Source organism: Ptychodera flava, chromosome 19 (genome assembly GCF_041260155.1).
Source record: "Ptychodera flava strain L36383 chromosome 19, AS_Pfla_20210202, whole genome shotgun sequence".
Taxonomy (NCBI): domain Eukaryota; kingdom Metazoa; phylum Hemichordata; class Enteropneusta; family Ptychoderidae; genus Ptychodera; species Ptychodera flava.
This window is the reverse complement of record NC_091946.1, coordinates 24077056-24149144: the sequence shown is the minus strand read 5'-3', so window position 1 is coordinate 24149144 and position 72089 is coordinate 24077056. Positions and strand designations below refer to the sequence as shown.

The following is a 72089-nucleotide window of genomic DNA, read 5'->3' as shown; positions in this document are numbered from 1 at the left end:
TGACTATTGTTTAGGTAAATCGAAACGCCAGGGCACACTGCAAACTGCTCGGCTTAGTTACTGGGTAATTACAGTATCAAATTTGGTGCACCGAATATACTTACCTAAGCCTCTCAAACTAAAGGTAAAAGGTTTATTTTTAACTTTCCATTTCCACAAAACAATACTGAAAAAAACCAATTCAAAACCAGCTTCAAAGTGAGTCAACACGAACAGCGGACCAGAGAAGTAATGTAAAAATTAAGAAGTAATCGAAAGACCTGTCCCGAGATGCATTGGATACTTTTCACCTGACAACAAAATCGATAGTGTGCTACCTATAGCTTTTGAGATGTATTTAACTCATTGAGTCAATTTAGGAATTGCTTGGAATTTCTTTGCGTCAGCCACAAACCCATCGATAAATCATGTAAAATTTTCTTGAGTTCAAGACGGCACACCTTACCAAGTGGCGCACAAAAGTGTGTCAGAGGCCACAGTGGTTGTCATTGAAAATTTTAAAACGTGAGCATGCGCACCTCGTTATGAAGTAGTTCAGGGTTACCCTGGCTTGTTTAGTCAAGGTGAACACTGCATCAGCTCAAAACGGTGAACGATGTCATTCGACTAACAATGGTCGGAGGAATGGTCGTTAAACCCGTACTTTAAGAATCTTAAAGCCCTTCGATGAAAATGCATTTTCTGACTAAAAAAATACAAGAGTGGATCATGATATAGCTCGGGGTGTAAACTTAATATAACATGTAATTGTGTTCGTTTGGAATTCTTATTTTGATTCTTTTGGCAAAAGTCGAGCCGTACCGGTATGTATGTTAAACTAATTGCAGATTCTTTGTTTTTGCTTGAGGGTTTATGAAGTACATGTATACCTTCGGGTGCACAATTATAGGGACAATATTCATACTTACTAAAATCATGTAAATAAGATGCAAATATATTCACGCCAATCTGCCAATCCAGAGACGGGATATGAGATGTTGTCCCATTCCGATGTTAGGCTCCGCCCACCCGTCTTACAGGTAGGACGTCTGCGCAAAACTAGACGGGACAGACAGGCGGACGACGAGAAATCTCTGCCATCCAGTCCCTTTCGCTCGGTGATGGAGCAAGTGTCGTTCGATTCGCTGTGGACTTTGGAGAAACGACTACGCATTTGTTGCGAGTACAATCACCGATGAGGAAATTTATTAGTGGAAAATCGGAAGAAACCAGCAGGATGCTTCGTTCTTGGGTAGCCAGTATGAAAGTACTGCAGGTGAGACTTGTTAAAAGATTGTGTTGTTCTTCTTTGTTTGTTTGTTTGTTTGTTTGTTTGTTTTGCCGAGTTGGACTTTCCGTTGATTGCTTCCTTGATTCGCAACCATACTTTGTATGTCCTCAACCAAACCAACGAAACACATGAAAAATGAAACAACGAAACATGCTGTTATGAATTTAGCCTCACAGAGTCACTTATTTTGGAAGAAGTCAAAACACGGGCCGCTTCCCTAAATCTAAAAGCCAAATTTCTGATGGAATAATTTCACATTTTGATGCTGTCGACTGCGCACAGCATGAATGCAATGTAAACCCGCGATACGGAACTGAAGGAAGATTCTCTGCATAAAAACGATTTCCAAACTCACAATCGATAACGAAAGTATCGATTTCCGGGGTCCTCTTGGAGATAAGCGGTAAATGTGTATAGAGCATCTTGGTTTATCAGTTTTTTGGTGCGAGACCCGAACACAACAGAATGCCTGGCGTGCAATATTACTTGTACTGAAAAAAGAAGGTATTTGAGTTTCTCGGTTATTTATTGACCCCATCTTAGCGTCTATCCAAATACAATTTAAAAGAAAAATTGGACATACTCATTAACTCATCCATTATTGAAAAATCGTTTCATCACCCAAGAAAAGAAAGGTACGGGTACAATATTAAGTAAAGGCAGGGGCAATAATAGTCAGCAACTTAGATGACATGTAAAATTGCGCCTGTCTGTATGTCAATATTTATTTTGAACAGACTTGTGTTATGCTGAGTCTTTCGCTCAGCTGAACATACTTTTGCAAGACAGTAATCGGTTCTCATACTTTCCTAAATATTGATGAGTTTTACTTTTCATTGGGCCATTTTAGTGTTTTTCCTTGATAAGTTACCCACAACTGACCTTGAACTTTAACAGTCTGTAAACTACACGCAGTACTGTACCGAACAGGAATGCAATCTTGAGTCTTTTCGAATGCTGGCAGGGGGGAGATGCGATCACATCTACGCACATGAGATTTGAAAAAAAAACAGCGATGCTGAGCAAATGGGTTCTTAAATACACCTCCCCGATCCTTTTTGCTCGTGAAGGAGGAATCACACTGCGCATAACGATTCTCAGGTGGATCGTGGCGCGTCGTCAAAAGATGCAAAACCTACCATATGGAGGAACTCATATTACAAATCTCCGAGACCGATAATCTCTCTGTCATAGATACTGTTTCAAATATCGCAAAGCTTTGGGCTTGATTCCTCTTTTGCTGAAATATTTACAACCATGGCAACGACATTAAAAAGTAATCGGAGTCTATACATTTATTTGATTTTGGAAGTGCTCGGTTCGAACTACAAGTTGGGGATTCTATGTCTTCTTACACACTACAAGATTGCTGCGGACAGGGATAATTATTAGCTGTTTTAGCTGTTCAAATCCTTCAAGACTGCACACCTATATAAGGAAATATTAAGTAATTATTCGAGCCCGAGTTGTGTTTATCATCTGTTAATGTCATAAATTTGATTTAGCCAAACTTCGCCCACTGGTCGCAATCCAGCCATTGAAGCACGGGATCACTGGAAACCCACTATTCCAGTTGAGCAGAGAGTTTGTCAGCTTCTGTATGAACGTAAATATTTCAGGTGTGGGAGACGAGCGTCGTATACCGTATATTGTTCTTTACATCGAGCAGAATAGAATAGAGCTCATTCCAGGACGAATCCGTCTGCATTCCACATATGATAGGTTTGTAGCTTTTTAGCATCGAAAACACCTTACATTCAGTATAAATTACTAAGAGGGCGATTCAAGTTTGATAGTTGCATGTACATTACGTTTAGTTTTGAGACACAGATCATTTAAGCTCAGAAAAGAGTTCCTCCAATTGCAGATTGGTTTTCTGTAACGATGCACTCTTTGTGTCTCCTTGCTCACGTGCAGCTTGCAATGTGGGCCAAGGTCGGACCATTCGAACTATTGAGAACATCAAAAGTAACGGGACTGTGCATGGATAGAAGCGTCCGATTTTATACAGCACGAAAAATAAAAAAAAAATAAGCAAACGCTGAAAGTGTTCTGAAGATTATCGTTTGATTTGATACATAATGCTGTTTTCTCAACATTGCGCTCAACTCGGAACAGAAGTCTCAAAAGTTACTTAAACGCTCTCCAGTGTTTTGCTCTGAGAAACCTTCAACTCCATGTATAGCTCTTTGTTCCCGTTATCATCTAAAACAAAACTAGGGGTCACCTCGCAAGTGTTTGGATTAGAAGCTTGTGCTCAAATGTAATATCTAATCCGCCACTCAGTTGTTTGCTTTTCCTTAGGGACGGTTAAAATGAAATATTCGTTGCATGTTTCAATATGAGTCGACATAAGACTCAGAAGAAAAGACTTCTGTTTGTTTATTTATTTGTCTATTTATTTATTTATTTATTTATTTATTTATTATTTATTTATTTATTTATTTATTTATTTATTTATTTATTTATTATTTATTTATTTATTTATTTATTGAGTGGCCGAGTTACTATACAGTAATTTTCATATAGGGACTTATTCAGAAACTAAAATCTGAATAACTACAGATCTCAAAATCCGTACAAGAAGACAGAAACTACAGGGAATACTCTAGAATCAGGAGAATTCAAAAAATATCTCCAAGGTGCATTTTACCTTGACATTAATAAGGGATCTTTACTGTCATGAAAAATCCACTCTCATTTTACTCGTTCAAAATGCTCCGACGTTTTCAAGCTTACTCTGCGATGCTTATTATTGACTTCAAGATACGCCTGGGATTGACAGTCGATAAACAAGGAAGGCAAAAATAACTTCCATAGCAGGCTCACATATACAGTATATCGATTGTAGTCATTGCGTTACGCTACCTGTAAACTAGCACTACAGTTGCTTGGCCTTGTTTATGTTTATGATATTGATCTTATTCAGTTGTTCCCCGTCACTTATTTGTATTGAATAGTTTCATCTTTATCACGTTTCGGATGTTTGCGTTGGCCGGGCGTAGGTTACTGTTTGCTGAGTGATCACACGGTATACTCGATCACGCCGATGCCAACGCCTTCACTCCACTCACGGTACATAAACTCGAGACAAATTCTACTAAAATTTAATTTATTTTATTATAACATAATTAAAGGGACATTAGCTGTAACTGTTGACTAATTTTTAACTACTCTGTTTCAATGTATCAACTACAGAATTTTACTATAATCCGATCATCATGACCAATGCCCGTTGTCCTGCTTGCCAACACAGCCTGTATATGTGAAATGACCATTTTTATTGTTGATAAATGTATTCTAGTCCGGACCTAAATACAAAATTTAAACAATAACAATGCAGATTATACTCATATAGGGTATATTTTATGAGCTAAATATTAGGAATTTCTCCATGGTTCAGGGATCCACACCAGAAACTGTAGATGATACACAGAAAGAAACAAAATAAAAAAATGACCAAAGTTACAGCTAATGGATCTTTAAGTCCTCAAAATTGGGACAAGTCTACAGTACCTGTTGTATGGTCGGTAAATCTGACTCTACGAGCTCTGATCTGGTTGAGCGTACAATCGATAAGCAATGTTTTGATATTAATATTGGTATCAATATGCAATAATTTTTTCGTATAATTTCATGCCTGCCTACACTAAATGTCCTTGATAACTTTGAGTGTGTAACTAGCCTTAACTATGGCGAGTAGTATCGGACTATACGGCCCCCTTGTGGTCAGTTTGCAGAAAAGTTACTATGCAATGATACGTGTAAAAGTTGGCAACATTAAAACATTTTCATAATTAGATTTTTAAAAAATCGTTGCAGGCGGTAAAAAGAGATCAGTGTCCGTGATTGGATTACAGGAAAATGTGTTCAGTTTAAGTGGTAATTTCTATCAATTGTTCCTAACATAACAATGGAAAAGAAAGGATTGAGACTCCAATTGACCAATCGTTGTTCGCCGAAGATGACTTTCTCAGTTTGGTCCAAATGAACACTTGGTGGCGTTGTCTCAGTCCACAGCATTGAACAATGCATATTTTGAGGCAAACAAATCCGAGGGATTATGACCGAACACAAACAGCTACTTCATAATAAAACTCATGCATTTTCTAGAGCGACTTTTTAATCGGTAAATTTTCTTTAATTCTTTCTAAATTTTCTCAGTCATAAATATCCTTCACAACTTTTGATTGACTGTGGTTCGTAGAGTTGTTTTGCTATAAGCATTGCGTCATGTTCTTGCGATCATGGTGTCTGGAAGAAGAGTCGATCTTGAAACTGAATATTCCACGCTTTCATTCTTCACTTCTTACACCACCGACAGCGCGCCCTCTGGGCCAGGCGGATAGAGAGGACCATTTGTTACATTTGATCATCTTTGTCAGCTGACTAAAATTCCATGACCATCCCGTTGGTCACACCTTGTTTACAAACTCGATTACCTGTTCGCGTGCATGCTTGGACGTACAAGATTCGCTGTCGACTCGTAACTTGTCATATAAACATGGAGTGGTAAACGAACTATTGGTGTATATGGAAGTACTGTAGCTTGTGAGGTTTTTTGTGGCCACTGTGAACAATCTTTTAATGCTTACAGGCGCCTTCGCTGTATATCGAACCACAAGCGACTGTGCATGGAAGTGAAGGTTTTGGTTTCTGCTCCGTTACACAAACTACGAATCTTAAAGTGGTTGTACATAAATTTGAAGGAAGGGTGTTCTTTAAAGTCTTGGAATAGGCTGGAAAATACTTATATTTTAGTCCAGTTATAGTTATTATACAATTGGTTTTGGAAGATATTATTCCAAATGATACGTCCACGCTCACTGCGCTCACAATCACCACCACTACCACCACCACTATCATCATCATCATCATCATCATCATCATCATCATCATCATCATCATCATCACGACCACCACCACCACCTGCATCATCATCATTATCATCATCATCATCATCATCATCATCATCATCATCATCATCATCATCATCATCATCATCATCATCACCACCACCACCACCTGCATCATCATCATCATAACCAGATGACACATTTCCTCTTTGCTTTTGTTCAGTCGCCTTTCGTGCATCTCTCATAAAACTGTGCGTGATCAATTTCATATTTTCTTCACAGTGTATGATTTGTGACAAGAATGTTCTTTTTTTTCGAACTCGTTCGTCTGATTTCAGAATGCCTGAAACGAAAACACCGCATGTCCAGCGTGAATGAAAGAATCACCGGGCCCGACGGTCCACATTGATCATTTCACGATAACATAATATCATGGGTCTATTTTCTTCACAAAGTGATGCAAGGCCCCCTAAGAAAAACCTTTATTTATCATAATGGAAATTCATTCCGCTGCACCAATTCAAAACGATAATAATTGGCGTCTTTATAAGTGCCAATTCTCTCCTTTATGGGTAGTTGCAGTGTTCTCCACAGCTTAGTAAAATAGTGGGTGTGACTAATTCATATAACAGGATATAATTTGCATATTCCTTTGTCATGAAAATTGGATCCTTATGTATGGCTATTGACTTATGAATAGAATGCTGGCAAAACTGAGGGTTGCCCATCCCTCCGACAAAATCTTGTGGAGAACTCTGAGTTGCACTAAGAGAGTTGATTTTCTCAGCCTTGGTGTTTTATCAATTGATTGAAGGGTTTTGACAGAGTTGAGATGAGAGAGGGCGACTGCTCTTTCACAAAACATTGCTTACCCCTCTAGCTTCTCACATGCATGACATGCGAAAAAAAGTGTACTGACCGTCAGGTAGCAAATGCCATTTCACTATTGATATCACAGTTTCAACCCGAAGAAAAGATCACGTTCACGTTCTATGCCATAGTTCTCCTTTCCTTGTTCTAAAGCCTCTGAACTTGAACTTTGAATCAGAGGCGATCGGACAGACATTGATCGCCAGGAATAGTTGAATAAATTGCTTTACTTATTTTTCTTAAGTTGCTTAGAATCAGTTTCTGTCGAAAACCCGAACCATTGTACTTTGCAGAATATCCAGGATGCTTTCTAAAATATACATACAGTTGAAAAATATACATATTTTTATGTTTGTGGACGTCTGAAAGCATAGAATTTCCACCCACATGCCCTAGTGTCATGGGCAGAGGTGTATTCTCATGACGACATTGGGCATATAGAAGGAAATGTTGTCTTGTTTTTAAAAATAAACAGGATAATTTACGGGTAAAGAGCTTCAAATTACTTTAATTGTGGTCGGTGGCATTCGAGAGTTTGGTATGTCCATATTTGGAAGTGAGCGACCTTAAATCTAGTACACACAGCAGTTTAATGAGTGTGGTTTAGCGAGAAATAAAGGGAAAAAAGAATAAGAACAAGCACGCTCAGTAAAATGCTAATTACAAAAAAAAGTAAAAGACTGACTTCGAAAGTGACTAGGTTGACACATCCGAGTTCATTTAACATAGAATGCTCTCCGGAGACAGATATTCGGACTCTCAAGCTTCTACGACACTCTTTGGTCTACCACTTGTGATTACTCATTGAAATACTTAAGGAATAGTAAAATTTGTCACTTTTTTTTTTTTTTTTTTTTTTTACAAACCGAAACTTAAAAGTTATCCCATAGAGTAATGGGTGGCGGCCATTTTGAATTTCAAAAGTCTATAAATGTTTGTTATTTGTTTCTCTGATACCAAATTTTGCACAGTGACCCCCGATTTTTGTTCTTAATTTCGAAAGGGAATGGTTTAAACTTTCCTTACGAAAAGTTTGAGCAAAGTTTAAGTTTTCCAATTTCGAGGCGCGCACTACTACTCAATATGATACGTGAAGTGGTGTGGGATAGAACCTGTTCAGGGATCGATTAGATCGAAACGATACCGCCGTTCACCGTCTGGAACAAATCGGGTGAAAGAAATTGTGCTAGGTGGTACTCATCACGAATGATAGACATTTTTGAAACAATCGATCCCTGTAACTTATCATCTAGACTTGGTTCAAGTCGGTGAATTTTAAAAAAATTAAATCATTTATAATAGTTTCTCTTGTGTCTCTCCTATTTCGTACAAACCTATTCCGAATTTTGCAGCCCTGGCCAGGTTTCCCAGCGATTGAATGCGTTACCTTTGAGTCTGCGCAGCAGTTAGTTTCTGTCGGATTCACCGCACTCCATCGCGTCCACTCCACTCATGCGTTTCACATGAAAATAAAACACAAAATCGTCGCGTTCACTCCACTCAAACATTCACAGATCACAGACTTGAACCAAGTCTACTTATCATCCAATAATGAAACATGCTTTTTAGCAGAGATGATGGTCCGAATGAGAAGTTTCCAGTCATTCGTTGTGGCATTACCATACCAGACAGCGAGAAAGAGAAAGTCAAGACACCGACAATCAGGCGCTGCCCGATAAAATTTACCAACAATTTCCGACTGACACGGAAAATCACGAATCGCCTCAGGAAGAACAGACGTCGTTGTGCTGTCGTATCTATTAAATCAACATTGGTTTTTCCCATATCAAGTCTATTCGGCAGAGAGAGATAGACATCTAGAAATTAAAAAAAAACCCAACAAATCTTAACTTCTACTTCGGAATCATTTATGAACAGTGGAATGGTTTCTGACGAAATTTTAGGAAAGTCAGCAGATCTTTTGTTTTCTTCACGTTCAGCTTCAAATTATTGTCGGAGCGCCAATTAATTGGATCATCCATCGGCTTTCGATACGACGATACATCTTACGTTTCATCAGGTTAGATAGATAGTTGCTTGCGCGCATGTCATTGATTTCCCGGAAAGATAAAATAATAAGAGAAAGGAAACGATGAAACGCAGAGAAAGCTCTCCAAAGAGAGATGATCTGCCTATTATATCGGTGCGTCATCAGACGACGGTCTCCATGGAATCCATTGCGTCCGCTCACAAAGGTATAGTTTTGTGCGTCGTCGTCGGTTTCTGCCAGAGTAATTAAATTCTTTGTTTTACTTTCCCTCAAATTTTTGAAAGGTAAGCTGTTCAAACACACACACAGACAAGAGAAACTTTATGAACGCAATTTTATATGAGTGCCTATTCAAGAATCAAAGGAGAAATCTCTTTTTCACCTCTATAATTTACATTATCATGTGAAATTCTGCAAGCATGCAGGTGCTTAAATGCATTTGTAACCAAAAACAAGAAACGTTTTGAACAAAAATTTGTGAGCAGAAAAGCTGCTGTAAATACACTGTGTGCTTTTTTAATGATATCCTCCAAACATCTACGCGCTCGGGGACGCTAGCTGAACAAGGAATTTAATTGCTTTGGCCTTAATATCCTACAGTGACAGTAAACGCTGCATGCTTGCTCTGAGCGGAACTTTCAACGTGCACTTTCGTAGCTGCACGTGACAGCTAGTGCGCTTATTTCACAATGTTTTTTCTGATGGGTGGGATGGGGTTGATAGCCTGTAACATTTGTAAGTTGGATTCATAGAACGTTTTGGCGGGTAAATTGGGCTTGCAAAATGCAGCACGAAAAGATGTCTCTGCCCTGCTTTTCGCTTTTTTGTTCATGTGCACCCCACAGCTGGCACGTGCATCCGTCGTTTTTCTGTCCCTCTGTGATCCGCCAATTGAGTGTATAGTTAACAAGAGGCACAGTCAAGTATTTATGAAATAATAAAAACAAGGCCTACATAAGTACCGGATATCCAAACTATAATTCCATCCTTACGGTACTTGTTTAAAAGTGTGATGTTGCTGAATAAATTAACTCGAGGCCAATGAAAGCTTTCGCGTAGTTAGAATTTGGGCAAGTGGTTATGGTACTATACTCCCTCCTTGATGAAGTTCGAACCCTCAAAAAAATTGACGCTCTTCTCTCGCATCCTGGTCATCAAGTCCAGGTAAGGCAACTTTCTGTGCTTGGTGGCAACAGCGTGTCACGTGTTTCTTTACAACATATCAGGCTCGCGAATTCGACATATATATTTTTGCAAACGTGTCATTTTCACTTTCAGTATGGCTTTAGGCATTGCCGTGTATTATGATCACCATGACTACCAGCATGTGCAGGGAAAAAACGTTTCTTCGATGAGAAATATGCAAATTCATGGATCTTGAACTAGCACTTGATGGTAAACGTGGATTACGACCATGAATCTCGCGATAGGCATCATGGGAGTCTGCATTATTTCCGCAAACAGGTGGCATGTCACGTTGAGCACAGTACTCTTCCACGTCCGTTTTGAAGGAAGGAGTTTGTTTACGAAATCGAGGATGATATTTCTCTTAAATTAGGGCGAGACGCACTTCGATTCGAAAGACTTAAAATTTTGCTCTCTGATTTTTTTTCACAGAAACTCTAAAGGGACATAAGCTGTAACTTGTGGCAAGTTTTTTCAGTATTCTGCTTCTGTATATCAACTACCGTGTCTGACCCTAATCCGTTTGTCATGCTGAAATTTCGAGTATTCTTTTTGTCAACGCAGCTTGTATGTGTGTAGCGATCATTGTTTATTGTTTATGAATTCTAGTCCGGACTTGAATACAATTTTCAACAATAACAATGGAGATTATACTCATATAGCTTGTGTTGATATGCTAAATACTTGGCATTATTACAGTTTAGGGATTCAATACAGGTGTAGGGAAACCACAAAACAGAAGTTCTGAAAAAATAGCCAAAAGATATAGCTTATGGAGCTTTAAACCATGCTCTGTCAAACCAAGAACAAAACGAAAGGATCAAAGCGCAATTTCGGCACTGGACACAAATTATCTATGGGGTATGTTCTATGGGGAAGAGCTACATTTTCAATTAAATTTTCAAGAATGTGGAAACGTTAATCACACAAAATTCTCCAAAACCAGTCCAAACAAACAGCATAGCAGTAGATTACTATAAGATTTGAGAGTCCATAACTGTCCCCGACATGTATTCTGCTTTGTAAATAAATAGCCTGTCAACTTTGCTCCGAGCTACATGCCAATTCAACAACAACTACAGCTTATACAACTAATCACTCGGACACATAATTTGTTAATTTAAACGCAATCACTGTCAACCCAGAGGTACTCAACTTCTACGTTAATATTTGGAAATGTAACGACAAGGAGAGAAGCACTAAAGGCTGGGGTATGAAAGCTTATCGACAAAGTCTAAAATCCATTTATCCAGATATAAAAGTCCACTTGTGGGAAACCACAATGCCTCCGTCTGCGCGATGAAATTTACTCTCCTTGCTATTACATGTATCATCGCTCTTCTACAAGATACAGAGTACACGATCGTCCAGACTGCACGGCTTGGTTAGATCGGGGCAGCGTAGTCTCCCTTTAAAATTACCCGAATAAACACCCTTGGCTTGTGAAGTTGGAGTTCATATGTACGTTAGCAGTCTTGGCGATTGAAAGAGTTCAAGTTTCTATGTTCTAAGCTCCCGTGTTCACAGAGGAGGGTTGAGGGGTGCTTATCGAATATGATAATTACAGTAAAAGCCAATTGAATGAACGATAAAGTTTATCCAAATGTTATCACACAACTAACTGATCAAAGGAATGTATTTTGAACCATAATGGAACACTCATCGGGGAGTATAACTTATGTCTGATAAACCTTAGATACAGGCAATTGTATGACGTTACTACACCACCAAATGTCGTCGTTAATTAACCATAATTTTCTTCGACCTTCGAGCGTTTAAAATCTACTTAAATCTGGCCTGCACTAAATTTAATGATCACACGCTTGGCATCGACAAAAGCTGTACGGGGTGGGGATGTGCGAAGGTTCTGAGTCGGTATGAATAACTGGATCGACACTCGAATCAGCATTCAACCGCTTTATTAACAGGAACTCAAATGACAACTAGACTAGTGAACAGTTACACACCTAGAAAGTGAGAAAAGTATCCATTTTTGGGCGGGAAACCGAAACATCACAAACTCGACGCGTGATTGGCTATGAATACTGAAAGCTGATTGGCTTATTTACTCCAAAGTCTGAATCCGCACAAGTTAACGCAAATAAATTCCCATCTCCGACAAAAGCATCATATCATATCATATCATATCATATCATACCATATCATCATATCAGTTTAAGGATATTATTCCGAGTCCTTGCTCTTCTCCTATATATATATATATATATATATATATATATATATATATATATATATATATATATATATATATATATAAGTAATACTTTATTGCATAACAACACACTTCGGAAGTGCGGTAGAGCAAAACAATCATACATTACACACATGTTCAGGTAAGACTGCTGCTGGGGATGAATCTGTAGTGTAAGAAATATACCTTAAAAGAGGCTTCTTGTCCTCAAAATTCATGATGTACAGGAATTTCTCTCTGTCACTTAAATATTCAAAGTTCTCAAAATGTGATTTCATATATACATATATATACATATATATATATATATATATATATATATATATATATATATATATATAATATATATATATATATATATATATATATATATATATATATATATATATGTATATATATATATATATTATATATATATATACGAAAATGGATTGCTTCTCAATGCAGGAAAAGTATAGTGCTCAAAAAATCTCTGCAGGGCGGTAATACGAGAATCTAGGAACTTGTAGTTGTCACTCTACAGGCTGTTTCATGCGCTAAGCAATCATCAGGAGAATCAGGATGATTGGTTAGCGCATGAAACAGCCTGTAGAGTGACAACTACAAGTTCATAGATTCTCAATATATATATATATATATAATATATATATTATATATATATATATATATATATATATATATATATATACATACATTACACACATGTTCAGGTAAGCCTAAGGTATATATAAGGTGTATATATATATATATATATATATATATATATATATATATATATAATATATATATATATATATATATATATATATATAAGACTGATCCTGTTAAAATACAAACTTCTACACTAGGTATGCAGATTCTGATCAGCTGGTAAATGGACTAGCGCATGCGTACTACTTCCCCGAAGCGGAGAGTCTGTTGATAATGACAGGCAAGTTTGCTGGCCAGCTTATAATGTTTACCACAGCGCCATGGCTGTTTTAATGATCGCAAAATAAACCCCAGTCAAACTGCATTAAATTCGTATTGCTAACGTTTTTGTTTGTTGCACATCACGAGTAAATTCATGTGCTTCTGACCTCGAATAAAAAACGGGTGTCCTTTTAGGCCACTGTAGAGTGCTGTCAACATGTGAATGGGATTCACGTTTCCCCGTGTTTTCCCGACCTACATTGCGCGTTACGGTGAAAACATTACACTATCGGCTTAGGAACGATGTCTTCGTACCTAAAAAGTATCACCTTCGTAATCGCAGACGTTCCGTAATATCATCGAATTCAAGAAACGAATTGAAGAGCTTAAATTCCGGAGTGACATTTCCCACTCTTTCGTTGTTTTGAACGCCAGCAGCCAACGTAAGTATTACATTCATAGTCAACATTTTGCGCTCATGTCCAGAGACAGCGCGGCGGCGTAGGTCGTTCACCGCACAATGTCAACACATATCGAGCGGGCGGCCATTGTCAAGCTCAAGATTCACGCTTTTCATCGGTTTTCTCGTTTCGCGAACATCTCAGAGACTTTGAAAGCCGTTTTCGTTAAAAAATTAATCAAACTTGACATGGTTAGATCGGGTGCTGTTGTTTTAATACACAGGAAAGAAGTGTAGTGTGATTGTGGTTCACTCGAGCTCGGTGACTATAAATACCATTCGTGTTACACACACATGACCCCGTTTTCTTTGCACCCCACATCACGAGCTGAGACCGTGAGAGACGGGGAAAATAAATTAAACACCCAACCCCAATATTGCAATAATGTGCGAATAGGAAACTATACTCATACCTCAAAGGTAGGTAGTGGGGCGCTGGACAAAGGCAGCGGAACTACGTCCTTCAATCAGCGCTTGCAGGCACAAATTTTCCTATGAAATTTCGTATTAATCTCGTATTCGCCATAGGCCATGTTTAATATGTATCCGCTCAAGTACGAATGTAGTTGTTCCATATTAGTCGCAGCGATAGTCGCGTTTCAAATCTGTGTTACGTTGTAGTTTAGAAAAGAAATCCGGCTGTCATTTTTTTACCGGGAATTAGTCATTCTGATTCTGTTTCGTCTAGTTCTGTTTTATAACAGATCGTTTTTACATGTAACGCCATACCGCAGCATGTCCGTAAGGGAAGGGGCCCGCAAAAACCTTCATTGACAATGGCTTCGGCTAGGTAGGGATTACGCGTTACATGTATGGTGTTAAAACGGTAACGGAAGTAATTTTAATCGCGGACTTTACTCCCCAGTTATTCTCAAGAATCTGTGTTCTGTTAAAATACATATAATGTCTTAATGTGAAATTGAAACGGGTTTTTTGCCTCCATTTAAGCTGCATGGAGGTGGTATCGATCTCCATGATTTACATAGTGTCAACCTTCCATATATATTGAACTTCAATGCACAAAAGTGTTTCTAATACGATTTTGATCCCATTTTAAATTTTTCCTGTTCTTAAAAATAAGTCGGTGTGTACAATTATGCTAACACAATCACAGATTATATTCATGTGTTCATAATCATTATTGGAGAAGTAGATTCTGATTAGTCATTTCGTCATTAGTTTCATAATTTTTCTTTTTTTTACAAAAAAAGATTTCAAGCCCAAAATATATCTGGTGGTTATTTTTATTGCCATAGTTGCCGATTTGCTATTTTCTCAAATTTCAGTTATTTCTCTATATCCAATATTAGTGGAATGTACACCCCTGTTTAATCAAGCCCCGTCTTATTCATAAACCAGACAGTTCATAATGATAATGTGTCGGTTAGTTTGTTTAGTACAACTTGTTTTTGTAAATAAGTACATTAGTTTTATCAACCAAGGATGTATTCCTGCCTTGCCATCTGAACAATTTGTTGTGTGTACTGACAACACAGGTACCTACCTACCACCTGTACCAATGAAATCTTTCTGAACAACAACACATGGTTGTGAAAAAAGCTGTCGTAATTTTCAATGGATAATATCAATAGCTAAAACATATGATTTTAGGAAGTCAGCTGTGTGCTATGACGTAACTGGCAATGTGAGAACTCTCTATCTTCACTTTAAAATTGTCAATTATTGATCTGATACCATTGATTTTGATATGATATTGAACTCAAGAGGAAAAAAATATAGTGCAATCATTGTAAAGTATTCTTGTCTCTTATTTAGGACCTTTGAGCACTGTAATTTTTCCCACCAAAATATTAAGGCAACGTTTTACCAATTTTCATGAACTTTTCTGTAATGTTTTCATAGTTTCGGACATAATGGACATAACTTTTAATTGGCTACAGCTTTTGACTAAAATTTTGAGAAAAATCTGGAAAAAATTGTTGACATCTGAAAAAAAATTTATAGTGTTATATTCTATAAAGGCATCAAAAATTTACTTCGGACTCTAAGGTACACCTAATCCTAATCCTAATCCTGCCCAGTCAGTCGAAATTGCATTGATTTGGCCCAGAAGCTGGGCCACTATATTACCAATTTTGTGAAATTCAGCAATGTTGCGATGTGATAGCCAGCTTTATAAAAAATCAAATGACACACACATTATCATCACAATATATTCCATTGTATTTCAAGGGGGCACATATTCTTGTACAGTAAACTGTTGATTATCGGAATGTCAGCTACTATCTGAACTGGCTCTGTATCCCCTGAAAATTTCAATTTTACTTCATTTTTCCTCATGCATTGCAGTTCTAACTTGAGTCAAGTTATATAGTTTGAAATAAATCCATTGCAATACATGTAGTTGAAAGAAACATGATAGTGAAGTGACATAAGACTATTGTTGTACGGCATGAGGTTTGATCAAAGTGTGACACATTTTGAGCAAAGTCCTGTTTCAGTTTCTATGTTCAGACAAGACCCAGCTGGACGGCATACCCGGTACATGTACAGATAACAACCCAAAAAGCTATGGTAGTAGGTCAAGTTTTATTCAAAAATATTGCGTAATATTGAATTGTTTTTGAACACTATAAGGCAAAGAAACAATGTTATTTACTCAGTCTTTGCAGCATCAGTAATACGTCAAGTTTATGCAATGTACTTACTGTACGTGTAGATATATTTATATATCTATGTATGTATGCCTGCACATATCTTGTCTGAACAGGGAGGCTGTAACAGGACTTTGAAAATGGACCTCGACCATGCATCTGATCAAATAACCAAACTGTTCTTATATCCAAATAAATCCCTATCCCCAGAGAGGCTTGGATAATCAACTATAGTCACTAAATACTGTATACGCCATTTGCAAACTCAGTGAAAACAGTTTTTTTGTCCAAAACGACTTTATGATAGTGAAGCAGGACACTGGGCAAAGCACCAAGCAGGCAAAGGACAGTGATACTTTACATCACTTAATCTGTAAGATTGACTTTGAAACCTGTTATGTACATAATTTATTTCTTTCAAAAGCATGTATTTTAATACGTTTGAGTAAATAGTATGTTGTGGGATTGAGCTGTACGAGCCCCATACGATGTGCTCCCTTGGATTCTATAACTTTTGGGAGAATGAATGGCATCCTGTATGTAGGTCCCCGACATGAAAAAATGATTACGTGTGCTTGGTAAATGAGTTCACATTTCATAACTATGGCATCATTTTATCGCAAGATATGACGTGTAATTTATCTGCTGTAGTACATAGACTTAGAAATTCAATCAGTTCAAACGTACCGTACACAGAAGTATTAGTTTTATTTCAATCTTCTGTCAGTGCCAGAAGGCAATGTGATTCCTAAGTTTAGATTTTCCCAGAAGACGACCTAGGTATTTATAAGAGTGAAATGTCAGTTGTGTGACACACGGTTCTGGATGATCACCAGCGGTAAAAAAACGGGAAAATAACAAACTGTGTGGTTTGTCCATTGCGAGAAATTGGGCTACAGAACCGCTTGACGTAAATTCTGTGAAATTTCTGTGCCGAAGAAATGCAGAAAAATTCTATGTGAAGAAAACTGTATGTTATCTTTTTGTATGAGAAGTTATGTTTTTAGGGTCTCCTGTGCAAAATTCATGACTTACCTTTTAATTTGTTTTCTCTCTTTTCGTGCAGATGGAGTGGCATATAATGACAGGGGAGGGTGGCATGACTGCCATATCCTCAAACCTCGGATGTAGACTCGGAGATATATATGTGGTAGCAGACACATGTGAAGGTAGGAATCAAATCTTTCATTTCCAAGCACACTTTATCTGCAAGACATATTCAAGCTCTATGTACCAAATTTGCCATTCCTAGTCTTGGGGTTATGGCTTATTTTACACACCTACATGTATCTGCGCAGTTGTAAACACTAAGAGCTCCAGTTTTGTTTAGCATACACATAGTGTACACAAATTGAAACACGCGGTAGGAAGGTGACACCTTGAAGTCACATCCGCTTCAGCATGCCATATTGATCATGGTAGGGATTTTAGGTCACGTGACATTTGTGTTGAACGTACGCGTTCGATGCAGGTCTAGTCCGAACTTTCGTGTTAATTCTTAAAAAGACCAAATAATCAGAGAAAATGAAACTGTAGTGTTGAAGGTTATTATTTTAACTTCATTTTGGGAAATTTCCACTTTTGTACTACGATAAATGGCAAAGCAGCACGACTACAAACTCACGCGTACCGGCGATTTTGGCGTCCATTATGAGCGTTGTGCCGTGACCTCGAATGTCCCGCGAAGGAGATCGAACATATACCTCTTTGATAGGCTCTCCGCATGACTTATTCTGATTGCGTCACTATTTTTTTGGATTGGTACGAAAGTAGAGATCATGGGCTTCATTTTGAGGGGGCAAACGTTAAAATCGGCCGAGAAAAACTCAATCTGTGCTCAAACTTTGTGTTTCGTTTGTGTTTTTTTGAAAGAAAATCTTGATTTCCTTAAACGTTCGGCCCCAAAATTAATTTTATGATAAATATTAATTGTAATTCTGCAATAATTACGAGTCTGACGATGCCAAAAATGATGCTTAAGGCCCTTTTAGCGAGTATGGTTTCACCCCAACTTTACATCCGGGCACTCCCAGGAATCACATACAAGTAATCGCGCTTCGCCGCATGTTCTGTGTCAGGAGGTCTAAGCTGAGTTCCGACGTTCATGATTTTGCAGCTAGATTTGTCTGATTTCTTATCTAACGCAAGGATCTAGAGAAACATACTTTACCCTTTCAAACGTTATCTTGTTCTAAGTAGTTTGACTTCCGGGTGATATTTTTCGATAGACACTGAGAAGTTGTCAAGCCGCACTGCACTGCAGTGTAGGCATACGCACGAGCACCACACTTTGCCGATACTATACTGAAATTTAGTTTCTATCTTTAGTTCCCGAGAAGGGGACTATTTTGGTTCTCTCTGAAGAACAAGGCCATAGATTATTAATTTGTTCTTTCCTCATTGATGGTGTCCCGGACTTTGAAAAAGTTGTATTTATACTGGTTTGTATTTCGGACCGCTGACTTCGACATGTTCGAGGGTCTATGTTATTTCCGGGGCAGCTTAACTTTGCATCCAGTTTAATGCAGTTGTTCATTCTATAAATGCGTGTTGCTGTTTTACGGCATTGACAAAGGGTTGAGAACGAAGTTTTTTTGACTTTTGGAAAAGTTCTTTGTTTTAACTTAAAATCGACATTAATCAGACATATTTCATAATCATTTAATAAAAGTTGTAATCACACAAAAAAAATTAAAAAAAATTTCGAAGTTCAAATAAAAAAAATCTAAAAAAATATTTTGTTAAATTTAAATCAAGTTCTAAAATGTCACAGGTATCATTTGATTGTTTACAGGTATTATTGTTTATTTGTTTACCTTGTAAATATAAATCTAAATAACTTTTTTCATATACCGTATGCAAAGTAAATATGATGGAATATGATTATCATATTTCTGTGATGTTCACGATACATAATGCATAGAGCGATCAATGTCACAGGCATCATTTGATTTTTTACAGGTATTGTTTTTTGTTTACCTTGTAAACAGCATTCTAAATAACCTTTTTCATTTATAAAAATTAAAAACCATTGAACATTTCGTCAGCAATATCCACAAAAAATTTCATCAATTTTCAATGAGAAATGCTTGAGTTATTGCAAAAAGCACAAGAAATTGCAATTCTAGTTTCCTCAAACAATGTTCAAAATGGGGTCACCTGGTGGTTATGATAACTACAGGTGTCTACCATGGCATAATTTCTAAATAGGAGAAAGTTTTTTTCAAATTCAACAGGACATATCTCTGCATGTACTGAACCGATTTTCATCGAACAAAATGCAATCAATTGGTCTTGAAGAGAGCTTTCTTTTGATGTATAATTTATTATTATGGTAGCTGTCTATCAATTTCATGTAAAATCCCTAATCATGGTGAAAAAGTTGTCCTACTGTAGATGCCTGGTTATTAGGAAATACTGTTAAAAGACTAGTAATATTTTGGAAGGTCCATGTTCAACTTAAACGTTTAACAAACGCACTGATGGTGAAAACTAACTGACTTCGAATGATCATTGTATTTGAACTCCATTGCTGTGAATATTTATGAAGTGTAGACTCAGCGAGACGCTCTGCAATGTTGATGTTTGGTATTTTTGATCCATGGTAGTACAGGCATTTTCCCGGTTATCCCACAATGCATTGCCGTGGCCTGTATCAAACACGGTATACCCACTCAAAACAACATATTTACTGATTTTGTGTTGTACAACGGATTGTTATACAAGAATGACACATACCCTAGCACGCTCTGCATCATGGAACCAGTAACACAACTATTGGTATGTTGTACCACTACAAATGCAGAAAAGTGGTATAGACTTTTGTTGCCATAGACAAAGGAAATTCTTTCAACTTTGTACATCAGGCTATTATTAGGAATAAAAGTGGTTGCAAATAATCTTCTGCCTTTTTTTGATAACAGAGAGCCTTGAGGAGCTACTGACGAGTCTCCAACATGAGGACCACGCTAAAAGGAATGTTCGCCAAGCCATTGCCCTCAACCAGCTTATCAAAACTGTAAGTTAACATTGCCATAAACTTTATATTGAAATAAGTAAGCAGTGTGGTATCAGGAATATGCGTTATGGGTCCATTCCAATGTAAACGTGACTCAGTGACCACTATGTTTGATTAAAAAGATTTTCAAATGCAGATGGCAGTGTACTTAAAGGAATGCTACTGTGCTTGGATTTTTACCAAGTACCCTTAAGATTTGTCTGTGTCTGAAGTTTTGATGACATCTGCTTGAAATACAGTACTGCCAACATGATTTGCTTTGTGGGTTGTGACTCTTGATCAAGTCATTTTTAGCTCATATTTAGTATGTATATAAATACGAAAAAGAGCTTATATGGTGAGTCGGTGGCGTTTGTATGTCTGTGTGTATGTATGTGTGTATGTATGTATGTGCGGATGTATGTCCATCACACGCAAAGGCTCCCAAACCGCCGCACCTACCATCTCAGTATTTGGTGTACAGGTAGGCCCAGGGTTGAGATGTGACGTTGTTTAAATGAACATGTCAGTGTCAAAAATATGGAAATGAGGTAAGAAAAAGGGAAATCCTGCAAATGTGCAGGAGTGGTGGCATGCCAATGACTTGAAACAGGATACTCCACTGACCTTGAGTCATTTCCTGTCAATGTTTATGAACTGTTACAAATTAACAGACCTGCGCAAACTAAGAGGGACTAGCTGTGTTGAAACATTCCTCTGCTATGCATGTTGCTAAAGTTGACCTCCAGTACCTAAAGTTTCAGACCTTATTTACTTTTGTCATTCTTGTTTTTCTGGTTTAAATATTTCTTGTTGTTTTTCTGGTTGTACTGTGCAGAAATCATTGTCATAACATCAACGTAGAAATTTCCTGCACTGAACAGATAGAAACAACATTTATTGTTGATCTTTGGTACCCATACTGGTATGTACCAATTCTGATCAAATGTGAGCGACACCATATCATTGTGGTATTTTTGACCATGAAACAAGGGAGTCGGTAGGGAAGATTTTGATTCTATAGCCCTGAAATTCGGATGATTTGACCAGCTTTGTGGTTGAGTCATTGCCGTGCCCTTCAGTATGAACCCTGCCACCAACTTAGTCAAGGTTCACCAGCAGTTGGAATGGGTCAGTAGGTGTTTATGTGCGACGTCATGAATGTAACTTGTTCGAGATTGGATCACAAAAAGAAAACTATTTATGATTTTTGTAGTTGATGGTCTGGGGGTACATAGATTGGGCTCTGTGTATGAGAGCATCCATGTGTGCATCCGTGCAGATATCTCAAACATGCCAAGGCCAACTTCTTTTGAACTTGGTACAAGGATAATACACTCTGGCATACATACATTGTATGCAAGTACATTGACTTTGTTATATAATCCAATATGGCTGTCTGGCGGCCATTTTGTTTCCATTTTCTTCATGTCTGAAGGTGTATCATGGATGTACCTGGTGTATTAGTAGGGTGGCCAAAGTTAAGCTAAAATGTTGCGACATCCTACGCAACTCACGCACACTGAAAGTGAAATTTGATTTTCGTGAAATTTTAAACGCCATTTTTTCTGAAAATAAGTAGCTCAGTTACTGAAAAAATGGATATTTCCAATTAAATCGATGTATGAGGCAGGTTTCATTAAAAAACTGAAGAAAAAACGATAGAAAAATAGTGTTTTTCCTCTCCAAAAATGCCACTTTGTACTGACCGGCCACAGCGCTCGAGCGGTCGCCGCTCATGGCACGCACTTCTGAATCCAGTCAATACCTATTTCGCAACGGAACTGCTTTCGGGCCCTGTGCACGCTGTCATAGAACTGTGAAACTTGGCCAGGAAGTGGCAGACCATCCCATTTACATGTAGTGGTGAGTTTTTGTTATATTCTGGGAATTTTAGCCAGCAAACACGAGTAAAGTGAGTACGGTGAATTCGGTGTAGATTTTTCCCATTTAGATACATATTTTTGCCATAAAACTTGTAGCATGCTCTTTTTAAACATCATTCCAACATTTTTGTGAAATATGACGAAAATCTGTCCACGAGCACAAGTATGAATCATAAAAACAAAATCATGTTCATTCATAGACCTCAGTACAGTGTGACTCAAGATGGCGGCGGAAGGCAGTCACACTGACACACCATTGACAGCCTGCCTGAGCTGAAGTTAGGGACAGCTATTTCTTACAATTTCATGGCTGAAAATGAACTGCATTAAAAGACAATTGGCAGTTTAAATTATTTGTTAGAATTGAGTGTTATTAAATAACATTGTGACAAAATTTCATTGTATTGTGAGCTCTAGTTTTTAAGTTATGTGAATTCAAAATTCATAAAAACATAAAAATCCATCCATTTTTCGATGGTACGGTGCCGCCGCAATTTTGACTAAGTCAGACAAAATATTTTCAATTTTCAACACTCACAGTTTCAAAATCCAAGACTGTGCATCAGTCAAATCTTGATTTTTCCGTAATATTGGTAAATGTGTGCACAAGACACATAGTTTAATGATTCCATGTGAAGTAAATAAAAAAATTATGGGTTGCCAAACTTGAAGGAATCGGCATTCATTGAAATAATTTTAAAATTTGCCGAAAATTGTCCGCGAAAAAATGGCATTTTTTGCTTTAAAACTTCATAACTTTTGATTGGATACAGCTATTTGCATAATTTTTTTTTATTTTTCTTCTTTTACCCCATTCTTGCTATAAATCCATTTAAACTGTGTGTATAAACAAGAGAAAAAAATGGCTTGGCCACCCTAGTATTAGGGATGTACCTGGAACATCATGGATGTACCTGTACCCGAGGCAAACAGTCTGTTAATGGGATGACTCACAGTCCCTCTGGATACAGAGATTTGCTGTTGCCCTCACGGCCAGTCAATATGTGTATAATGAGGAATGTCGTAATTTTGAACTGTTTCTATAAACCGAAGCAATTTTCTCGAGAAAGCGCAGTTGCACGTTGCCCCTCTATCTGATCTAAATCCCAGAGTAATGATAGCGTTCAGTATTTGTTAATCATAACTGTTATGTTCTCCAGTACTTTCATCATATATCCTTACATTTCGCATTCATGTTCTTCCCAAATCTTGTTGAAATATTTACAATAACTACGTAAGTCTCTCTGACATTTTTGCTGTTGAAAATGTTTAAGTAAATTATTAGTCCTGTTTGGATGTAAATTAATCAAAAATAATTCCAAGGTGTAATGTGTCTGGAATGAAATGGTTCTGAAAATTATGTTGTATAAAACATTAAAATCTCATTCTCTCAGAAGATTTCAAGTACATATATTGTCACATACCGGTAAACTGCATCGAAATCCTGGTATCTTGGTTTAATCATCAGAGGACGCAGGTGTTCGTGCAGTCTACATTGCCAGAGGCTTACACTATCATTAAAAACCAACCATGGCTTCGTGACTTTTGAATAAGGGAGGGCCGGGGGTTCCGTTCTCGTTATCTTGTAATTCTCTCTCGTTCCACTTTGTTCTTCTGAGTGTAATAGAATGACATACACAAGTTACGTAAATGTTTTTCATGCTTAAGGAGGTACGCTACCATTCCAAAAAATGTTGGGACATTCTTGAAGTTGACTTTTCTGAAATAATCGTTATGTATACATTGCAAAGATATGAAAAAAATATGGGGTACCCATGCAAAATTTTTTAAAAAACACATGCCAAAATTGACAGAAAACCACTAAATCTCCCATTTTGCGAAATTTGCACTTACCAGCAGAATTTTTTTTTTATCGCAAACGATTAACAGATCCTAGTGTGCATACCACATTTTTGCATCGCCAGGACAGCTGCATTAGGACAATTAACTAAAATTTGTGATGTTTTGACTTAAAAATTAAATATTAGACCCTAAATTTATCATTTAACTGTAAAATTAGTCTTTTTTAAAAATATAAACTTCATATAAATGCACAAAATAATTTTCAAAATGTTAAAAAGTACAGCAATATCTATCGAACAGACAGTGTTCTTTGATTTAGAAGCAAAAAAAGTTTGGGTCACCATGCAAATTTTCTTACTCAACAGCAAAAAGTGACGAAAAAAGGTGAATTTTGTTAGACCTGAGATTTGACCCTCTAGCTTACTGATATTATGTCAGAGCTACAATTGTTAATTATTCTCTACTGATCTTTCAAAATAAAAATAACTGTCGATTTTTCAGTGCAAAAACATAATTTTGGTTCTTTCCATTCATAAAAACTTCTGAAAGAAATATTATAAGGTCACTAGCATGATTTTTTGCCATTTTGTCCTGTTATTCACGCTCACCAGGTTAGGTAGTCTAAAAGGAACATGTACATCTTCTGCACAAAAGAGGACTCTCTCCTATATAGAATGGTAGCGTACTACCTTAAGGTGTGTATGCCTACATGTACTTGTTTAGGTTGTGTCAGTTTCACACCGAAAGAGCAATAGTATTTCTTGTATTTATGTCGTGTATGTGGTGACTTTCTCTCTGATACTTTTCAGATTGTACATGGAGTAAATTTACTGCAGTATTATCCAACTTATCTCCCCAAAATAGCACACAGCAGCAGGTATTGAATGCTGAAGGTGTTTTGGGATTAAGAAATATCAGATACCGGGAATTTTGCTTCCAGGGTATATGTATAGACCAGAATATTACAGAATAGTCTATCGTACTCGTCTGCGTATAAACCCCATGTTAGGTAACATAAAACTGCAGTAATAGGGCTTGTATTCAACTTTCAAGCAACCCATGTTATCTGCCATAAATGCTAATTTATGCAAATTTATGCATGATTATGGAACACAACTCGAATATTCAATCACATTCAACACTCCACTCACATCCAAAGAAATCATAGAGGACAAATAAATTACTAACAAGATTGATATTCTCACAGTCTTGTGAACTTGCATTCCGTGATCACATTGATACTGATACAGTGATAGAAAACCATAGTGAAAAGATGTCAAAACTCAACGACGATTTTCAAGCTTAACTGACACAGTATTTTATAACGCTGTTTCAAATCAAACTGATGCAGAGTGACAATTTGGCGAAATTTTTCGTTTGAATCGTATCCTGAAATAAAAAGTAAAACTGGGAACGAAGATGTCATGTATGTGTATGCTGCCAATCAACAGCACATGCAAAGTGTCAACCAGCATGCATTGGCTGCATGTAAAAGCAACTCAACTTTCCAATGTCAAACAGTCAGCATCTTGTGAAAACAACAACATAGCTTTGAAAAGTGTGATAGTCATAGGTGACAACTCTTAACAACATAGCATTGAAAAGTGTGATAGTCATAGGTGAAAACTCTTCACAAATAACAGGATAATTGCCTCAAACAAATGAAATTGAATGTTTAGAGGATTAAAACCAACATCGTGGACGTATATGAAAATAAACAATAGTAGATCATCGTAGGATGTGACTTCAGAGTGGTACAAGTATTCTGTTTAGGTAATGGGGACAGAGGGTCACAAATTTGTAAATATACTGAAAAATTGTGCCATTTTCCTGAAACAATACACCATGTGGGAACTCCAAACAAAATTGTAAGTGTTTTTTCTGAAAAGTAATTTTACCAACTGCAACCACTCCCTTGTACTCTCGAGACTTAATCTTTCTGTATTTTAGCTAAACTAGGGTGTGGACTTAAACACACATGTGTCAAGCATTTTAGAAAATGGCATGGTTTTACTATTTGATTCAAGAGATTGTGATTTGCAGTAGTATCAATGAAGAATATTAATAATAATAATAATATCTGGCACTTCATTAATAATAATAATATCTGGCACTATCTCAAAAACTACTTGAAGCGTACCCTACCTGTGTATGCCTGAAATTTTCTATAAAGTTGAACATGGCTTTTCGTCATTTTGGATATTTGACTGTGGAGCAAATTTCTTGTATGAATGAAGAGTAATTTAATAAGTACATGTACTCGTCAACATAAACTATCAGTACATATCTGTAGGAAGATCGCATCAGTAAGTGTGCAGCTTTGCATTTGGAGAGGCAATTTAACAAGATTTCCAAAGATTTTGTGCATCAGCCAATAGAGTGTGAGATGATGCTATGATTAGCAGGCGTAAAACTAAAGAAACTACTTAAGATTTGATGTCAGTGATGCGAAAATGTTTGCCAGAGGGTACAACTGTACAATGTGTTCGCATCAATCGCCAGCACCCAGCCAGATACATGTACATTTACTGTAGGGGTACCTAAAGACTGAACAAATTAGTGTGAAGAGTGTGTTGTCCACTGTGAAAAGTTTGGTATTCTGTGGAGTAGAACTCAGGGAGGTATAGATGGCCCCTCTACTTCAACAGACACTGATAGCGTCTAGTTAAGGTAGAACGCACGTCGGGGACAGATATTCGGACTGTCAAACTTTTACAATTCTTTTCTGATCTACCACTTGTGGGGGTTCATATTAAGGCTCTTGGAGAAAGAAAAACTTTCACCAGCTTAGTTTTTCGAAAATCCAAAATTTAATTTTTCCCCATAGAGTTAACACAGGAATGGCGGCCATTTTCAATTTCAAATATGATTTGTTTCGCTAGTTCAGGACTTTGCACGGTGACCCCTGATTTTTATTGTTGATTTGGTAAGAGAATGGTTGAAAGTTTCATTCAGGGAAGTTTGAGCAAAAGTTTAAGTCTTTCACTTTCGAGGCGCATACTACTTAATTAATAGGGTACCACAATCCCATGTTTATATCATCATGATGAAATGTACAACAAACGACATTTACTTAGTTCACATTGGCAACCCAACTGAAATTTGGGCCGAAGCAAAATAATTGTCCTTTTGGGATTAAATTTGGTCCGCGTCCGCACTTACCGGTACCAGAATTAGGGCCGACGTAACTTTACCTTCGTTTGTGACCTCTGACCTGTCAAAGTTCAAAATGGCGCATTTGAATAATGGCACGCTGTTTCTACTGTTCATGATTTTCCTGCGTTTTTACGCACAAGAAGGGCAAATATGACTATCACTCACCCTTTTAATCATCGGAGAGATCTTCACTATTTATTGGATGAGCATATGGTGTATATAAGACCGCGGTGGAGAAATAACCAGTGCGCGGCATTTTTGACATGCCTCTCTAGTCTATTATGTGCACTGTGGAATCGAATGACATGGTCTCGTTCGTGGAACAAAGGTTGGTGGGAAGTTCTGCGTACATGGGATGATATTAAAATGTAAAGACTGGATTGAAAACTTTCGATAGGTGTAAACTTTAGTTTCAAACTTTTTTTGTTTTGTGCGAATAGGGTACTAGTTCAACTTCGATCCATGGCGGAGGCCTGGTCAACTGGGACCAGGGCCGACGCAACGTGTCCACACAGGCGATTTGCGTCGGACCAAATTTTGCGTCGGTCCTGAACCCCCCTTCTCACCGGGACAAAACTGTGTCGGCCCAAGGCCGACGCAGCGTGTCCACATTGGTTTTTTATGTCGGCCCAGGCCCAGGTCCAGCCCTACACCGATGCAAAGTGGTCAATCTGAACAGGGTTATAGTTCCTGTCTCCTTGAAATGTTACAAATAACACTGATTCAAAATCTGTCCCTGTGTCCCCTGCTGATCCACTCAGTTCCTCCCACATGCATTTGATTGTTACAGTAGTAATTACTTTATAAATAATATAATAGCATATGATACGCTTGAGCTTAACAAAGATCACAGGTCATGGAGATAATTTATGACATTGACCTTTCAAAATATCATATAAGGTCATGCATAGGGGAAAGCAGTAAACTAGTGTGACCCACATGTCAGAGGTCATGTTTCCAAATATGACCAGTTTACAAAGGTTTCCATGCTAATAATGGCTGAGAGAGTAACCTATATTTGAAAGGTCATTTTCACAGCTGAGATTGTGAGTGATATGGAATAACAGGTCGAACTTGATTTAGTGCGGTTGTGTTTTGAACTTAAGTAAGAAACGAAGTCATTCAAAAATAAAAAATATGTCTTTTTACCATTGCATGAAGTACAAGTGTAACAATGGAATATAGACAACAAGAGAGGTACCAGACAGACATTCATATGATGTATGTAGGACTAACGACAATTTTGTCGGAGATTTTAATAGTAGTCAGTGTTTTCCACAGTTTGGAAAAAACACAGGGATGGCCAATTTCCATAACAATGTAATTAGCATATTCTTTTGTTGTGAAAATGTATTCTTTTGTACAGTTGTTAACATATGAATAGACTGCTCCAAAAAAGAGGGGTGGCCCACCCAAAAAATCCCCTTGAGGAGAACCCTGGTAGTTCAGCGGCAATATTTTTAAGACTCTGATTTTCTGCATCTGTGTTTATCCAGGGCAGATTTGGATTTCATTAGCCAAAGGTTTCACATATATTGTAATATTCAAGATTTTTTTTGTCAAAAGGAAAGTAGTGCAGTGGAATATGTTTTCTTCATCTCCCTCAAAAGTACTCGATGATTTCAACGACAGAATGAATATCAGTACACTGATATGAATCATGGGTGTTTGAATTCAAGAAGGATGTTCAAAATACTGTAGTGATTTCCTGTCAAACAACAATGATGCTCTGTTGTCACAATTTTTTTTTGCTATGAAGTTCGATGTTTTGCCACGAAGGACTTTCATAATATCAGTCACCTCTCACGTGTCAGGGTAATTTGAACATGAAAGGACACAAACAGGTAATTTGCATATGAAAGCACTCCAATGGCGAATCACTTGCTTCCCCACGTGAGTGGAAACTAAAGTTCACCGCAATCAGGATCAAATTATCATTTCACGGTTGTTTCGTAAGAATAAAAATTCTGTCCTTGTAGGTTACACAAAAATATCTTATATTCTCATATATCAAAACAGGTAGATGTTCGTGATCTTGTGTACTAGACAATCGTATTGAAGAAAACCACAAGATACAAAGTGAAGTATATTCACACCCTTTTGCATTACGTATATAGGTTCACTGAAGAAAAGTCCTTGTATGTTGTAAGCACCCATTCAAATTGCATGTGTGCGTCAGAAGTCACAAAAAGATTTCTTATTTTAGTGAACCTTTGCAACACCATGAAATTGCTAGAGCACAATGTCACTGCAATTCAACTGTAAATCTCGTGAAATACAGCTCAACCGTAAATCCTACAAAACCTTGAAAAAGTCAGAAATGCTGTAGAGTTGTACAATGTATTGTGATGTGCTCTCAGTACAAACCAAGTTTTTGTTTATTTTTCACTAATATACCTAGTAGTAACATCATTATGAAACAGTCCAGGATGCATGTACACTCATTTTCTGTGACCCTATCTTGTCATAGCAGGTCCTCTGCAATAGCTTGCAGGGACAACTGCATATAAATGACATATATGATATCTGTCTGTTGAATAACAGCGATCATGCACAAAATATGAAACTACATGAAAAGTAATAATGGGCCGGTAGCTGTACCATTTAACGATTTTCCACCAGTTTTTTGGCATGTTAATTTCAAGTTCTAGTTCGACTCTACAATTAGGCATGTTAAAACACCTACTATTTAGCTTACCAATACAGTGTCTGCATGTGTAGAATGCACTGTTATTGTTTCCATTTTAATTCTAGTCCAGACCAGAATTCACTCGTTGACAATAACAATGCAGTTTTAATACTCATGTACAACAGGGTGTGTTGTCAAGCTGAACACCAGCGTGCTTTAGGGGGACTTGAGTTGACAATGAAAACAAAATAGGTGAAATATCACCTAAAGTTTAAGCTACTGGCCCCTAAGTAGCTGTAATTTAAGATGAATTTTTCACCATGTATTTTTGTTTTGAGAAATATACTCACTACACAACTTAAAAACGACCTCAAAAGAGGGATAAAACTGCAGCAAGTGAAAAGGGATACAATGAAATACTGACTGACCAGCAGGAGATAAAACACTCGTTAAAATGCAGAGGATAAAAGATACTCGCTGCATCTGCTGCTTCGCCAGAAAAATACTGTTCTTTTTTTGTGTGACTGAAAGGTTGAAATACAGGCCTCTGCTGTGCAGTGTAATAAAGGAAACAAAATGAAACATGTAATTTTGACTTGAAATGCAGTTTGATCGTGTGGAACCTTATATATATCCACTGCCATGTGACACTTGTTACTTTAAACCGACAAATACATGTAGATAAGTGGAATACCAGGTATTTGATAATGGTTTCATTTCTCTACTGTGAGTCACAAGTACAGATTTACCTTTTTTAAGGTAACCCAGAATTCTCAAATTCGTTTGGTCTCAATTCACTGGAATACCATAGGAGGTCCCTTTTTGGTTTGTTTCGCTAAATAGAAAAGGTCAAAAATACATTAAAATAGAAAGGATAAAGAAAAAACCTGCAGGAAATATTGAATAGTATGAATAATAAATAACATTTGCTGAGCTGCCAAAAGTTGTTCTCAACAGAAAGACACTAGATCAAAAGCTTGAGATGGTGAATTTTTCCTGTAGAAAATGCTGTGAAAATTGGCATCTGGATAATCAGAGATTTGTCTTTTTTAAAACTGACATTATTTTGCTAGGAAGCAGGGGATGCACTCCCAGCATCCTTTGTGTAACAGTCTTTGTCTTATATTTCAATGAAACCGTCAGACCTTTTTTTAATCTCAATTATCCCTTAATATTTTCTTGATTCTAGGACCTGATACCGATCATGATATACAGTAATGATGACCCAACGATATTCTCTCTGTGCGCAAGGTAAGAACTGGATTTAAGCTGACATTTCAAAAATGGCCAATGTGTCTGTAGATGTGATTTTTGGTTTAGATGTCGTGTGGAAGTTTTCTTTTTAATGTATCGTCCGACAGCCCTTTGTTCATCCGCATTGACAACACAATTGCAAACATGGGAGGAAAATCACTTTAATCATCATTAATAGTAATATGAGAATATAAAAAGACACTATATAAAACATCTTTGTTATCTTTTTTCAAACCTTTGTTTTGATCGATTAAGGCACATTATCACAACTACTGGTTGCATACACCAAGCTTAAACTTTCACAGTATGGATGTGGGTTTCAGTAGCTGCAAACATGTGGGGAGAATAAACGCTGACTGCTGGTTTAGAAAATTTGAAAGCAGTTGACTTCCAGACTGCACAGTCAGATGGACACTGTCATTTCCAAGAGTGTTAGCATTACTGAAACATGGATAGTTCCAATTTACGTAAATGTTTAGATATGTACTTGTGATATTTGCCGATATATGTGAATTTTCTAAATAATGCTACCATACATGCAGGGCTGAATGCTTGTGACGTCAGAGTTGAATCTGTAATACATGTAACATACGGTATCTCTGTCATCGAATGTTTGATCTGCAGAAGTTTTGCTTTCATGAATGATATAATTTTGATCTTTCTGACCACTGTTGTTTGTCATTGCAACGAAAAAAACACACGTCAAGAGGTCTGACATCAAGCTGCAGAAATAAACACAGGTGCGCACGCAAATGTTGTCCAATGAGAGCATGCAGCCAATGCCGTGTGTGTGCTGGAAATGAAAATCTGCAGTCAGTGCCACTTGCCCTGAAACTATGCAAGATGAGTCTGTGTCATGTGAATGATATTCACCGGTTATCTCACATTCTCTTCCCAGGATATTGGCAAAGCTCTCCACGCCACCGGAATTCCTTATCCAGAAACAGAACACAAAGACCAAGGACAAGCAAGACTGCTTCAGGGATTTACAGAAAATGGTCGGTGATCTGAAAGATGCCATGTGTGACCGTCAGGTCGCCGAGGCCGTAGTATCAGAAATGCAACAGATCCTTGAAGATGTGAGTTGATTTTCTTAATATTTCTCACCCCTCTTGCCAACCCCCAGCCCCCCCCCCCTCCTAAATAAAACACAGTTTGGTTACTTTATAATTCACGATTCTCCCAGTTCGTGGTACCATAAGCTGATCTTCTGAAAGCCATCAGAAAATCACACGAACCTCTTAAAACCACGCACAGGTCACCCAAGGCAAGGCACAGTCTTATGATTTTGAATGGAGCTCATGTGTATTTTGGAATTTTTATAATGGTAGTCTAATGAAATATATTTTTTTAAAAGCGTGTACACATTGAAGTGAAAATTTTTCCTTCTCAAAATTTCACCGTCATTTTAGTCTGTACCCACCCTAGAATTTAACCATACAGGGGTCTATGAATTCATGAACACTGTCTAGCCTCATATTGTTGAAATTTGCACTTTCAGCAAAAAAAATAAACTTTGCATGAAAAAGACTTAAAGTTGCTAAATCATTGTAACACCTGTAGCATGCGGCCATGATCATGTCATGAAATAAGTTGTGTACAATGAATATCAATGAAAATTCTACTGACAGATTTAAAACCAAATCGCTTGAGGTTCATTGCTAGGGGTAGGTATCAATCATTAATTGCCTGTCAAATGCACTACATTCATGCCTCACAATGGCATCACATTTGGTATTCTTCTCATTCAAATTTACCCTTACTTCTCATATTTCAAATCTTCAAGCAAAGCTGAGACTGCGCTATCAAGATTTGAAGAGCCGGAAATTAACTGGCTAGATTACAGACAAAAAAATTTCACCGCAACAGTTGCAGAAGATGATAATTCATCATCCTTCAGGAGTTTTTGATTTATCCCATGGCTACAGTGCAGTGCGGACAGATGTGAGACACATACCCCCTTTCACCACAATGGTTTCACCCAAACCAAAACCAGTGGAATCGGGGATGAACATGTTAAAAATGGCTTTACAGATACACATAATTGTAAGAGATTACATTAATTTGTAAAGGCTGATATACCCCACTGGCTGTGTGGCTGTTAAAATGAGCAGTGTTTTAATTGGGACTCTTCTTGTTTCTCGTGTGTCTCATTAGGCCGGTAATTGTACATGTTAATATGGGTCAGCGTATTCCAGGTCATATATGATGTAAGAGTTGTTTGTAGGCTATGCAATATATAGTCATACCATAGAGATCAACCCAAAAGGCCATGAACCCAAAAGGCCTTGACGTCACTTGCATATTGTGCATATTGCTATGGTCACAAGCTTTCAATGGTGAAATGAGCAATTACATGTACGCTATCAATGAATTACACCTTAAGGAGATTCTAAAACCAGTTATTGACGTATTCAGAGGAAGTGAAAGGCCATATTTTGCTGACAACTAAAATTACTGGTAGTTCATGTTAAAAGCCCTAGCTACTAGCTGTAACTCTTGAAATTTGTTGGTAACTCTTGAAATTTGTTGACCTCAAAATATCTTCCTATTCTCTCCTAGTTTACTCTGAATTCTACCCTCTGAAGTGGATAATTAAAGCATGCACACGGTTAATGAAACTAAGTGCATTTGGTCTCTACCCCCTCCCCTAAACGAAATTTTGAAAGTGCAAAAATCCAACCCAGCCTCATTCTGTATCATACCTACAATCGGTAGTTACATCGCTATGAAGATATGGTGTTTTTAATCGGGTTCGAACCCACAACATACAGCATCTAATCACCTAGTTGAGAAGCAACAGACAGAAATTCTTGGCCAAATCACGCATCACGCATGCACTCCCACCACCCTGGCAAATCCCTCTAAAATCAATCTTTGTTCAGCGCCAACTCAACAATAATGCAGTGTATCCAAAATGGTTGTTACGTTACTTTACACCATGCATTGAAACCATATGTATGTCAAAACAATGGTGCCACACTGGCCTGGTAAACGCCAGACAGTATAGGGTGATATTTTGCGGTACAGTAAAACGCGGAGCGAGACGTTGATATGAAAACATGTAGTGCGATTTTTGTGCACGGTAATCAAAATACAGCCAAACCCCCTCCCCCTAAACGTGGAAGTTACGTTTGCCATGTGTGTGTTTTAATTATCTATGGCCCCTTAAGGTGCTGGACAAAGCCATAACAATGGCTTGCTATTCACATTTGATGGCTTAGTAAGTTAGATGAGAGGAAAAAAATATCTGTTCAATAGGCTCGACCAACCCAGAGTTGGTCCATTTCACAATTTTCCTTTTTTCGCCCCAAATCTTTACCTGTTCCCCCACCACCCATGCTCAACACTGTCAGAATAACATGAATACAAAAACCTCACATGCCACATGTTCTTTGTGATAGAAAACAAAATACATGAAAAAAAACAGCCACATGTTAAAAAAATAAAATCTATTTGGTACACGTTGCCACTCAGTATGAGAAAAAACTACTCAGTACAAAAGGCATTTTACAAAGGAATCTGAAAAACAAAGATAAAAAATTGACGAAGTAAATTGCAGTATACCTAACCGAGTTTGAAATAATTAAACCCATTAAACAGAAATTAGATGACTGAGACTGACATGATTCAGTCTGTAAAATCGTTCAAAACTTGGGGTTTTCTCTTGACTGCACAATTGCACAAATTGTGCATTTTGAACCACTTTAAAAGTTATTGACAGTGCAAAAATCGCACAGAAAACAAAGCAAGCAAATACGCCCATGATGGTGACCCAATTCCAAGTGCATAGTGAAGGACCTGTGGATTTGCTGTTGTTTCTGCCCCAAAAATGTCAAGTCTGCCCCAACTTTTGATGAATGGGGCAGAAATTGCCCCTTCAGAGAACATGCAGAGAAAACACTGAAACTTACATTTTACATGACAGAAAATATTATCAAAAGTGCATCATTACATAGGAATTTTGTGTGTTTACTGACAAATTTTTTGTAACATTGATTTTAGTATTCAGAAGAAACGATGACATCTGAGAGGGTGGACACCATGCAGAACATCCTGGTATGGTTGGGCAACACACTGAGGTCACAGCACGACAAATCCAATAGCAATGTCAACAATGACAATGGGGCTTGGAAGAGCAAAAATCAACACGCACAAATAATAAGGCAAGTTCAAATACGTGATTTGCATGTATCTGAGAGCATGAGCTTATTGCAGGCACTTGTTTTACCTATCAATATGATGTGACATTACTCACTATAAATGTATTTCCTCAAAGCTTAAATGTCATGCCTCCAACTCTAGAGCAGTTCTACTGTTGCTGCAAACTATTACATTACACACACTGTTGCAAAGAAATTTCTGAATTTATCCAAAGAGTTTTTGATTAGGAGGGAACACTGGTCTAAAATTATCCAAGTTGTACTTGTAGTGAAAGAAAGCTACCATTTGTTAGTCCCCACGGACACCGTCCGGGGGGACTTATAGGTTTGGTCATGTCCGTGCGTCCGTCCGTCCGTTCACGCAGATATCTCAGAGATGCCTGAAGCGATTTCATTCAAACTTGGTACAAGGATTACTTCATATGTCATACAGATGCATGTTGATTTGTTTTGTGATACGATCCAATATGGCTGCCAGGCGGCCATTTTATTACGATTTTTTCATGTACAGAGCCATAATTCAGGCATGTTTCAACTGATTTTATTCAAAGTTGGTACAAGGACATTGACCAATGTCATAGATATGCACGACAATTCTTTTTGTGATACGATCCAATATGGCAGCCGTGCGGCCATTTTGTTACGATTTTTTCATGTACAGAGCCATAACTCAGGCATATCTCAACCGATTTTATTCAAAATTGGTACAAGGACATTGACTTATGTCATACATATGCACGTCAATTTGTTTTGTGATACAATCCAATATGGGTGCCAGGCGGCCATTTTATTACGATTTTTTCATGTACAGAGCCATTACTCAGGCATGTTTCTACGTATTTTATTCAAAGTTGATACAAGGACATTGACTAATGTCATAGCTATGCACATCAATTTGTTTTGTGATACGATCCAATATGGCTGCCATGTGGCCATTCTGTTACGATTTTTTCATGTACAGAGCCATAACTCAGGCATATCTCAACCAATTTTATTCAAACTTGGTACAAGGACATCGACCTATGTCATACACATGCACATTGACTGTTTTGTGATACAATCCAATATGGCCGCCGTGTGGCCATTTTATTACGTTTTTTCATGTCCAGAACCATAACTCAGACATGTATCAAGCAAATTATTCAAAGTTGGTACAAGGAGATTGACCAAATTGGTAATATATATCATACATATGCATGTAAATTTGTTTTGTGATACGATCCAATATGGCTGCTGTGCGGCCATTTTGTTATGATTTTTTCATGTACAAAGCCATAACTCAGGCATATTTCAACTGATTTTAATCATAGTTGTACAAGGACATTGACCTATGTCATACATATGCACATTGATTTGTTTGTGATTCGATCCAATATGGCCACCATGTGACCATTTTATTATGATTTTTCATGTCCTGAACTACAACTCAGACATGTATCAAGCTAATTAATTCAAAAGTATTTTTATCACAGACCTAATGAAGAGGACTCTATCCTCTCTGAGGACCTGTAATCAAAGCACCCATTAACAAGTGGGGACTGTGTCATCAACTACCATTTGTTAAAGTATAATACCGGTAGTTGGGCAAAAACATCAGGGACAGGGATTCACGATTTCAAAAAAAAACAAGACATAGAGGGCAGTACACAACAAAAGGAAGGGGAGTTGAAAAGGAATGCTAATCTTACAGTTTACTGACATATCCATGATAACAGAGCCAGTCTGTTCCCACAATACGCTGATAAATACAGGAGTTTCAAGAAAGCGTGATAATTGAGTCATATGAATTTCATTGTAGGAATTTCCTGGAAGAAGGGTTAGGAGAAGTAATCATTTCTCTGTGCGCTCGACCAGAAATGGTGAGTTAATTGCTTCAGTATTCGCTGAATTTTCCTGATTGATTTCGTGAGAAAGTCTGGGGGACATATAGTTTTGGTCATGTCTGTCCATTCGTTCCTGAGTTCGTCTGTCCGCAGGCTTCTTTTTGAGACGCCAAGACCTACTTTCCCTTCCACACATACAATCAAAGCTTTTGTTAGAGTCACTGGAAACATCATATGTGCAGCATTCAATGACAGTCAGGGAAAGCTGACCCAGGTTCAAAGTACACCATACACATTTTCTGAACGAAAATACAGCAGAAAAATTGCAGTAGTCTCCTTGAAGTCTCTTGAAATTTCCTTTGTCATTTAGTGGTACATTCAATACTGAAAAGACGTGAGTATCTTTTACCAGGGTGTGATGCTGTTTGATGATAATTTTGTTGCTTGTTAGTGTTCAACGAAAAGTTAACAAGACTTTTTTTAACTTATCCTTGCTGTTGATGTGTTCTTCAGTTTGATGGTGCAACATCTGCACTGTCAATGCAGTCAAGTGGTCTGTGTTTCACTTTCCAATGGTTATTGTCCCACATGGAACAAACTCCTGGGGACTTATGGTTTTGGTCATGTCTGTTCATGTGTTCCAGAGTCCATCTGTCCATAGGCTCTTAAGAGAGAGGCCAGGACTTTATCTTTCAAATTTGATACCAGAAAATAAGTCCATGTCATACATATGCATGCTAATTTGTTTTGCAATATGATCCAATATGGCCACCAGACAGTCATTTTGTTTCTGTTTTTGGGACTGCAATTACTGCTACCTGTCCAAATGAGAAAACGTTTTCTTTTCATCCAATTTCAGGATCAGAAGCTTATTTCCATGTTACACCTGTTGTGTGTCATATTCAAAGAAGAGGTAAGCTGTCCTACCACATATTCAGTCTTATTTTGTCAATTTTGATGTCACTGTGTTCAGTCCGATCAAAAAATGTCTTTCAGTGTATACTCTCATCAGCTGCAGATATATATTTGCAGATATGAATATTAATGAGCAATGACATAAACTGTACCAATATTTCAAAAACGCGACCCAAAAAAGGTGAAATATCTCAATAGTTACAGCTATTAGAACTTTTTAAAGCATTTGCTGATGTCTCTCTCTCGGCAGTCAGTGGATGAGTTTGTGGATAGCTGTAATGGAAAGAAAAGGGAAAGTCTTGCCACAGACATGTGGGGGTTGCAGAATAACACAGACAACTACACGCTGGATATGGAATGTGCCATGGACGATATCGCCAATGAGTTGAAGCACAAAGCAAAGGTATGAATTCTGTGTCAAAATAGTCATGTTGTGAACTGTTCATCTCCACAACTTTCCTAATTTTCTGACAACTGTTACAAAATGAGGGATATTTTATGTGTTGGGGAGGGGAGAGAGAGAGAAAGGGGGGAGGGAGAGAGAGACTGAGACAGACAGACAGAAGACAGACACAGAGGGAAGACAGACATAGGGATAGACAGACATAGGGATAGACAGACATAGGGAAGACAGACATAGGGATGGACAGACATAGGGATAGACAGACATAGGGATAGACAGACATAGGGATGGACAGACATAGGGATAGACAGACATAGGGATAGACATGCAGGTAGGTACAGTAGGTAAATTGACATAGAAAGGTGAACAGACAAGCAGACAACTCACACCAGCATATGCAAAGAGTCAGAGAGAGAGAGAGTGAGTGAGGTGAGGTGAGGGTGGGTGAGAGAAAGAATTTTATGAAGTAGCGTTGTTGTGATATTCAACATTCCATACTATGACTATAGTGTTCCTACAGAAGTGTTGGAACATGCGCATAGTAATGTAATGAAATGTACCCGGAATGACAGTAACGTTTCTGCAATACCTTCATATATTTACTTTAGTATACCCATGGTATCTCTGGTGAAATGACTGGGGAACCCTGGCACTATTTATCCACTTACCACACTCTACATAACATTCAGGTAAATGCTCAAAAAGGACAAAGTCGCTGTGCCTTAGTTGTTTGGGATATTTAAAAAAAAAGGGTGAAATAGCCCCGGAAAAAACAATGAATGCAAGTTACATTAATGTATGTTGATGATGGGTGTTAGTTGTTACTGCGGATTTTGTATTAATTTGGCTAAAGCAATTGTTGTCTCATCGACATATGTTTCATGTCAATGCTTTCTTCATGGGCTTGCTCTGTTTGTAAGCATGGCTGAAGGTATGTCTTGTCTTCCACCCTCCCAGTATGTTTCATGATCCCAATCAGATGTGATTGAAGTATCCAATAAAATGAAACATGTCATCGAAAATTAAAACCACAAAACAGCGACTTTGTCCTCTAAAATCAGCCTTCATGGGGTTCATGTCGGAATACCCAATAAAGATGGGTCCGAGATGCTGACCAGTCTCCCACGTTTCTAAGCTGTCGCTGTATCTGTTGGCCTCACAGCTGAAGGACACTGCCGACGGCGAGACTTTAGATATGGTGACGAGCGAGGAGAGAGATAGTTACAGTGATGAAGACAGCATGGAGAAAAGCGACAGTAACAGCGGTAGCAGTGATCTGGGGCAGGGTAGTATGGTGTCACTTGGCAGCAGTATCAGCAGTGATGAAGACTCCGACGACTCCATGACCACTGAGTACAGGTATTTCTGATAATGATTTTCGCCGTGCCGATGTTCAACCATGTTTGGATGAGCAGCAAAACAGATATCTTAGTTCTGGAAAGGTGAAGAATAGCGCCCTCTATGTAAAATGATATATTGCGTGCTACTGACTGTTTTCTAGTAAAAGTATAGCCTGCAGCACGGTATTTTCATGATTGAAATATTTCCTTTCTTTGTAGTAAATGTACGTAAGATGTGTCAGTAATGAGTAGCTTTAAGGTAAATATTCCCGTAAAAGACGTCAGAGATACTCTTATTATATAAAAGGATAGATTCAGAGAACCTCTCCTTGAAGTAAAATGCGCTTCGGGGACAGATTTTGAGACTCTCAAATTTTTACAGTACTTCTCTGGTTTACTGCTTGTATGGGTTTATTCTTAAGCTCCTTGAATCAGTGATTTTTCTCCATCTTTTTTTTGGAAATCGAAAATTGAATTTTCCCCATAAAGGTAACGCAGGGATGGTGGCCATTTTGATATCAAGTTTTGGTAAATGTTAATTAATTTGTATCTCTTCTACCAAAAATTGCACATTGACCCCTGAGTTTTATTCTTGATTTAGAAAGAGAATGGTAGAAAGTTTTCTTGAGGAAAGTTTGAGTAAAAGTTCTTCAGCATTCGCTAGCTTAGACCAGAAATATACTGCGTGAATGCCTGTTGTTACTTTCATCAGTAGATCAGAACACATTTGCTTTGCAAATATGTATGCAATAAATCTCAATGAAATCATTTTGTCTCTCATATTGCAAACAAGGGTTATCTATTTGAGTATAGTCTGTACTGTTTGATCGTCCTACTTATTTTAAATATAATCACTCCTGCAGCACTTTTGACAGTTCAATGTATATGTGGCTGACTGTCAATTCAGGTCGTGTTATCTTGATTTCAGAACTTTTATCAATAATTATGCATAACATTGCCTAGGTTAGCTAAAAACCTGTACACATTACAACTGTCACCCAACATTCCTAATCCGAAATTCATCTCAAACCAATAGAATCTTGCTGAGAGACTTCGCCATTGCATTCACCAAACATGGCCTCGACAAGTGCTCCACCAAGTTGAAGGTAATTATTAACCTGTACAATATCATAATTGGTATGCGAGCTCTTCTGGCTTTTCAAGTCTTCTTTTGTGTATTATGTGTACCAGTGGATGCCAAAACGATAAGGAGAAAATCAATTGGAATCATCTTCCAAGATGTTGACTTTCAAAGCTGCTTGGTCAAATTTATTCAAACATACATGTATTTAAAATTGGTCAGTGATCTTATAGATCATGCTATCTTCCACAAGTACGATTTGATTTTATAAATCTTCCATTCATATCTAACCAAGAGTCTGAATGTAGATGGCTTTTTTTCTGATATTTAAATTGAATTCCATTGCGTTATTTGTTTTTGAACTTGGATATCATAATCCTTGTTGAAGTGTCTCAAACTAAAAAGTGAGAGACGTTAAATTGAAGTTAACTCGGCCAAAATAAGTGAAGGACAAATACAAGTTTGAAAGTATGAAGTGTGTTCGGTTCTCGATGCAGTTCAGAGTACAGGTTGCATGTGTTATCCTGTGACGTATTTCTATTTTAATGCAAAGATGCACTGAATCGAGTACATGCGTTCAAGACTTGGGAAATTTAGGCAAAAAAAGTAAATATATAAATGCAAATAATTTCATGTTCTTTTTTTTTTCCATGTTGTTTCCTAGGCATCAGACAGCAGTGTGTACAAGACTGAACTGACATATTTTTGGTGGGCGGTTGGCTATTTCACACAGCTTACTGCACTGCCAGAGGTCTTGTTAAGTGATTTAACGTGAGTAGCCATAGTGCTCTGAGTGATTCAGAAAGCTAAGTGTTTGAAGACTAGGTCTGTATATGAGATTTCTGATTGAGCAGTTATTGTGTTGGACTGGTAAAAAATGCATTATGCTGTATTGTAACTATGCCTAATGTTGTTTCTGGTGCAGGATTCATTCTTAAAGGGACAGCAGCTGCAACTTGTGATAATTTTGTTCTCAACTCTTGTTAAATGTGTAATTACAAGTTATTGTCGTACTCCCCAAAGAATGGTAAAATGCCCACTGTTTAACATGTCAACACAGCACGTATTTGTCAGGAGTAAAATCCTCCGCTATTGTGTACATTTAAATTCTAGACCGGACCAGAATTCACTTGTCAACAATGACAAGTGCAGTCTATGCATGTACAGGCTGAGTTGACAAGCTGAATACTGTTAGAAAAACTGTAGTTGATATCAAAAACAAAAAGAGTGCGAAAAAATCATCAAACATTACAGCTTCTAGCTGTTTCAAATTTAGGGCAATCTGAGCCGCCAGTCATGTTAGAAACTATGTGTCATAGGATGTCATGAAAAAGATCATTGTATGATGTGTGGTCTTGGTAGTCATAGCTTTTGAAGGGTATAAGAATTGAAATCATACACAACCCTGTTCACATTTCATTTGTATCCCTAACTTGTACTTGTAAGAGAGCAGATATATGGTCTGAGCATGCTTGAAGAATCATTGAAATACATCTAAATGTGTCCTTTTGTAAAAAGTTAGGAAAGATTCTTAGAATTACAGAAACTTCTAAATAGCCAGTCAGTTGCCAAAACTATTGAGGCCAATAGGGCTGTTTGTAGATGACATCATTGTTCTCTCATTATTATGCAAAAATAAATACCAGTATTTGTCTTGAAATTTAGACTACATTTTTTTGGGGTGAAATTACGCATGCAGGAACGACAATGATGAACTTTATAGGTGACTGACTGCTTATGTTGCACTGATCACTAGAAAGACATTAACTGCACAGATTACAAGCTGCAACAACATTCACGCATGCAACACTTACAAAATTTGTCCGTGTTTCAAGCAGCAGTGTCTATTATAACACACCTCATCCACACTCTGTGTTGTAATTTGTCCATTGGTAGTCACATGGGATACGTTCTTATTGTGCCGATCCACATAAATGATGTCATCAGGCATCATTTGTCAGAACTGTTGCCTGCCAGGCATCAGTTCTGAAAAATAATGTCAACTGACTTCAAAAACGACATTTGCGAATACGGGAACTGGAATATAAAAGATGTCGTTTGCGACCGAGCAAAATGATAGTCAAGAAATTTCTTAGTTTATCCTACTTTCTGAAGAAGAACTGAATTCTCTGGTTTCCAACAAGGACTCGAAATGGACGAAAATGATAATCAAAGGTGCATTGAACGTTTTGCAGAAGATTTGCGGCCCTGTCAGGAAAAACTTTTTTTGCCGAACCACTTCAACATATTACATCATTCATGCGACAAGTTTTGTGTATAGTATGTTCTTATGCATGGCTGCGACAAGTTTTGTGTATAGTACGTTCTTATGCATGACTGCAGATGAGGTGTGTTACAAAACACATATTGACTGGCCATTAGGGCTACAGCATACGTCTTTAACCTCTCGGGCCTGTGAGTCATCCCCAAAAACAGACTGTTTCCCTCAGCCTACGGCCTCGGGAAACGGTCACCCCCTAAAACCCCAGTTTGAGGGGGTGACTCACAGTCCCTCGGGTTACAGACGTATGCTGTTGCCCTCATGGCCAGTCAATATTGTGATAATGTCACACACCTGCATCTAATCCAGTGCTATTGAGTAAATGCCGTGTTGGGACAATCTTTTTGCAGGGAGACAGTGTCAGCAGGAATGACCGGAACTCTTTGCTACCTTACTCTCAGAACATGGGAAGCCTACGCTTCATCTAAAAAGACAGGACAGGCAGATGTCTACTTCTCCAGGTAAGATTTTGGCAAAAAGTACAGCGAGAGCTCTGATGTACTGTCTTTATGCATGTAGACACAAGGGTTGAATGATTCAATAACCACTGAAAAACCGTCCCTGGAAGTGAATGCACCAATGAACTCACATTTTGCCCTCACGCCCCAAGATACAAATAAAAAAATAAAAACAATATATATGTTATTGTTTTCATGCCAGTAACCAGATAGTGAATTCTATTCTAAAGACATTACAGACTATCACTGTGACCTTGTACTGCGGCATTTTGTAATACGACGCATTTTGTAACAACTTACGCAAAATGTAATAAGGGTATCAGCATTTTGTAATAAAATGGTCTACGCATTTTGTAATAAGGGTATCAGCATTTTGTAATAAAATATTGTTTACGCGATTTGTAATAAGGGTATCAGCGTTTTGTAATAAAACGCGTTTTGTAACATAAGTTAACGCATTTTGTAATAATTATAAACATCCGCTGATATTGCATGTATTTCAAAATGCTTTGTGGTTTCTGAATACGTAAAAATGTAATAGCATATAATGATGTCGATATTATATCTCACTACCGAGGCTAGGTTATCATAATAACGCAATATATGAGGGTCTGAGTTGATAGTCAAAATGCAATTGAAGACAGAATGAGATTTATTGTATGCGATTTATAATTTAGAAAACAAACCGAGAAAGTTTTAGTAGGTTTTACATACAGTACTGTACTTTGAAAAGACAATATACTGCAAACCGTTCTGCATTTTTTTCTCTTCAATGTTACTGTTGGTGGATGGAAAGAAAAAGGCTTGGAGATGACATGCAGAGCTCAGAATATGATAAAAGACAGCGACACCATCAACATTGACAGTGTTGTGTTCTAAGACCTAATTTTATTATACTAATGATGTACATGCCACAAAACCCACCTTATCCAGAAATGGTTCCCTTGTGACATTTTGAGGGTTTTGGTCTGATTTTTAGGGCGTTGCTACATTATTTTTACTTTTTTACTAAAGATAAACAATAAATATTGTTCTTTGGTTACATGCATTGGATAAAGTTTGCAAAACTCGAATAATCAAATTCTGAGTTTTGCAAAATGATTGTAATGTTAGTGTACACTGTGATTTGAACGAAGCTTTTATTGAGTTCATAAAAATGATGTTACAAACATTTTCCTGGAACCATCAGTTGTAGACAACAGAATCTAGTATACATATAGACATAATTGAGAAATGGGAAGTGATAAATTCTTTAGAATGTCGTCAGAAAGAGAAGCAATATGTGAAAATCATTGTAAATTTAGAATACTGGTGGCCATTCTGAATATTTAATGAGGTCATGTGACTAGTATTCGCAATTTTTTTTTTTTGGGGGGGGGGGGGCGATTGTAATACTACAATTCAAAAAATATCTTGTAATTGTGGACAAAGTTTGATAAATTCAATAGTCAGAAGATATAAAATAGATACTTGACCTGTCTGACCCCTATTCAAGGGCGCTGTGTGTAATTCTTGACTTATGAGTGAAGACAAGAAAATCTGTGTAAGGTTTATCAAATCTGTGTAAAGTTTATCATAATGTATAAAGTTTACATCAAAGTCCATGGTAATGGGACTACAAAATGTGATTTAGCATTGGGATATGATAAAATATCGATTATCTTTAACTGGAAAACTGGAAAACATGTAAAGATAATGATAAATTTATATTGTTCGCGGCCATTTTGAATTCCTAATTAGGTCACATGACCAATATTAGCATATTTTGGGACAAGTGTGTCATTGTCATTCAAAATATACATACTTACTGTGGGAAATATTTCATAATATTAGGTGCTGGATGTTATGTTACATTATGCTTTGACAGACCTTACACTTATACAGAGCCTTTGTTTACATTAATTACACTTAGCAGATCAAAATGATACAAAATATCAGTGTTTTTTCAAAATTTTTTGTCACAATTCATTTCAGTCCATGCTGACGTGATAGAAAACAGGTTTGGTGATGAAAAATGATGAATTAATGAGGAATTCCCATGAAAATAAAGAAATATGTTTAAAAATACAATATTTATATATTGGCGGCCATTTTAAATACTTAATGAGGTCACGTGACTTTAATTTGCATATTTTCGGGACAAAGTATTTTATGGTGATTCCAAAAATATAATGGTATGGGGACAGTCTTTGTTAATTTAAGAAGTCAGACGTCATGCTAGATGGTACTTCCAAATGTCAACTCCACCCCAGGGCCTTCGGGTGCAAAGGGTTAAAGTGGAAAACAAATGTACGAAAGGTTGCAGTATTCTAAGCAACTTCTATTCGTATGATATGTGTTTCTCTAAAGTTGATTGTCGATAATTTACGGTAATAAGAAGGGAGGGGCACGTTAATATGTCAATGCTGACAGCTAATATTTATCAAAATATACTGATAAACACTGACGTGAAGCAGTCAATTACAATACTGAATGATAATTTATTTTAATCATCCATAGACAAGGACAAAATGAAGCTCTATTGACAGACCAGCCACTTTTCCTTGTATGTAAAAGGTGACAATTCATATATACTGAGCCATGGTTTTGTTTCCTCAGATCTATATCTTTCCTGTTGTGTTCCTCCTTTGAATCTACGCTATCGCCCAATAGTGAAATTTGTCTAGCCAACGAGCTTGAATTAGCTGCCCTGCAATACTATTACATTTGATTCGCTATCCTACTGGTTATACCAGCCAAATATCTGCCATTATCATTAAATGATAACAGCCAGAGAAAGATAGATAGACAGACAGCAGACAGACAGACAGACAGATCAGACAGATGATAGATAGATAGATAGATAGATAGATAGATAGATAGATAGACTCAGGCACCCTTTCCTCCCTTCCTCCCTTCCCCCCTCCCTACCCACATAGATGCAGACATACATAGAATCCATACATAGATACATAGATAAATACATACATACATACATACATACATACATACATACATACATACATACATACTCAACAGGTCAGATATACTTCCGCTTAATAGTAACTAAACATGTCAAATCACTAAAACATCAGATTATTCTGACTATTTTAGTTTAGTTTAGTTTAGTTTAGTTTGGTTTTAGTTTTGTTTACGTTAGATTACTTCAGTATAGTTAAGATTATTACGAAAATAACGCAAAAAATGTATAAAGACACATACATGTAGTCATTAGCGCGCGTTAGCGCGTCGGGCGATGCGTTGCACTAATGTCTGAGTGCTTACTTTGCGGTGTTTTCGTAATAATTATTATCATACAGCTCCTTTTTATCAAGAATATATGCACCCGTCGTTTCCGATGCATTATTCCATACACTTTAGAGGCATATTCTGCATAGCCCTCTTAACTGCGAGCGGGTTAAGGGTAAGCGTCATCTTTGTTTACATCGCGCGCTCATCCAACATTCGATGTACGAGCCGAGCAGCGATGTCGTGCCATATTTGTACAGAGCGGTCTTGGTGTACTTTCGTTATTACCTCATAATATTTTTCACCTTCAAACAGTCGTAATACATTTACTTCTGTTTCTTTTATCAGAAGTTAATTTCAAAGTACAGTATGGAGTTTCAGTATGAAGCCATTCAATGACGCACTGTTTATCATCAAATATGAAAGTAAAGGGGTTATTGCATGCCCGTTACGTGCCCGTTTTTACGGAAGCTCGATTGTATCGTTTGCGAAGGCAGATGTATAATAATTTATTTTATGTTATTATATTTTTATTCTATCTGTGTATCTACCTGTTGATTGCTGGTTGTCTGCAATACTTCAGAAAGAATGTCGTTATCCTCTATTTAATAAATCAACTGACTGTGTATATCAATGATTCTCTCAAATATAATAATAAACTAGTCAAAATCTAGTAGTTACCTGCCTCAGATGATCAGTTGGTAAAAATACTGATTGACAGCTATCTAAAATTAAGTCTTCTAATTTGAAATGGAAGTCAGGGAGCGATCAATTTTTGTGTACTTACAACGAGTAAACACACACTTTTTATACCATTCCAAAGTCAATAAAATATCTGTTAATGCTTTAAAACTGGGGAAGTTTTTAAAATTATTACAAAATGCGTTAACTGTTATTACAAAGTGCGAATTATTACAAAATGCTGATACCCTTGTTACATTTTGCGTAGATAATTTTTTATTACAAAATGCTGATACCCTTGTTACAAAACGCGTAGACTGGTTTATTACAAAATACTGCAGACGTTATTACAAAATGCGTCAGTTATTACAAAATGCTGATACCCCTTATTACATTTTGCGTAAGTTATTACAAAACACGTCAGTATTACAAAATGCCGCAGCACAGACCTTCGAAAGCGACCTATTCTTTATCCTGCCAAGTACCTTTATTCTTTATCCTGCCAAGTTCATATGCCACCATCAGGTCAAGTTTGTTAGTCCCCACAAACACCGTCCGGGGGGACTTATAGGTTTGGTCATGTCCGTGCGTGCGTGCGTGCGTGCGTGCGTCGTCGTCCGTCCGTCCGTCATTCACGCAGATATCTCTGAGATGCCTGGAGCGATTTCATTCAAACTTGGTACAAGGATTACTTCATATGTCATACAGATGCACGTCAATTTGTTTTGTGATACGATCCAATATGGCCGCCAGGCGGCCATTTTATTACGATTTTTTCATGTACAGAGCCATAACTCAGGCATGTTCTAACCAATTTTATTCAAAGTTGGTACAAGGACATTGACCAATGTCATAGATATGCACGTCAATTTGTTTTGTGATACGATCCAATATGGCCGCCAGGCGGCCATTTTATTACGATTTTTTCATGTACAGAGCCATTACTCAGGCATGTTTCGACCGATTTTATTCAGAGTTGGTACAAGGACATTGACCAATGTCATAGATATGCACCTCAATTTGTTTTGTGATACGATCCAATATGGCCGCCAGGCGGCCATTTTATTACGATTTTTTCATGTACAGAGCCATTACTCAGGCACGTTTCAACCGATTTTATTCAAAGTTGGTACAAGCTTATTGACAAATGTCATAGCTGTGCACGGCAATTGGTTTTGTGATACGATCCAAAATGGCCGCTGTGCGGCCATTTTATTACGATTTTTTCATGTACAAAGCCATAACTCAGGCATATCTCAACCGATTTTATTCAAAGTTGGTACAAGGACGTTGACCTATGTCATACATATGCACGTCAATCTGTTTTGTAATATGATCCAATATGGCCGCCAGGCGGCCATTTTATTACGATTTTTTCATGTACAGAGCCATTTCTCAGGCTTATCCGCATGTTTCGACCAATTTTTACCTCGCGTGCGCATGCGCGCAGCGAGGTTATGGTTTAGGCGTTTCTGTGTGTGTGTCTGTCTGTCTGTCTGTTAGCACGATATCTCAAAAACGGCTTGGCAGATTCCGATCACATTTCGCACACAATTTGTTCTTCAAATTTGCAAGAACTGATTAGTTTTTGGTGGTTGTGCTTTGCGAATTTATCAAGTATGAGTAAAAGAAAATTTGTGGCCTGTATAAGTCTATGGGGAGGCTAAATAAGTATGTTTGAGGGCGCTATACTAAAACATTTTACACAAAGTGATTTCTGAATTCAGTCACTCGGCCGCGCTGATCGCTAATCTTGAGTTTTGACTGTTGATGTCGTCGTGTCGACGTTTGACTTTAAGAATCGTGTGGGTTACTCTGGACATAGCGAACCAAAAGCTAGATTATCGGGTTGATCAATGCATTTTCTCTGAGAATGAGATGTAGAGTGACACTTTTCAATCTTGTGTGTGTGTCAGCGAATTTATATTCCGGCATGGTTCCGCTGAGGTCAGCATAATATTATGGCGACGTATTGACAGTCTGTGTCTTTTAAGTTGCTTTTCAAGATTGTATTAGCTACAGAACCAACAATGACAAATTTTTCATGAGATTCCATGTTGGCATTGATGTTAAATCAGCAGCAGTAGGCTAGCTCCTGCGTACAATAGGTCTGCGTTTCCGGCGGTACGGTGGTAGGCCGACGGCTTGTACCACACTGTCCACAGGACACCACGTGGCAGAGGCCGTGTGCACAACCTGTACGCAGAGCTTCGAATACACTAGACAGAGTTCGTGTTTCCGTAAATTAGGCATTGAACTTGACAATATAGGCAATAACCAGAATCATCGACCATCGCCTGACAAGTGCACCATAGTCAGCTGTACATGAGTTGCGTGGCGTGGTGAGCAGGTTCCCATGGGTATTTATTTTTTGAAACGCGTACTTCAAAGGTCACGAACTCATTTTGCTGCTACATGGCGCGGCACAGATGATTTTGAGAAATTCGGGAACAAATTTTGTCATCTATTGACACATTTTCCTTCTTCATAAAAGCCAATACCCCAAGAAGTACTTTACAAAATGTGCACGCGAGGCCATTCAGTTCATATCTGGTATTCAAAGTTGGTACAAGGACATCGACCAATGTCATAGCTATGCACATCAATTTGTTTTGTGATGGGATCCAATATGGCCAATGTGCGACCATTTTGTTACGATTTTTTCATGTCCTGAACCATAACTCAGACATGTATCAAGCCAATTCATCAAAAGTATTTTTATCACAGACCTAATGAAGAGGACTCTATCCTCTCTGAGGACCTGTGATCAAAATACCCATTAACAAGTGGGGACTGTGTCATCAACGATGACTTGTTAAAACCAGTATAACATAACATGTCCGTTATTTTGCATTTAACAAAGACTTGAAAATTGGATGGATACTGTAAACGTGACGTCTACTGTTTTTAACCTCTATAATATACCATGCCAAGGAGGTGAAAACATATATACATGTAGATTTTTGCTCAATACTGCTTTTTACTGACTTGGCAGATGGGGAAGTGACAGTCCTGGCAGGATAAGGGTTGAAACCTAACATCACACGAAAGGGAAAAATAAGCATTCTCACCTTGAATTTGTAGCTGACCTTGATGTTTGAAACTATGTACACTGAAAAATGCCCCACTACAAAATGTATTGAAATTTGTGTTTTTTTGCTATGCAGACTTTGTATTCTGGTCAAGGCCCTTCGGGAGATCTTCACCACGCTGTCAAGATACATGAAGAGAAACATGGCTGACTCCGACAACAATAATAGTTCCCATGCCAGGAGTGCTCTGGGTGAGTGTTTACAACATGCTTAATATTAAAGTACACTGTGACTATCATGGCTTTATTCCAAATAACAAAACAATAACAACATCACAGTTTGAAGGCAATGAATGAACAACTGTTACAAAGAGGTCTGTTTGAATTTTGTGATGTATATGACTAGCAAAATGACATCTGTTTGAATTTTGTGATGTATGTGACTAGCAAAATGACGTCTGTTTTAATTTTGTGATGTATGTGACTGGCAAACTTGAAGTCTGTGCGAATTTTGTGATGTACGATATGTGCCCAGCAAAAATTTCATTTGAATAATTGAAACAAAAGAAAGGATCTTTTTTGCAAACACCCTACCCTTTCCTGATTCAGGAAGTAGGTCACATTGGCGATATAAGTGACAAAAATAGCCCTTCCAAGAGGCAGGCAGCAAAGACAGTCTCCATGAATTGTCCATTTTCATGACCCGTAAATGACCTCACATCCCGGTATCTTAATTGAATATTGAATACCGCCAAAAATACCAGGATTTAGGGTCATTCAGGGGTCATAAGTGTGTGCCTGTTGTTCTTTTTTCAAGGGATTTCAGAAAGAGATTTTGCTAATTTTGAATTCTTCTTCGCCGAGAGAGTCAGTAAAAATGAACATTTCAGGATTAAGCATTACTGGAGATTAGCAAATGTTCAATATAAGGAGATTTCGCTCGTCTTAGATCCCATAAGCCAGTTGTGTAACTGAATGACCTTTCACCCTACTCTTTATAATTAGTTCTTTGTTTGTGAGATTTTTGCTTTGAGAAGCTGCTCATAATGTTTATTTTCAATATACTCGTGATGAACTTATCACAATAGCAGATTTAACTCCTCGGTAAGCTCAGTGTAATACTCAGTAATTAAAACTGCACTTTTTCAAAATCGGAATCTTACAGAGAAGATTAACAAGATACAGAATGTGTATGACTTGTACGTGCTGCTCATCAGAAAGTTCAACCGGGACACAGAGACCGTGGAGTACCTCCGAGAGCTGGTCATGGGTAACTCGGAACTCCTGCTGGCCACCCAACAACTTTACAACGAAGACAGCCATCCGGGAAAGCTCCAGATGAAAGCTCACATTGAAAAGTAGGTTGTATTGTCAGGAAACTGTGTATGTTGAACATGTTGGTGTGGTAAATTTCTGCCACAAAGTTTCAAGTCTTCAGTGAAAAAACTGAAAAAATGTAAAGTTTGCCACACGAAGGCTTGGTTATGGCTAAATCACAGCTTGTGGTGCAATTCCACCTGCTATGTCTAACCTACTAGGACAGATGGAAAAATCAGTGTTTTAAACTCCAAAGTTACAGAATAATTCTGCGGCATATCTTGTAAAATATTCACTCTAACAGTTCCAAGATATTGACAGAGGACAGCATGATAATCTCCGGGTAGATGCCTTCAGAATTTCACAATTCAACATGTCTGTCATGTCCCCAGGTTTAGCACACCTCAAGTGATGGCCTCCTACACACACCTGCTGTCGAAGTTTTCCGAAAATGGACCAGTTGTCAACGAGGCCATTCTGACCATGATGTTCCACGTTGCGGCAGACGCCAACAAGATAGAGAGCCTGTATCAAGCTTCACTTTTATCAACATTTGCCAACATCTGGGAGGAAAACTACTCCCTGTCAGAGGTAAATATTATTTCACTACGAAAATGTGGCCAAATCAGTTTGTTTATTGTTCAAGGTTATGCTGTGTAACTTTAGCAGACAAAAGTGTTCTTGCAGCCAGACAGCATAGAAGGTTTCCAATCCGTCAGACTGCAGACATTTTTGCCTGCCCAACTACAGCACATAACTAGAATATTTCAAATAACCTTTTTTTAACACAAAGTCAATTTTTGTCACCTTTTTAGTCCCCACGGACACCGTCCGGGGGGACTTATAGGTTTGGTCATGTCCGTGCGTGCGTCCGTGTGTGCGTCCGTCCGTGCGTCCGTCCGTTCACGCAGATATCTCAGAGATGCCCAGGTCAATTTCTTTCAAACTTTGCACAAGGATAGTACCCTACCCCATACAGATGCACGTCGATTTGTTTCACAATGCGATCAAATTTGGCCGTGTTAGAGGACTTTTTAGTTTTCATCTCCATAGACTCCCATGTATAAGGCAGTCTCCATAGACTCCCATGTATAAGGCAGTCCATAGACTCCCATGTATAAGGCAGTCCATAGACTCCCATGTATAAGGCAGTCCATAGACTCCCATGTATAAGGCATTCCATAGACTCCCATGTATAAGGCAGTCCATAGACTCCCATGTATAAGGCCAAGAAAAATAAAAATTTAGTTTCTCATCATATTCATATTGCAAAAAGGATGCAGTGACACAGTTTTTAGTCCCCACGGATGAAGTTAAGGGGGCTTATAGATTGGGTCATGTCCGTCCATGAGTCCATCCGTGAGTCCATCCGTTCACGCAGATATCTCAGATATTTTGACAAAATGTCACATGACCTTGGTGACCTTTGACCTCAAATATATATATATATGTCCATAACTCGGTAACCACAAGAGCTACACCCTTCATATATGGTATGATGGGACAGCTTATGACGCCACATATTCAACCTCATCAATTATGCGCATATCTAATTTTGAGCGAGCCAATAGAGCTAGAGGTCTGATTTTTGGTATATAGGGATAACTTAGCAATACAATTTTTTTGACAAAATGTCACATGACCTCGGTGACCTTTGACCTCAAATATACATATTTGTCCATAACTCAGTAAACACATGTGCTACATCCTTCATGTATGGTATGATGGGACACTCTATGACGCCACATATTGTAGCTCATTAATTATGTGCATATCTAATTTTGAGCCAGCCAATAGAGTTAGAGGTCTGATTTTTAGTATATAGGGATAACTTAGCAATACAATTTTTTGGACAAAATGTCATGTGACCTCGGTGACCTTTGACCTCAAATATACATATTTGTCCATGACTCAGTTACCACAAGTGCTACACCCTTCATAAATGGTATGATGGGACACCTTATGACGCCACATATTGTAGCTCATTAATTATGTACATATCTAATTTTGAGCGAGTCAATAGAGCTAGAGGTCTGATTTTTGGTATATAGGGATAACCTAGCAATACAATTATTTTGAGAAAATGTCACATGACCTCGATGACCTTTGACCTCGAATATACATATTTGTCCATAACTCAGTAACCACAAGTGGTACACCCTTCATATATGGTATGATGGGAGACCTTATGATGCTTCATACTGTACTTCATTAATTATGCGTATATCTAATTCTGAGCAAACCCATAGAGCTGGATGTCTGTCATACATATGCCCATAGATTTGTTCTGTGATACGATCCAATAAGGCCGCCAAGTGGCCATTTTATTACGATTTTTTCATGTCCTGAACTACAGTTCAGACATGTATCAAGCGAATTTATTCAAAAGTATTTTTATCACAGACCTAATGAAGAGGACTCTATCCTCTCTGAGGACCTGTAATCAAAGTACCCATTAAAGCCCCAACTCCCGTATAAAAGCGCGAGAACCTACGAGAGTGGTCATAATGGTGGGATATTCAAACGTACTCGGTACGCTCTGGACATCGTCAATAAAAACCGTTAATTTAGAAATCTACCGATTAATTTTTTTCTTGGAAATTGAGGGATATGTGTATAAGTATTTGAAGCACAATATACTTGGTTTCTGACGAAATTAAATTTAAAATGACGTCTGGAACCAGGAAAAGGATAAAATATTTGCCGGTAATATCGCCGGTATAACGTTCGATGTTCAGTTTGAATCTGCATGATTGACATGATATGCAAATTGCAAATGAGTCATTAGCGATACGTTGTTTACTTTTTACGTACGTAGCGTTGATTGTTCAACGCGGGGAAAAAACACCAAATACTCGGAGCGTACCGAAAGATACAAACGCACACACACTGTGTATAATAAATACATGCAAACACATTTGATTAGGTAGTTCTCTTTTTGGAAAATTTGTTGGTCCTGAAAAGGACCGTTTTCATTTATGTTGGCCTACCTAAGCCGTACATTTTACAGACAGGAATAGAAGGCCTATACTGTCATTTATGCCCGACATAAAGTACGTCTGGTATGTTCGGGTTGAGACCACGGACAAGTACCAGCACAAATTCTGGCATGATCTCTCACTTTGTCTACACTGTCTGTATATCTTCTGTCTTCTTTTCAAATTTCAAGTTTTACGCTCGAGTCAACGTACTGTTGTAAGCGCAATCATCGCAATGCGATATGCGTAACTATCGCTTACGCTTAGCTGTTTCCAAAAGTGATATACATTTTCTTTCCCGATCTAAAGCCGTGCATGCCTATGTAACACAAAACAAGTAGCCTCCAGAATCCAATATGCTGACAAAACCGGGATTTTTTTTGACGCCTGCTATCGCCTTCGGCATATTCGGTCGTCACTGCTGGGTCACTTATGCTGATCAGACGTCGAGTTGACAAACGTCGCCGGCGGCAGCTGAGGTCACCGTACCAATCAGTCCCATAAGTTGCACTCAAATGTCCGCGCTCGATCCCCATCACAGCTAGCTCCAATTCATTCCTGGCAAAGAAAATTCCCGAGGCTACCTCTAGTGCTCATCAGTGACCGCTATCTTCATAAAGCCAGTCGTTGACATAGTGTGATTAGCAGTCTGACTCTGACTACCACGCGTTTGTAATGAACTTGTATCGCGACTGCGTGGAGGGTGTAGAAGTGCAAGTGCACTCGATTTTGGCGGGATCGTTCAAAGTAGCGAAATACTAGAACTCACCATTTTATAAGGAGGGATGGACATTGAAATGAATACTCCGAGAGATCATGCGATCACTTTATTCTCATTTTATTTTAGGTGATTAAATATTAATAGGTTTGATTTCTAAAATAAGTATTTTTCAGAAGCTTTTTGAAATAATCATAAGACAACAAATCGACACCACATTTCATTTCGGTCACCATAAACGTGTAATCGAAGCCGGGGGAATAGTCGTCGGTACCCTCCCATCGCGACAGCGCCGAGTTCATGAGACAACGAAATTTTGAAAAGGAAACTACAACTACCATCCAAGAACTGTGGAAACTACGTTTTATAATGGAGACACAGCCCTGCCTCGCTGAACTAAGGTCGAATAAGGAAAGGATTGTTTGTAAGACAAAAGCTCTACAAAATTTCATTGGTAGACGACTCAGCCGTTGAGCATTGTGGTAAATGTCCAACGTCGTCCATTGAAATAACCACACTCGATAAATTTGGACATCTAGTAGGCGAATTTGCTGTTCTTTCAGAACTGTTTTGATTTTTTCCCGTTCTTTCCTGAAATGCGGCATTTCTAGGACGGCGTTTGGACAAAACGGTGCTTCATTATCAAGGCAAATATGACTCTGCAATCAAGACTCCCTGCAAGAGTGATGTAAACTCCGATAATAGATCCCGTGGCAGAAAAACTACTCGTTGGATTTCTGCATCGTTTACCCGTATACAAAGATGCGGATAGCTATTGCCACTGTCATGATATGCATTATGTTGAATCATTCAAAAACGCGCGGATACAATGACAAACGCTTCGTTTTCGGACGAGAAACGTATACCATGACGCATGAGAACTAAGGAGTGTCGATCGATCGCCTGGCAACGTCATCACGGTTTGTACAAATCCGAGGCGACGCCGCGCCGAACCTCTGCTCCAGTAAGACTTCGAAAAAGTCTATGTTCAAGACAAAACCTATGGGGGAAATGAGTGGATGTATCGTATGGAAAGTAAACCGTAAAATTGGGTGAAAATAGTATACGTAAAGTCACCGTGCAGTCAATGTTTACATTATGTTGCGTGCACGTTCTATTTTTGGAGGTGTTCAACCAGCTGTTTTAATTTGCTACTTTTTGTTCACAAAGATACCATATTAGTTATATTTGCTCCGCCCATTTTTATCGATTTTTCTCGGTAGGGCCCTACCGAGAGTTTACCGGTTTTAACAAGTGGGGACTGTGTCATCAACGATGACTTGTTAAAAAAATAGCCCGGTCGATTTTTTCAGATTTTTGCCAAAATTTTGATAAAAAACTGTAGCCAATAAAATGTTATGAACATTTGGTCCAACATTATCATAAAATAACAGAAAAATTCATAAAAATGGGTAAAATGTTGGTTGTTGCACTAAAATTTTGGTGGGAAAAATTACAGCACTCAAAGGGTTAAACACATACCAACAGTAGACTTGTTCATCATTTGAAACCTCTGTGTTTCTGTCAAATTGCAAGTGGACTGAAATTATAATCATATTTGTCCAGTGTTGATTATACAGGTTATTCAACTTCACTTTCAGAAAATGCAGAATAGCAGAGGAATTTACCAATCTACTCAGAGAAATTTGTGTGTAAAACCACAAGGTGTATTTACAGATACCTCATATTCATGTGATTGGCTGAATGGCAAATGACATCATAGTTCTCTCATTAATATGCAAAAATACATATTTGTCCACGAAATTGGATTACATATTTGGAAATGACACATATAAGAATAATGGCGTGCAAAATTGCTTAAGTCCAATATGGGCCTGGAGGGGGAAATTATTGCTATTATTTTAGAGTTTTGGCAATGCCAGTTAATTTCTGATGTAGAAACATCTGGGGCCACGATGCGTGATAATCGGATACATTATCAGTAATAATCCGAGGGTATGATGTCACAAAAGTCACTGGCATTAACAAAGCCATAATACCATACCCTGTATAGCATAGATGAACCAGTAAATCTTCTCACCCACCTCTGACAGATCTTTGATCAACAGAATGTATTTATGGAAACAGAAGTCACTTTACTCAATCAGCTAGACTTTCCAAAGAGGCATGTTTACAGGATGTAGCTGTCAGGGATAAAAATCAATGTCATTCAGTCAAAAAAACAACCCAAAAACACACCCACTGATGTCACAGGGTATTCAGCTATTTTTTCTGACACTGACAGCCATTTAACAAATAAAAGTGTTTTTACAAAACCTAAAGACATCAGAACGTTATTACTACTGTCAAATATCGGTCATTATCTCCAATTATGGGTGTTCGTTGCCAGATTATCTGGCAACATGAGTATTAAGGGTCTTGTGAAACGTGATTTTAAAGCTCCTTGTTTGTGCAGTGACGTCTGTGTTGTTGTTTTGTGTGTGTGTGTGTCGACTCCAGGTCTGTAGCCATGAGGCCAGGCTGCATCCAATGTTGTGTACAAGGGTGTCTTTTTCAGCAAATTTTCCAAAACTTGCAGTGAAAAAAGGTTTTCTGGTAAACTCTTACTGTATACAAATTAAGATCCAATGCTGTCTTTCGGCAAGATGGCTGCTTCAAGTTCTCATTTTTTCATACCATACTTACAACTGCTTGAGAACAGATTTACAAGCTGTATACGTTTCATTGACTGAACTTAATAGCGCTTATTTCCAAAATTTATTGACACACAGGTATCAGAGTCCTTCATGGATTACGTGGTGCAAATGTTCACAGAATTTGCCAAGAGAGACATGAACCAATGCACAACAGTCTTGCTGAGAACCGAAAATCAGAGGTCAGAAATGTGCTCATATCTTTTTTTTAAATGCCGTGTAACTAAAATCCCTGCTTATGTGCAGTGTGCACAGAAGGTTATATCTGATTGGTAGATTGTCACTATTCACAGCAACTTAGAGAGTCTTTTTGTATAATTCAATTATAACGGTAAGATTCAGCCAACCAATTGGATAACAGCTTCCGAGATGCTCCACATTAACCCTAAAATATTAGTGGAAAAAATAACAAGCAACTTTTGTGTTTGAAGATTTGTGTACGATTCCCCAATCCCTGAAGGCAGGCTTTAAGAATCAAGCAATCAGTGTGCCCTCTAAGCCAATATGACGCACCATGACGCACACAAATCGCTTGTTTTTTTTTGGTGTACATGTAAAGATATAGGGCTGATGCAAAGAATTTTCCACAATCCCATATTGACGCAAAGTTTCCAGAAAGACATGTTTGTTAGAGGGCACACTGTTGATAATGATCTCATAGGATTGTGAGTTATGACCATGAGCAACCTAGTACAACCTAATGGGTTGATCAGTGCTGCTGTACATACACGTCTCGTAGTAAACATATTTGTTTTCTAATGAAACGACGTATAAAATCTGGTTTCATTCCTGTACAACCCTCCATGGAATATAAAGTCTCTGTGTCCGACTTTGGGAATTTAATTCCCTATCTACATCATTTCAAAGACGAATCGTCAATTTGATTTCAGGTCTGGTGATGCAAAAGATGGCAAAGCTGCTGAGAAACAAGAAGAAAACAAGGTTGGTTATCAAATTTACCAACGCCAGTTCATAGTTTATGCATGCACCAGTGTGCAATTGTAGAGAAAAAAATGAGGTGTGGGCACTTTGCACCAAAACCAGGTCACCCATACTCAACGTTGTCCCAAGACCATTTCATCCCCAACCACCTCGTCCCAAGTACTATCTCATCCCATATCACTTTGCCCCAAGTTCCACCTCATTCCAAGTTCCACCTTGTACCAGTATCAGTTTCATCAATAATTACTTTTTTAGCTCATATTTGGTTTTATATATAAATACCAAAAAGAGCTTATATGATGAGTCTGAGTAGCGTCTGTATGTCTGTATATTTGTGGGTATGTGCGGATGTATGTCCGTCACACACAAAGGCTCCCATACCGCCAAAGCTACCGTCTCAGTATTTGGTGTACAGGTAGATGTAGGGGTTGAGATGTGAATTTGTTCAAATGAACACATCAGTGTCAAAAATGTGCAAATGAGGTAAGAAAACGGGAAATACTTCACGTGTGCAGGAGTGGTGGCAGTGAACTGAATCAGCCCACACATCTGACTAAGAGGATTTTGACCTTAACCTATTTGTATGCAGGGTACCTATTATGTTTGGGAGTGGTAGCAGTAACTGAAACAGCTAATTTGTCATTTCCTGTCATTGTTTATGAACTGTGACATATTAACAGATCTGCTGAAACCATATGGATGTCTATTTTTGTACATCTATGGTAGAAAGATTCTCTGCTATGCATGTTGCTAAAGTTGACCTTCAGTATCTAAAGTTTCAGACCTTATTTACTTTTGTCATTCTTAATCTTCTGGTTTAAATATTTCTTGTTGTTTTTCTGGTTGTACTGTGCAGAAATTGTCATAACATCAACGTACAATTTTCCTGCACTGAACAGATAGAAATAACACTTATTGTTGATCTTTGGTATGTACCAATTCTGATCAAATTTGAGCGACACCGTATAATTGCGGTATTTTTTACATGATTGGATACATTCCCATACATGAGTAAAGGCATGAGAGAGGGTCTTGAAACTTTGTATGTCTTCCATTCAATTATCTACCAAAATATATATATAAGCTATTTCATAGCAGTGAAATAGTCCGGATTTGGTTGAAGAAATCTGTGCTGCGTGACTTACTTTTCTACTCTCTATATTTTAGAGGCTTGGTTTTTTAAACATTACATTGTTATTTTTACTGATATGTGTAATTATTCAGTCTCATCCAACCCTTGCACTTCTGCAGTCTGCCCAAGCCACAGTGGATCCATGCAAGGATCAAGCTTTGTCAGTTCACCAGTTGTTAGAATCAACTCTGGCAGAAACATTGTATGGATGCTTACAGATGGTACATGATGAAGGTAGGGTCACTTTTTATGTTGATTCATTGGTAGAGAGCCCATACTTTAGAAAGAGAGAGAGAGAGAGAGAGAGAGAGAGAGAGAGAGAGAGAAAGAGAGAGAGAGAGAGAGAGAGAGAGAGAGAGGAGTTATCTTGTTTTTGGAGAGTTCAATTGCTAGTAAAATAAAAAAAATTACTATCAGCAATTTTTAGCTCCCATAGCCATATGTATATATGGCAATGGAAGCTATTCTTATAGGCTAGGGAAATGTCTGTATGTATGTATGTCTGTATGTCTGTATGTCTGTACGTCTGTATGTCTGTATGTCTGTATGTCTGTATGTCTGTCCGTCAACATCAAAAACTCCAAAACCGCTGTACATTTCATCTTGATATTTGGTGTGTACATGGATGATGGGCTGTAGATGAGATTTTGTTCAAATGAAGTTGTCATTGCCAAAAATATGCAAATTAAGTGAAAAAATGTAAAAACAGTCAAAATTGAAAAAACTCAATAACCACTGAGCAGATTACATGAAAAATTAGCGTGTAAGTACTTTGGGCTGACATGAAATGATTGTGCACATCTTGGGTCAGTATCTTGGACTTGCTATTTTTCATGAATTTTTTTGTAATTTTCTCCCATTTTGGTCAAAAAATCTCCTGCTCTGAAACCACAAGTCCGATTGATTTGAAACTTGGTATGGAAGTGCACAGGAGTGACCTTTCCCAAATTTGGGCAAATCGTGGTGAAATTTGCATATTTTTAGTTTACACGTCCATAGACTCCCATGTATAAGGCAGATCTCCATAGACTCCCATGTATAAGGCCACGAAAAATAAAAATTTAGTTTCTCATCGTATTCATATTGCAAAAGGATGCAGTGACACAATTTTTAGTCCCCACAGATGAAGTCCAGTGAGCTTATAGATTGGGTCATGTCCGTCTGTTCGTCCATCCCTAAGTCCATCCGTTCACGCATATATCTCGGATATTTTGACAAAATGTCATGTGACCTTGATGACCTTTGACCTCAAATATACATATTTGACCATAACTCAGTAACCACAAGTGCTACAGCCTTCATGTATGGTATGATGGGACACCTTATGACGCAACATATTGTACCTCATTAATTATGTGCATATCTAATTTTGAGCGAGCCAATAGAGCTAGAGGTCTGATTTTTGGTATATAGGGATAACTTAGCAAAACAATTTTTTTGACAAAATGTCACGTGACCTCGGTGACCTTTGACCTCAAATATACATATTTGTCCATAACTCAGTAACCACAAGTGCTACAGCCTTCATGTATGGTATGATGGGACACCTTATGACGCCACATATTGTACCTCATTAATTATGCACATATCTAATTTTGAGCGAGCCAATAGAGCTAGAGGTCTGATTTTTGGTATATAGGGATAACTTAGCAAAACAATTTTTTTGACAAAATGTCACGTGACCTCGGTGACCTTTGACCTCAAATATACATATTTGTCCATAACTCAGTAACCACAAGTGCTACAGCCTTCATGTATGGTATGATGGGACACCTTATGACGCCACATATCGTACCTCATTAATTATGCACATATCTAATTTTGAGCGAGCCAATAGAGCTAGAGGTCTGATTTTTGGTATATAGGGATAACTTAGCAATACAAATTTTTTGACAAAATGTCACGTGACCTGGATGACCTTTGACCTCAAATATACATATTTGTCCATAACTCAGTAACCACAAGTGCTACAGCCTTCATGTATGGTATGATGGGACAGCTTATGACGCCACATATTGTACCTCATTAATTATGCACATATCTAATTTTGAGCGAGCCAATAGAGCTAGAGGTCTGATTTTTGGTATATAGGGATAACTATAGGAGAGAAATTATTTGACCAAATGTCATGTGACCTCGATGACCTTTTACCTAAAATATATGTTTATGTCAATAAATAAGTGTTATGTCCTTTGTATTTAGTAGGATGGGAGACCTTATGACAACACACGCTTTACCTCATTAATTATGTACACATCTAATTCTGGGCAAGCGAATAGAGCTAGAGATCTGATTTTTTGGCATTTAGGGATTAATTAGCAATATAATTTTTTTTTCAAAATGTCATGTGACCTCGATGACCTTTGACCTTGATTATACATATATATGCATATTTCAGTAACCACAAGTTCTATACCCTCCAATTTTGATAGGATATTAGACCTTAAGATGTCACATCTTGTACCTCATTTATAATGCGCATATGTATTTCTTGGCTGGCCAATACTGCTAGAGGTCTGATCTTTTTTCCCGATTTAGAACCATAACTTAGACATGCCACATGTGTTTCAAATTGGGAACAACGACATAGACCTATGTGCCCATAGATCTCAACATATACACTCCAGTGATACTTCTTAATGACCATATTTTCCTGCCCCATCAAGACTAATACTCCTATTACAAGTGGGACTATGTCATTGTAAATGACTTGTTGAGTTAATGGTTGTATCACAGTATTCGATATATCTCATTCTGTATTTTTTCCATTTATATTCTGAATAATTACATTAAACATATTTCACTGTCTCCAGTACATTTCATTTAAGTATTTTCACTTCATGCACTTTCTCCCTTTCACACATGTTCAAATATCTGACCAGAGAACAAACACTAAATAGTCCAGGATGGGAGCTACAGTGTCATTGACGCTATTTTTTAATAAAATAATTAAAAAAATATTATCACCAATCTTTTTCCAAATTCTGTGTTTTATGCATCAAAAACTCCATGTTGGAAGGCATTATAAATTGTTTCCCTATTCCATGACTATCATTGTTTTTCACAAGGTTTGCAGCTCAGTAAACACCACTGCAACACCTTACTCACGACAACAGTCCCTACGGTATACCAAAGCTGTCATACCTTGAAACAACATAAATGTCACCATGTCTCCAAGGCGGTCAACCTGTGTTCCACAGTGTCAGTAAAACACATACAGGCTGTCATCTGAGACTAATGTATCTTTGCCTCACTAGTTTCAAATTTTCATTTTGATCAGATAATATAAAGTGATTAAAATTGAATCAGATTTGAATCTCAACTCAGAGGATGTGTGAATATTTCTTATCAGCCAGATGTACTGATTATAACCACAGTGTTTCAAAGCACTAACACAAAACAATAATTTATATTCATTCTTTTGAAGGTTATGGCAAACAGTTACAACATTTGCAATCATGGTTTTTGGAAGTCTGCTATGTCAAACTAAGTAAGTTTACAATTATTTTTTTTTTCTGTAATCTTCTCTTCCTTGTCCAGCCATACTACAAACTTCAATATTGATTGCCCTTGTGGAGTGAAACTATCCTCTATGCGGGTATGTTATGTAGACTGTACAAATGCTGACATGACTCTGCTTTCGTCATTTTCCTATCAATTTTTGCAACTGAAAACATAGATTTCTGGTTGTACGGCAACACGACTCAAAAAAAAAAAAGATTTTGTGCAACCAGTGATGCAGCACTCAGCTAGACTGAGGAGATAAATTAGTCACTTCTCACTTGATTAGACAAAGATTTTTTAGCTTCACGTGTACATGGTGAAGAACATATGGACAAAGTGAACCACTCATTCAGTAGACAAATTTTTCAGAACCTTGTTTGAACCAAACACCTTTACAATGTACACGATGTGAATAATCCAGCCAACAGATTTGCTTTTACAAGCATGACTAGATCACACATTTGTGACACTGACACTTATCTTGACTCTTTCAGGTTGTCCCAAATATGAACCACCGGAACCGATTGCCTACTTCTATTCGAGTAAGAAACCTTTGTATTATAATTATTTATCCCACATTGTTTATTACACACATGTATACTGCTAGATTTAAAATGGAAGGAGCATTGTAAATATTTGGAAAAAGTTTAGTGAATAGGTGTTTACCAATAGATTGTTTTTTAAGTTGAAACAGTTTTGCTTTTATTTTTCAAAAGTTCTTTATTAATTATTTAAAGGTGACTAGTATAACAACTTAAAATTTATTGTGTTTGGTCGGACTCAGTTTTTGCATATTCACTGCTGGCTAAAAGGCCAGAGTTTTTGTTTTGTATGTCAATCACAATTTCTTGTTTTACTCCACAAAGCGTGTTGAAGGGAAACAGTCGTCAGAACTGCACCTTTGCAATTTTCTTTTTTACAAACAATGTATTTCGAGCACAATATCTAGATGTACCTCATCATCATAGCTGCAACATTTAAATTATACGATGTAGATTATGACAGATATGTTTTAACTTTCATCAATCACCATCGTACCTTGGATACAGCATTTACATTGGTCGTATGGGTCCCATACAACCTTTGAGGGCAGCTCTGACAACTGTATCCCTTTAAATGACCTACTATATACCTTTCCAACGTAGCGTCTAATCATGTAGAGTGCACTGTTATTTACATCCAAATTCTAGTCCCAACAAGAAATCATCCTTCAACATTAAAGGTGTTCGGTCACCTGTTTTTCAATAGCCAATCACAGATTTTACGCGGGTGGCCGCCTTTTAAAAAGGGCGCCTCCACACGACCAGCCATGGCATATGTAGCAGCGTCGTTTGCATGTTCTTTGACGTATCAAATATGGAGTACCGACAGCTACAGGTGTTACGGGGTAGTACGCTTAGCCCCGCTCCTTTACCATATATGGAATATGCAAATTTACGGTGACCGTGTACCTTTAACCATACAGTCTATAGATTTACAGGTTGAGTTGACAAGCTGAATATTGTGTATGTCAACATGCTTTTTGGAGTAGAACAAGAAATTGTAGTTGATATTGAAAACAAAAAAAAGATGAAAAAAATCGTCAAAAGTTACAGTAACTCAATTGAGCTCTCTCATATAATGTGTGTCTACTTGTACTTGGATTACGAGTTTACAGTGGTTTGCTTTGAAGCACTGGCATTAGACGAAGTAGACATATTGTTTAAATCGAGGTGTTGCCAACACTGTCAGGTGTAATTAACAGGTAAGCGGTAACATGAGTCGATCATAAAGGAATCAACTCTACAAAAGTTGAAACATTGTCTACCAGGAGGTCAGACGCAGTCAAAAAAACAGCACCACATATGTGTCCACGCACTGTCCAAGTCATATTACTTGCTTCCAAGTGTAGTTGTTTTGACTAAATCTGACCTTCTGGAAGACAATGTTTCAATTTTGGCAGAGTTGATTCACTGTGATCGACTTGAATTACTACTCAGCTGATAATTACACCTGACAGTGTTGGCAACACATCAATTTAGACAATATGTCTAGTTCATCTAATGCCGATGTGTCAACGCAATCCACTGTAAATGTTAGATGGATGCAGTAAAATTCTTCTATAGTATTTCCCCTTTTGATACTGGATTGCATGCTTCATGTATAATGGTATTCATTTATGCAAAGAATATATAATGAGTATCATTTTAAGTATGCAAATCCTCTTGATATTGCTCATTATCAGTGATGAATATTCATACATTTACCCTGTGTTCACTATTACCTTATGAATCGGCAGCAAGTGTTCAACTCTTGATGACAATTTGCATTAATTAGAAAATAAATCATTATTTCTAGACCAGTAATTATGTCACAAGGACTGAACAGAAAAGTTACACATCACTTTTTGATGATGAAGGATCTGTTTCTGTCGATTTCTCAGGCGAAGGAAAGTCTGTGCCTTTGGTGATGTGGACGGACGAAGACGAGGAGTGTCTTCACAACGTGCACTTCAGAAAATCCCTGCAGTTTCTGGGTTTGCACCTTCCAGAAGACAACCACATGCTGTTTCCCAGCATTCCGTCATTCTGGACGGCTGAGATGTGCTACAAGAGAGCCAGCGAACTTGGCCCAGTCAGAGCAGGTCAGTAATCTCTCCAACCATGGGTAGCGTTTTGTGGTGACTCGGACAGTGTTTTGGACACTCCAAGTTTCACAATGCTCTGTTGCACTGCTGTTTGTGTGTGGAGCCATTTTGAAAACTGTGGAGTAAACGAAGTGTTCACCATCTTGTTTTTGTGAAAATTGAAACTTTGATTTTCCCCGTAGAGTAAGCACAGAGTGCCCATTTTGAATTTCAAATCTACAAAAATTTTCTGTAACTTGTTTTTGTAATCCAAACTTTGCACAGTGAATGCTAAGGTTATTCTGGATTACAGAGCAGAGAATGGTTTAGAGTTTCATGAGAAAAATTTGAGCACAAGTTTAAGACTTCTCTTTTGAGGCCTGTATCACTGTAAAATGTATGTTGTCTTTACATGAACATGTGGTCGCTTAGTCAAATATTTCTGTTTCTATTTCATGAAAGGTCTAGCACCTGTAACATTTGATGATTTTTCCACTATTTTGGTTTTAATGTCGCCACACTTTCTTGTCCTACTCCCCAAGTATGTTGAGATACACAGTATTCAGCTTGTCAACTCAGCCTGTACATGTATAGATTGTATGGTTATTGTTTACACGTGAATTCTGAGCTAGGCTAGAACTATAGTGTAAACAATGACAACAGTACATTTGCAGGCTGTGTTGACAAGCTAAATAGTTGGTGTTTCAACATGCTTTGAGAGTTGAACAAAAAACTTGCAGTTGACATACAAAACAAATATAGTGAAAAAATCATCAAAAATTACAGATGCTGGCCCAGTAATGTGTATTTTGCCCTTTTAACTTTGAGTTGTCTGTAAAAAATTCCCATTGCCATCAACTGTAAATTGTTGAGCCATAGTTTACTGTATGAAGTGTAATGCATTCACATAGGGATATAGATGGAAAAATGTTTATGGGGGCATGTCTTACATAAAGAATGTGGCAGCAAGCTGTTCTGAAAATAACAAATTGTTCACAAACCATGCACTATAGTTTATTCGGATATATTTGCATAAATTTGCATACATTTGGCACATTAAGATGTGAATAGTATATTTTACATACAGATTTTGGCAGTTTTCCCAGTTTGTAGTTGCTTGCAAATGGGGGAAATAGGATACAATTTGCCTGTTGTCTGTGGTGAATTTTCCTACAGACATTGATTTAGTATACCGCTAGTGTTTTTAGTCCCCACAGACACCGTCTGGAGGGACTTATAGGTTTGGTCATGTCCGTGCGTCCGTCCGTGCATGCGTAAGTGCGTCCGTCCATCCGTCCGTTCATGCAGATATCTCAGACATGCCCTGGTCAATTTCTTTCAAACTTTGCACAAGGATAGTACCCTACCCCATACAGATGCACGTTGATTTGTTTCACAATGTGATCAAATTTGGCCCTTGTTAGAGGACTTTTTAGTTTAAATTTCCGTAGCCTCCCATGTATAAGGCAGTTCTCCATAGACTCCCATGTATAAGGCAGTTCTCCATAGACTCCCATGTATAAGGCAGTTCTCCATAGACTCCCATGTGTAAGGCCAAGAAAAATAAAAATTTAGTTTCTCACCCTGTATTCATATTGCAAAAAGGATGCAGTGACACAGTTTTTAGTCCCAACGGATGAAGTCTATGGGGCTTATAGATTGAGTCATGTCTGTCTGTTTGTCCATCCTTGAGTCCATCCGTTCACGTAGATATCTCAGATATTTTGACAAAATGTCACGTGACCTCAATGACCTTTGACCTCAAATATACATATTTGTCCATAACTCAGTAACCACAAGTGCTACACCCTTCATATTTGGTATGATGGGAGACCTTATGACGCCACATACTGTACCTTATTAATTATGTGCATATCTAATTCTGAGCAAGCCAATAGAGCTGGATGTCTGATTTTTGGTATATAGGGATAACTATAGGATAGAAATTTTTTGACCAAATGTCATTTGACCTCGATGATCTTTTACCTAAAATATACGTTTATGTCGATAAATAAGTAACCACAAGTGCTATGTCCTTTATATTAAGTAGGATGGGAGACCTTATAACAACACAGGCTTTACCTCATTAATTATGCACATATCTAATTCTGGGCAAGCGAATAGAGCTAGAGGTCTGATTTTTGGCATATAGGGATTAATTAGCAATACAATTTTTTTTTTCAAAATGTCACGTGACCTTGATGATCTTTGACCTTGATTATACATATATGTGCATAACTTAGTAACCACAAATTCTATACCCTTCAATTTTGATAGGATATTAGACCTTAAGAGCTCACATCTTGTACCTCATTTATTATGCGCATATGTATTTCTTGGCTGGCCAATACAGCTAGAGGTCTGATCTTTTTTCCCGATTTAGAACCATAACTTAGACATGCCTCATGTGTTTCAAATTGGGAACAACGACATAGACCTATGTGCCCATAGATCTCAACATATACACTCCAGTGATACTTCTTAATGACCACATTTCCCTGCCCCATCAAGACTAATACTCCTATTACAAGTGGGCACTATGTCATTGTCAATGACTTGTTATTTCACACCTTTTAAAAAAATGAATATTTCATTCACAAAGAAGCTAACAACTTTGGTGTGTTCACTTTTTTCTGAATTCCAGATGACCTGAAGTTTGAGGTCACTGAGGATGGCAGACTGCTCCAGGAGCAACAGACGACCACACCCGATGAAAAGATGGAAGAGTCTCCGAGAAGCGTGAAGAAGTTGATGAAAGGGTAAGCCTTACTTTTACAATGGGACCAAATCGAAAATTTCAAACTTGGAAAAAAGATACAAACACCAAAGTTGCCATGTGCTATGTTATTGATTGATTCATATTGAAAAGGCATTTCAAGAAAACGATGAATTTTATGTTGCGATAAAAATGTTGAGGAGTCCAATCTTTTTTTATCCTTGCAGAACAACAAGACAGCTGCCCGCCAGCATGTGGATGCATAACATCACCAAAGTCAACAACAGCCTGTCGCGACAGCAACAGAACCGGCAGCAGGAAAGTTAGAGGGTTTTCAATCGTGTTTTTTCCAAGTCTGCCTGTGGTGGCGCTCTAACTGTAATGAACTGTTCAAAAAACTGACCTTTAAGTAACAGTCACCTGGGTCTTGAAAGTAGCCTGTGTAGGATAAGAGACTTTTCTTATTTAGGAATACAAGGCACCAATTCACAGCATTTCGGATATCTGACAAGATCCAAACAGAGTGTGTGGTTATCTGACAAGAGATTTGCTCGAAGCAGACCAATCTCTGAAGGAACTGAAGTTCAAAATAATTCAGACATTGTTCCAAGATTATTCATGTCACTCCTCACAATCACATTAACTTGCAAGCAGAGAAACAATGTACCTTAGTGACCCTTTGTAAGTTCACCAATTAAAGAACACATACCACAAAAAATATAAACAAAGTTTGTTGAGGTGAAAAATTCACACTGTGTTATTGAAAGGTGAAAATTAGAATATAAAGGGTAAATTAAATACTCTGTGAAAACAGCATCATTTTCAGATTCGTGACCAGACTTTCAGGGCAAAAGAAAAACGCCCAGGTCATAGTGAAATAGAAAACAAAATGTTACAGAGAAATGAACGTATGGGGCATATTAAAGAGAGTTGTGTGTATTTTCCAAAGTTAGTTGGTCTTCTGCTGAAGCAACAGATTGGTTGTATCAGTAAGGTGATTATGACAACCAAAACGATGTCCTGACTATGGTGATATGAAGTATAGATCTCTCATCAACACGTGTCAGTGAGTGTAAATTTTGATAGCCAACCAGCAGTTGGTTAGCACTTTCTTGTAGTAGAGTTGTCGAGAAACGATATAGTTTTATCTTGTCGTTTGTCAGTTTCATTGAAAACACTCTAATAATTCTATCGTAAATGACTATGTCATATACAGTTGTTTAGAAATCATTGAAAAAGTACAAATGGCGTAGAGGGGCTTAGTTTCCTGCAATGCCAGGAATTTATCTGTTTTCTGAGGAGACCTTGAAGAGGAGTTTCTCTTCTGGTCAAGTTAGAATACGGACAGAAAGTCAAATATTTGAAAAAGAAAAAAATTGTTGATATTCAGTGCTAAGACGGTGATGCTTTTGTGGTTGCTAAAAAATTTCAGGCTGTTTTGTGACGTAAGCCATGCAATACGCTCGCTTCACGTGATAGTGTTCTTCAAAAAGATGCGCTTGCTTTACGTGATTTCTCTACAGGGACGATAGCTATAACTCCTGATGATACCGTAATTTCACTATTTTTGTTCTGCAAAACAAGAACAATTTCTGACTCTCAAAGTGTGTTGAAATGCAAAGTATGGGCTAATGTGCAGCGTCTCGGAAGCTGTAATCCAATTGGTTGGCAGAATCTTACCGTCGTAAATGAATAATACAAATAGACTCCTAAAGTTGCTGTGAATAGTGACAATCGACCATTCAGATATGATCTTCCGAGCTCGTTGCACATCAGCAGCAAAGTATTGGCCTTGCAAACACGGCAGAATGCGATGTTCCCATTGACAAATGAATTCTACTCTGGATTGAAATGTAGTCGCTGACGATGACATCAGACATTGCAGAGACAGAAACAGATTATATTGACCAGCTGGTCAACCAGGTGTTTCAACATGATTTTGAGAGTATGATAAGAGTCACTGGGTGAACAGAAATACTGATAAAAACACATCAGAACATAAATGCTAAAAAAAAACACCAACAGTTACAACAAACAAGTCCTTTCACAGCGCTTTTGGTACTAACACATTTCTTTGTGGGGGGGGGGGGGGTAACAAAGACTTGTATGTTCAATATGAAGTAGCTCTGCTTGCAAGCAATGTCGAATACGAATAACATATAACCTCGGTGTAAAATTCAATATTCTACATGTATTATTACCCAGCGTGCATTATTTATTTTCTAGCATTTTGATTTACAATTCATTGTAGTCAAAAAGACACATAAAATTCTGTGAGAAAAGTTGACACTAAAAGGCCTGTGTCAGACATCAGATTGTCTTGCCAGGAAATTTACTTATTAGACTACAATTTCGATGGAAAACAAATAACTATGACACCTCCATAATCCTCCTACAGACTAGAACAAACCTGATTCTTGGGGATTTGAGTCCCTGGCCTTTAAGGGCGTGAATTACAGTATTGTTATCACTGGCGAAATTGTTCACATAATCATCATTTGAAACCTTGCATATCAAATTATAAATAACAGTATTCTTGCTTAAGTAGATAACAGGGTGATATTGCACTATCTGTATTATATTTACACAAACCCATTTTGTATTCCCAGTTGTTTGATTTCTGTGGGTTTTCCATTTTCACAGTGCTGTTGTGGATATTTTTTTCTTTTAACAGTGAGATATATTTTATTGCATTTACTGTGATGTAATTCTGACAGCAAACCAATGTATTGCATAGTTGTGTGTGTCCCCTCACATCTGCCGATACAGGTCGCAGAAAGTTTGCCCACAGTACGACTCAAAGAGGTTGGATTTGTGTGTCATACAGTGCGGAAGAGCATGGCGTAGTGTCCAGTATTATGTCTGTAATCTGCAAGGATGTGTATCATGACATAAGAATCCAATGACCTCTGAGAGGTTGGCAAGAAATGGGACTGGCAGTGATGGTATTTGCTCCATGCGACAAGTAACATATTTTCAACATGACATCGTATTCCTATTCATAACATTACTTATTACCTTAAA

The 72089-nt window shown here is 37.8% G+C and overlaps 1 protein-coding gene across 4 annotated transcripts; it reads left to right on the top strand.

Annotated features, from left to right (window-relative positions):
- Positions 1 to 13548: 13548 nt before the first annotated feature.
- Positions 13549 to 71156, top strand: LOC139118990 (protein timeless-like). 4 transcript variants are annotated; one of them, XM_070682594.1, is made up of 25 exons: positions 13553 to 13738; positions 17437 to 17539; positions 20294 to 20388; positions 31031 to 31092; positions 31994 to 32174; positions 35101 to 35261; positions 37057 to 37117; positions 37941 to 37994; positions 38247 to 38399; positions 39008 to 39088; positions 39562 to 39758; positions 40776 to 40845; positions 41485 to 41591; positions 43452 to 43562; positions 50636 to 50751; positions 51665 to 51857; positions 52209 to 52407; positions 58245 to 58348; positions 59057 to 59108; positions 60360 to 60474; positions 63668 to 63730; positions 64239 to 64286; positions 66167 to 66367; positions 68994 to 69108; positions 69293 to 70428. In XM_070682594.1, the coding sequence occupies exons 2-25, from the start codon at positions 17437 to 17439 to the stop codon at positions 69390 to 69392; spliced, it is 2742 nt and encodes a 913-aa protein (XP_070538695.1). In that variant the 5' UTR covers positions 13553 to 13738; the 3' UTR covers positions 69393 to 70428. The 4 variants fall into 4 exon arrangements, with proteins under 4 accessions (XP_070538697.1, XP_070538695.1, XP_070538694.1 ...); XM_070682593.1 differs by having other exon boundaries at positions 13569 to 13738; positions 60333 to 60474; positions 69293 to 69576; XM_070682596.1 differs by lacking the exon at positions 39008 to 39088 and having other exon boundaries at positions 13549 to 13738; positions 69293 to 71156.
- The last annotated feature ends 933 nt before the right edge of the window (positions 71157 to 72089 follow it).

Bases quoted from the DNA above. Each gene is read 5' to 3' on its own strand.
- LOC139118990 (XM_070682593.1), top strand. From the start codon at position 17,437: ATGGAGTGGCATATAATGACAGGGGAGGGTGGCATGACTGCCATATCC. The intron at 35,262-37,056 runs GCAAGTTCAAAT...ATTTCATTGTAG, and splicing joins CAACACGCACAAATAATAAG to GAATTTCCTGGAAGAAGGGT. The intron at 51,858-52,208 runs GTAGGTTGTATT...TCATGTCCCCAG, and splicing joins ATGAAAGCTCACATTGAAAA to GTTTAGCACACCTCAAGTGA.